The sequence below is a fragment of the Pseudonaja textilis genome, chromosome 1 (genome assembly GCF_049901715.1).
Source record: "Pseudonaja textilis isolate UNSWEBS1 chromosome 1, rPseTex1.2, whole genome shotgun sequence".
Lineage (NCBI taxonomy): Eukaryota > Metazoa > Chordata > Lepidosauria > Squamata > Elapidae > Pseudonaja > Pseudonaja textilis.
The window spans coordinates 8765122-8826069 of NC_141990.1; the positions used below are offsets into that span (position 1 = coordinate 8765122).

The following is a 60948-nucleotide window of genomic DNA, read 5'->3' on the forward strand; positions in this document are numbered from 1 at the left end:
TAGTTTATTTGATTATACATCTATCTTTCCTTAAGCCTCTGCATATTGTGATTCATGTTGTGATGTCATCATATTTGCACTGCAAGATGTTACACATTTGCTCATGAGAAAAGAAACAATTGGTTCCTCATATATATCCTCTGAATGCCACTTTTTCTTATGTCTCAGCAATCCTCATCATTAGCCTGAAGTTTTTGAAACCCAGTTCACTTTTGAGCAACATGTGTATGTCTTGTGAAGTTAGACCTAATCTACCAGCAAGTAGCAACAGGAGGAGGAGGAGGAGGGTGGAGGAGGAGGGAGATGAATTCTGGGAGTTGAAGTCAGGGTTGTTGAAAGAGCTTCAAAGTCCAGTCATGTTCTGAACAAGTATGGTTTTTTTCATGCTCAGGGAATTGCTAAAGAATAATACTTGGGAAACAGAAATTCTGTAACTCCTGATAGAGTTTGGGTTTTGTAGATAGCAATTTCTTAGAAAATTATATATTCTGCCAATCAAAAAAATGTCATGTTATCTCTGTCTTTGAAAAAAATTGGACAGGATTTGGTGAATATTGAAAGCTTACTTTTCAAATATTTAGAAAATCATGTGAACTTGGAATACATTCAAGATTACAAGCTTTTGGTCTCTCTATTTTTATTTGTGTCATATTGTAGCAGTTTTGTTTTATTTTTGAATAGTGAATTCTGGGAGTTGAAGTCCACAGATCTTAAAAGTTGCCAAGCTTGAAGACCCCTGCTTTACACATTGCCTTTTATTCTCATTCCTGTCTATGGGATTTCCTCTTCAGTAATCCATGATTTTCAGTCTTCCCCTTACTGTCCATTCTTCCTTCAGGTACAGATAGTCCTTGACTTATGACTACAATTGAGAACAAAATTTCTGTTAAGTGAGACATTTTGTTAAGTGAGTTTTGCTCCATTTTGCTGCCGTTCTTGCCACATTTGTTAAGTGAATTGCTGCAGTTGTTAAGCCAGTAACATGGTTGTTAAGTGAATCTGGCTTTCCTCATTGATTTTGCTTGTCAGAAGGTCGCAAAACGTGATAGCATGACCTCAGGATACAGCAACAGTCATAAGTATAAGTCTGTTGCCAAGCATCTAGATTTTGATCCCATGACCATGGCGATGCTGCAAGATCGTAAGTTGAAAAAATGATCATAAGTTACTATTTTCAGTGCAGCTGTAACTTTGGTCGCTAACAAATGGTTGTAAGTCGAGAACTGACATATTAGTTTTATGATGCAATCTTTGTTCATTCTGTCTTTTTCATGCATTATTGTGTTCAATCCATGTTCATTCAGCATTTCTGCACTGTGTCTCAAATCCTTGTTTTTACATCACACACTTCTTAACCACTCAATTCCCAACACATTCTAATTACTTTTATGCATTTATATATTTAAATCCTGCCTTTATTATTTTTACAAATAAGGTGGTGAATATATCCAACATCTTCTATTTTCCTCTACAACAGTCCCCCTATTTCCTCCACAACAACAACCCTGTGAAGTGGGCTAGGCTGACAGTGATTGGCCCAAGTTCACGCAGCTGGCTTTCATGGCTAAGGCAAGACTTAAAACTTACAATCTCTTGCTTTTTAGTCTGGTGCCTTAAACCACTAGATCAGGGGTGTCAAACTGGCGGCCCATGGGCCAGATGTGTCACGTGCAGGCCACGCCCACCCCAGTTCCGTGAATGGGAAAAACATCACGAAATGTCACGTGACGGCAACGTGATGCGTTGAGTTTGACATGCATGCTCTAGATTATATTTCTTGCGATATACCCAACTCCGTGTAACTGCAGTCTTGAATTAAGCTATTTTTGCTTCTTTGGGCAAATACAGGTAATCCTCGGGTTATGACTGTAAATGAGTTCACAATTACAGTTCTAAGTTGTGATTGTTAAGCAAATCCCATGACCACCCCTGGTTTTTTAATGACCTTTTTTTTGTGGTAGTGAACTGAATGCCACAGTTGTTAAATAAAAGCATTTTAATTAGGGGTGGGTTTTTTTTTCCAGCTGAAAACCATAAATAAATACCAGTTTCTGGCAAAATAATAATAATAATGCCAAAATAGTTAAGTGACCAGTCCTAAATGAGGCCCATTTGCCAAATGCTCAAAATCCAATCACATGACTGGGGGAGGGGGGCAACTTTGAAACTGGGTCGTAAATAGTTTTGGGAATGTCTGTTATAACTTTAAACGGCCGCTAAGTGACTAGGCATACGTATCAAGGACTACCTGTAATCTTTCCTTGCAAACTCACATTCTAACTTTCTATCAGTATTTGCACATCTTAAAATTTCCCCATACATTTTCTCATTCTACCAAAGTACAGGTAGTCCTCATTTAATGACTGTGATTTAGACTAAATGGCGCAGATGTCAAGAATAAGATCACATGACCACGCCAGTAAATGACAGCAGTTCTGGCTTTTCTGATTGGTGTCATTAAGCGACTTGCACCATGATTCAGTGCGAACCACGGGGTTGCCATTTGTAGCCTTCTGCCAGCGTCCTCATTGACTGCTTGTTGGAAACCAGCAACTGAGGTCGCAAATGGCGATCGCATGACTGCAGGATGATGTAATGTCATAACTGACCATTGCCCAAGGCCTGGATCATGTGATCATGGAGATGCTGCAACAACTGCAACTACAAGGACAAATTACAAGTATCACTCTTTCAGCACCATCGTAAGTTTCGACTGTTGCTAAATGAATGGTCATTAAGTGAAGACTACCTTTACTCAAATTAATCCATTTGCTAACCCCTAAAATGAGTCCTCTTTACTCCGTGGAGCCAGTTCCCTTGAATCCTATTTTTTTTTTTGAAACTACAGAAAGTTACCCTTCATACTACACACCAATGATTCATTTTGAAAAATTATGATTTACAAGGTTAGAGTTAGGCAGAATTTGTTTCACCTGTATCTAATGGGGAAGAACTCAGGAAACTTCCCAGCGCTTAGAACTTGCTAGTTATGTGGGTTTTTTCCCTCCTTTATTGCAGTGGCTGAGTGTCCATAAAGCATCATTCAAAAGAAGGCAATAACCTTCGCAACTTAGAAAGGATCATGGATCACCTGGCTTCATTCAGCAGTAAGTAAGGTTCACTCTGAAATTGCAAAAAAACCAAAACCAAACCACCTCTTTACAAGCAAGAATGCTGTTTAACCTTGGTTAAATAAGTTAAATTAGAGCATTTAGCATTAGACTCTATGGCTTGGTGAAGTTAGAACATGCCTCCTATATGAAGCACGATATCCTTATATTGTGTAATGATTTTAAGCAGTAGAGGTTGTGAGTTTTCCGTCTCTGGAAATTTTAAGAGGCCAAGGCTGGAATAATTGTCCAAATGGAATAGCCCTTGGTGGGGTCCCTTCCAATTCTGCCATTCTGCGGCTCAAAGGCATTTGCCATTTTTTTAATACACCAGAGAGAGGTTAAAATTTGTAGTTACCGACCAAGAAATTAAAGGGGACTAGTATGGATCTATTTCGAGCTATTTAGCTCTCATCAGCTAGTCATACCCTTCTGGGATTCAAACCCAGGCTTGCTTATATACTAGGTAGATGTATTAACCTCTAAGCCACCGGTTCTCCTAGTTTTGTTGGCTATACCACGGGACAGATTTAAATGTTTTTTTTATTAGGGCAACCTGGTCTACCCAAATATGGATATGGCTAGCTGATGAGAGCTAAATAGCTTGAAATAATCTAGTCTCCCTTTATTTCTTTGTCGGTAAATATAAAATTTGACACAAAACTAGTTTATTGTGAAAGCAACTGCCTACGAAGGCTCCTGGATTGGGGCTGAAAGGCAGAATCAGTGTGCTACATCCCATATTTGGGTAGACCAGGTTGCCCTGATTAAAAAAAATACTTCATCAGAGAGATGGCTCTGTTCTTCTGCTTTCTGTAAAAAGGGGCAGAGATTAGACAATTTAGAACAGGGGTTTAACAGATTCCAACAGATAATCAGAGTTGGAAGGGACCTCGTAGGTCATCTAGTCCAACCCCCCGCCCAAGCGGGAGACCCTACACCATTTCTGACAAATGGCAGTCCAGTCTCTTCATGAAAGTCTCAAGTGATGAAGGTCCCACAACCTCCGAGGGCAGCTTCTGTTCCATTGGTTGATTGTTCTCACTGTCAGAAAGTTTCTCCTTATTTCCAGGTTAAATCTCTCCTTGTTCAGTCCAACCATGTTAAGACCTGTGGACTTCAACTCCCAGAATTCCCCAGTACAGAAAAGATATGAATGTAGCTCTCCCTTAAATAGTAGGACGATTAACCTGTTGTAGCAAAAACTACTAAGAGTATTATGGCAACTTAACAACTAAACATATTTTATTACAATACAGGTAGTCCTTGACTTATGACCAGAATTGAGCCCTAAATTTCTGTTGTTAAGTGAGACATAAGTCATAAATAGGAACCAGTTGTCAAGCATCCAAATATAAATCACAGGATCATAGGGATGCAACAGTCGTAAGTGTAAAAAATGGTCATAAGTCACTTTTTTCAGAACCGTTCTAACTTCAGACGGTCACTAAACAAACTGCTGTAAGTCAAGGACTACCTGTATGTGTTTCCTTTCTTCCCCAGTAAAACAGGTATTGGTTTAGGGCAGGGGTGTCAAAACTCAAGGCCTGTGGGGCCGGATGCAGCCTGCTGCATGCTTAGATCTGGCCTGTGGGGCCTCCCTGGAAACAGCGAAGGACCCGCTTGCGTTGCCTCTGCCAGCAAAAACAGAGCAGAGCTCCGTTTTTGCTGGCAGAGGGCTATCAAAACAAACCCAAAACAAACCAAAAGGATAAATGTTTCCTCTTTTGCATTTGAGCATGCAAGAAGGGCAGGAAAGGGAAAGAGGAAAGACATAGAAAAAGAAGGGAAGATAGCAAGGAAGGAAAAAGGAGGAAAAAGGAGAAGGAAGAAGGAAGGGGAAGGAAGAAGGAAGGGGGAAAAAAAGGAAGGAAGGAAGGAAGATTATCATGAAAGTGAAGGAGGGTCTCAGGGAAGTCTCCTGCCTTAGCACTTATCCACCACAGGTGCCCCTGACACGAGTCATGTGTCATGCCCACCATGGCCACGCCCTACCATGGCCACACCACCCCCAGCCCTCCAAGGCCAAACACAACCTTGATGCAGCCCTCAATGGAAATCAAGTTTGACACCCCTGGCTTAGGGTGATTGTAGTTGGCCTGCAAACATTTGTATAACCACTAGATGGCAGTAAAGATGCTTGGTTGACAAAGAGCTCCCCTGTTTGTCAGCATTCCCTTCCAGGGCTAGGAGCAAATACAAGAGTTGAGTCACAGCAAGGAATGAAGGGGTTAGGACGGCCTTTGTGATGTGTACCTTAACCCTAGGTGGCAGGAGGGTACAAAATGTCCTCTTCCTCCTCCTTCCAAAACTTTTTCTTCTCTGAAAGTTGCCATTTTCTAACAGAGCAATTTTAAAGGGAGAATCCAAGGTCAAGTTTCTAAGGGAGAATTCTAATCTGGCCATGACTAAGGACAAAGGCTTTTCTGGTCTTGTTCCATGTGCTAATCAACACAAGGACACCAAATACTTGTCATTCATGACTGGTGTCCCGAATGGCCACTTAACTGGTTAAAAACACCAATTATTTCTTGCATTTCTTAGTGGTTTTATTTCCGCTTTTGGTATTGATAAACATGGACTAGCCTATTCAAGTGGAAGCTTCACCCACTATCCTAGTGCTGGTTCATGATGCTATCAACCCAGTGACAATTAAAGGTGCCAGCAGGCTCGTTCTTCCTTGCTTAAGTAAAGACATCATGAGATCACTTTAGTGTGAATGTCACTCTGCGCACACAAGCAAATGGATTTTGCTACATCCAGTTGAATGGGTGAGACATGCCTCATTGACACAGCCCATCCATGACTCACGATCACAGTTGGGCCCAGAATTCACATGGTTGTTCAGTGAGTCATGCCCCGTTTTATGATCTTTTTGCCACGGTTTTTAAGCAAATCGAGAGCTGGGGTGGTGCAGTGGTTAGAATGCAGTACTGCAGGCTACTTCTGCTGGCTGCCAGAAGTTCGACAGTTCTAATCTCACCTGGCTCAAGGTTGTCTCAAGCCTTCCATCCTTCCGAGGTGGGTCAAATGAGGACCCAGCTTGTTGGAGGAAATATGCTGACTCTATAAACTGCTAAGAGAGAGGGGTTTTTCCAGCCCTGTGAAGCAGTACATAAGTCTAAGTGCTATTGCTAAGTGCTGAATCATCGTAGTAAAGTGAATCACACAGCTGTAAAGTAAATCAAGCTTCCCTCAAAGACTTTGCTTGTCAAAAGATAGCTGGAAAGGTCACAGGTGGGAATCACTGGACCCCAGGGCTCTGCAATTATCGTGAATACATGCCAAGCACTTCAATTTTCATCCCATGACTGTGAGGATGCTGTGTTGTTTGTAAGTGTGAGCAATAGTTGTAACTCACTTTTTTCGGTGGCATTGTAACTTCAAACTATCACTACGTACAGGGATTCCCCCCCCAAATCTGTGGACTGCTGCCCACTAGTGGGCCATGAGGGGTTTGCAATTGGGCCATGGAAATGGCCAGCGAGTGCGCACGCATAAACTCACTTGCGCATGTGCATGCATGCTCCCTTTGTGTGAACGGCAGGCACACGTGCATGCAGCTCAAGGAAATGGAGCTGCAGGGATGCTTGCCAGCCGCTTGCATGAATCATCCCCTCCCTCCCCCCTCTTCCCACCAGTCCGCAAAGCCGGAAACATTGGGGAACTCTGACTAAACAGAAAAGTCGAGAACTACCTGTTCATTCAATTCTGAGTGTGTGTAATTATGAAATAAGAGATTGTAGAATTGTGGCTTCTTGTAAGGACGATTGATCTCAATCAGCATCCAGTGTCAGCCCTGGAGCCATTTTTCCTGGTCCCTGGCATCCCACAGCGGAGGCGGAGCGAGCTGTGGGAAAGGGAAGGGGGAGGTACAGGGATGGGATTCTACTGGTTTGCGCGAACCGGAAGTTAAGTTTGCATCTGGTTCGCCAAACCGGAATTTGAACCACCCCGCCCCTCCCAGGAGTCTTCATGTGGTCCATTTTTGATGCAGGTAAGTGTAGGGTCCGCGCAGAGGCTCTGGGAGGAGGGAAAATGGGCCTACTGGAAATCTGGAAACGGACCTGTTTCCGGCTTCCGGTGGGCCTCCAGAGCCCGGGGGAGGCCGTTTTTGCCCTCCCAGAGGCCTGGGGGAGGCCTCCAGACCCTTGGGAAGACGAAAAACAGTCCTCCCGGATGTTCCAGTAGGCCACACCCTCCCAGCAACCGGGCAGCGAACCAGTTGCTGGGATTTTTGATTCCCGCCCCTGGGAAGGTAGAGGTAGCAAAGGCTTTGTAACCAAAATAAAATTCTTCCCTCTGAGGACTAAGAACGTTCCTACCAGGTGTGAGGAGATGGGGTGCGAGTCCAGGTGAAATTTGGACTGTGACCTGATTGGGCCATGGGATGGCCTGCCTGGGCAGGAGGAGGAAAAATGTATTTTTAACTAGGGGGAAACCTGAGGGACTTTAGAGCCTGATTCTCCCCAGATGTGCCTATATGACATACCTAATAAATCCGTGCTTTGAGGGAATATGCCTGCCTCGGAGTTTTGATTCTGTTGCGGGTGTTACTTGGGGCCCTGACATCCAGGTTTCACACATACCCAATGTTCTGCTGATAAGAAGTTGGCTAAGAGAAGCCAAGGTAAAGGTTCCCCTCGCACATACGTGCTAGTCGTTTCCGGCTCTAGGGGGCGGTGCTCATCTCCACTACAAAGCCAAGCAGCCAGCGCTGTCCGAAGACGTCTCCGTGGTCCTATGGCTGGCATGACTAAACGCTGAAGGCACACGGAATGCTGTTCCCTTCCCACCAAAATGGTCCCTATTTTTCTACTTGCATTTTTTAATGTGCTTTTGAACTGCTAAAGGTCGGCAGGAGCTGGGACGAGTAATGGGAGCTCACTCCGTTATGCAGCGCTAGGGGTTTGAACTGCTGATCTGCCAACCTTTCTGAGAGAAGACTACCGTACATTTATAAAATTCATTGTAGTTTTTGCTGTTTCTCAGGTGACCCTTTTGACAAGCCACCATGCCGAGGGTGTTCCTCTTACCTTGCGGAACCTTACATCAAATGTGCAGAATGCAGTCCGCCTCCTTTTCTGCTATGCTTGCAGGTAAATTGTATTTACAAGGAGTGAGGGAAGAGAAATGCAAGGACGATCTCTTGGCTGCTGGGCCTGATCTTTATTCCATCTTTGGACGGGCCAAGCGAAAACGGACAGGAATTCTCTTCTTTCTTCCAGAAGAAGAAGAATTCCTTGTCAGTTTTGGACATTGATTATGTTCAACTCGTTTGAAAGGGTTACGCCCAGGGGTGAGCTTCAAAAATATCAGCAACTGTTTCTCTGCCTGGTTGCTGGGTGGGCGTGGCCTAGTCGGGCTCCTGCACCACGTCAAGGGGAGCGTTTTTGCCCTTCCCGGGCTCTGTAGGTTTTCCTAGAGCCTCTGGGAGGATGAAACCGACTTCCCTGGGCTCCGGAGGCTCACTGGAGGCTGGAAACAGGCCCATTTCCGGCCTTCCAGGAGGCCCGTTTTTTTCACCCTCCCCAGACTCCGGAAGCTTTCCTGGAGCCTCTGGGAGGGTGAAAACAGCCTCACCCAGGCTCTGGAGGCCGATAATGGGCCCGTTTCTGGTCTTCCGGAACTTCCGGGAGGCCTGTTTTTCGCCCTCCTCAGGCTCCAGAGGCTTTCCTGGAGCCTTTGGGAAGGTGAAAAGGGCCTCCCCCGGGGTCCAGACGCCCTCTGGAGGCCGGAAATGGGACCATTTCCAGCCTTTCAGAACCTTCAGGAGGCCCGTTTTTTGCCCTCTTCGAGCCTCCACGCGGGCCCTGCACTTACCTGGCATCCAAATGGGCCACATGGAGACTCCTGGGAGGGGCGGGTTGGGGTGGGTGGGGCCAGCCAGGGGTGGGATTTGCTGGTTCAGTGAACCGACCATAAAACTAGCTACAGGTTCATCCGAACCAGGAGAAGCCCACCCTGGTTACCTCCCCCCAAAAAAGCCTTATTCTGGGTGTGTGATTTCTTGATGTTTTTATGAAGCCATGCCAGCACAAGGGAAACGTCTGCTGGAAATGTGACAACCATAATAGGCCCCTTTTGCTTGCGATGAAGTGGTATTGGTGGGAAATGGGGGCAGGGCTCCCGAATTTTGTGATTCCTCAAAACCGCTTTCTGTATCAAGAACGAACCTTTTTTTTCCCAGTGCTTCACAAGAGGATTTGAATATAAGAAGCATCAGAGTGACCATTCCTATGAAATAATGGTAAATATACAGTTCTCTAATTCATCTGTCTTGCCTTCATCAGTTGTTGTCGTCCATCTTTTTTTTTATTCATTAAATTTTTATTCCGGCTTTTAATAGTTTACAAGGTAGCTGAAGTCAGTGAACATATTCAGCGCTCCTTCCTCCTCCTATTTTCCCCATAACAACAACCCTGTGAGGTGGGTTGGGCTGAGAGTGACCAGCCCAAAGTCACCTAGCTGGCTTTCATGCCTAAAGGCAGGATTAGAACTCACGGCCTCCTGGCAATTGGCCTAAAATTGCCCGGCGGGCTTTCATGCCTAAGGCAGAACTGGAACTCATAGTCTCCTGGTTTTAGGCCAGCACCTTTAATCTGTATACCAAACTGCCTCTCTCTTTATGGGATATGTCCTATATCAATACATGTGTGGGGAAGTTTTATGCTTAAGTCTACCCTTTTAAATGATTATTTCACTCACCGAAAGTATGGGAATAAATAAGATGTCAGTACCAAAAAACACGGGAAAGGAATTTTCAAAGTGTTTTTATTTATTTATTGTTTATTTGTTAAATAAATACTAGCTGGAAGTGGCTGCTGGGTTAATGGCAGACTCCACCTCGCCTCCTCCCCTTGTTCTCTACTCTCCATCCTTCCATCTTTTTCAGTTACCATATTGATACATTCTCATTATGTTCTTTTTATTGGTCTATTATCTTCTGTTCTGGGAAAACTCCTTTCATTTCTTCCTCTTTATTGTTGTAAGCTGCCTAAAGTAGTCCCACAGTGAGATAGGCAGCAAATAAATTTAACAAATAAAATAAAAATTCTTTTGGAGGATTCTCAAATAAAATGGATCTCATAAGCCTCCAACTAATCTTATGTGCCTTGCTCTTCCCAGAGAGAAAAAAACATGCTTCTTAATTTGACAGTTTGAAACTGAATTTCAGTAGTTTAATTTAGCAAGAACCACCAAGAAAAAGCTGGGAAAATGTAGGCTGTCCACATCCAATCTTAGAAGATAATAAACTTGTAATAAGCCTGTTTTTTTTCTCCCAACTGGGTGGGCTCCAGATACTGTTAATTTCAACCTATTTCCAAACCCCCCACTTGATGTGTCCGGTTGGGAGACTCTGAACAAAATGTTACTTATGTAATACTTTTGTTCAGGTAGAGTTTGAATCAGAAAATACCTTTGTTAATAATTTGTCATGCAGAGCAATTAACATTTTCCAACCCATTAACACTTCTAAAGCAAGTTTTGCTTTATTTTATTTTAATCAGCCATGCCACGTTCCCTCTAGGATTAGCTGGTCGACAGCTAAATTAGCAAGAAATTCTTTGTTACATTCTGTAACAATGCTTCATAACTAACAATAATTACAGCCTGAGTAATGTTTACTTTGTGTGGCATAATTATTTAAAATTCCTGTGGGGTGCTGCTGGAACTCTTAAAATGTCAGTATGTAAGTAGCAGTTTGCCTCAGTGGCAAAATTACTCATTTGGACTATTCTGCATATTAAATCTGTTAGTCAGCAATGGACGTTTGTAAGCTCATTATCAGATTTTTTAGGGGCACATATGGGTACCATTCTCTATGCCTGCAGGCATGAACCAAAATGAAATTCACCAATTCCCGCTGGAACAAACTCAAAACTAAATTGAATATAAAGCAATTTAACAGAATAGCAGAGCTGGAAGGGACCTTGGAGGTTTTCTAGTCCAGCCCCTTGCTCAAGCAGGAAACTCTATGTCATTTTAGTGGCTGTCCAGTCTCTTCTTCAAATTCTCTAGTGATGAAGCATCCACAACTTCTGAAGTTACTTGTTCTAACTGCCAGGAAATTTCTCCTGAGTTCCAGGTTGCTTCTCTCCTTGATTAGTTTCCATCCATTGCTGCTTGTTTTGTCTTCAGGTTCTTTGGAGAATAGCTTGACCCCTGAAATATTGGAACACTGTTATCATGTCACCCCTAGTCCTTCTTTTCACTAGACTAGGCATACCCAATTCCTATAATCGTTCTTCACATGTTTAGTCTCTTGTACTTGTATTTGTATTCTTGTGATTATAATCTTAAAATTATGTCAATAATATCACAGCAAATCATTCAACCACTTCATCTAAGCACATTGAACTTTGTACTTAATATACTAATGTATGTTGTAGACTTGCATATTCATTTTTTAAGCTTGTATAAAGCGGGAAGTGGCAAGAGAATTCTTTCTTTTTTAAAAAAATATATATTGGTTTTTAAAACAAACATAAACCAAGAAAACATAAAAACATCAAATCATCTTCCATATATGTCCATACAGTGTGCCGGTTGGTTTACAAATGGTTTTGTGCTTCCATTTCGTAATCTTCAATTACAATTACATTGTATATAATCTCGTATTTTCAATCAAAAATTAAATATATTAATATCATTATTAATCAATCATTTGACTATATTTTTATTCATTCATGTTTTACAAAATAATCATATTTTACTTAATTTGTTTTATGACAGTTCAAATTATCATCCCAAATCTATCCTAGAATCATTTTGTAAATATAATACATCTTTATATATTTATTATTTTCTAAAAGTCTACATATTTCATTACTATATTTTATTGTCTAACCATTGATAGAATAGATCCCAAATTTTATAAAATTGTTTATCATCTTGTTCTCTAATTTCAAATGTCAATCTACTCATTTCAGCACATTCCAATATTTTCTTAATGATTTCCTCCTGTGATGGTGTTTTCTCATTTTTCCAGTTTTTAGCAAATACAATCCTAGCCGCTGTTAACACATTTACAATCAGGTATTTCAAGTCTTTACTATATATTTCAGGTAAAATTCCCAATAAAAATATCTCTGGTTTCAAATCTATATGTTTTTTTGTCATTTTTTCCAACCACGTGTGGATTTTAGTCCAGTATTTTTTGGCATCTGCACAAGTCCACCACATATGGTAATATGAGCCAGACGTCTGATGACATTTCCAACATTTTTCGGATTTATTCTTGAACATTCTTGCTAATCTTGCCAGGGGAAAATGCCACCTGTAAAACATCTTATACAAATTTTCTTTATATGCTGTTGACATTGTCATTTTATAATTTTGAGACCACAATTTTTGCCATTTCTCTAAATCAATCCCATATCCAAAATTCTTCCCTCAAGCAATCATAGTTTCTTTAACTTGTTCTTCTTCTAGTTTAATTTCTAATAAATATCCATACAATTTTTTAATCATCTTTTCATCAGTACCTGTCAAAATCTTATCTAAGTTAGTCAGTTTATCATAGAAACCTTCTGTTTTAGAATCTTTATCATACCTTGAATTTATTTGAGCATATGAAAACCAATTCATCTTTATACCTTGTTCCTCTAGTTTTTGTATAGATTTATGTTCACCCTTTTCATTCAATATTTCACCATATCTAACTGTTTGTTCCTTTTTGTATATTATAAGAAAATGCTTCAATAGTCTAGTTGGCAGTGTTACAAAGTTTCTTTTGCTTTCACTTTCCCCCTCCTTTTTCAAGCAAAATATAATAAGAATTAATTAAAAAATGAAAAAGATATTTAAAAAATATAACTAAACGGGAGTCTCTAGCCTAAAATATTATAAAATCAAAAAGGAGAAAAAGAAGAGATGAAAGAAGAGAAAAAAACCAGTCCGGTTTCAAAATATAAGATGATGCGTAGAAAATCCAGCAATTAGAAAAAAAAATAAACAAAATTATTACTTTGACATTCCTGTTTAACATCGCCTCTTAATCACTTCTGTCAAAACTTTTACAGATTCTTTCTTTTCCTTAGTGTGTCCTTTCAAATCTTAGAATAAAGAAAAAGTTCTCACCAATCCAGCACACTCTCTCTTTCCGTTCTCTTTCGTTTCAGAGCTGTCCCAACTTCAGCAGCTTTAATGGCTGCCTCTTTGCCGCTGGCAAAAAGAGCTTCTCCTGGATCTACCAGGGGCTTTGCGGTATCCCTGGGATAGACAGAGTGTGCTCTTTGCATTCACCGTCTCTTCAGGACGGTTTAGATCCAATTGGACCGTCCAGGAGCAAAGATATCGGCAGCGAACTCAGACCTCCAAGATCGCATGCCGTATCGTCGTGACGCCAGCTCCGCCCCCTCAGCTGAGAATTCTTTCTTGAATAGTATACTTTATTTTTATTCAAATTCACCAATTGGAGCCGAGTACACAAAATACAGAATTAAACTTCATGGTACCTTTGAGAATTTTTTAAAGCCCTTCAACTAAACCAAAATTCCATCTCCTGGTCTTTTATTTATTTCATTTTAGGAGCCTGATTTAAGTGAGAGGAAGCCCTCCAATTCCTTTTGTTAAACAGCGTTTCGGAAACCCTATAAAAGTTGTAATCACCCCCTTTTCTCTCACTAGAAATTGCTCTGTGCTATATCCCTAGATGATGGTTTGACCTTTGGTGATCCAAATGCAGGAAGAGAGTAAGAGCCATAACATTAAAGGCGTGAGATTTTTTTTTTAAAAAAAACGTTTTCTTATAGTGTGTGGAGGAGTGTCCTGATCTAGTATCGGCAGTTGGTTCTGAAGACTCGGTTGTTTACTGAAATGGTTGCTAAGTGAACAGAGAGAGAGAAAGTTCTCTCAGAGACAGTTAAAGTTCTCTCTCCTAGAGTGCCCTGTGATTGACCCCTTTCCTCCTCACTTTTTTGCCCCTTGGCAGCATAGAGAGATTGTTGTGCCATGGGCAAACGAACAAACCCAGCTCTCTAAGCTTAATTACTTGATTACAAGTCTGTAGAGATTTTCAGTCATCCAGGTCATGGTTGTCCCAAAGATGCTTTTTCAAGAGGCAACTGGACTTTCTTCGTTTTTCTTTGAAGACGTTTCACTTCTCATCCAAGAAGCTTCTTCATCTCTGACTGGATGGTGGGGAATGGAAGGATTTACATTCCTTGCAGGCAGCTAGTCATTTGCATCCTTTTTTCAGCCACCCTCTAAAAGGATGCAAATGACCAACTCTCTGCAAGGAATATAAATCCTTCCATTCCCCACCATCCAGTCAGAGCTGAAGAAGTTTCTTGGATGAGAAGCAAAATGTCTTCCAAAAAAAAAAAAAAGTTCAGTTGTCTCCTGAAAAAGCACCTGTGTGACTACTTGATTAGAAGTCCCCCAGGATGACAGCTTCTTCCGGAAACTGACCAGACCTTTAATCAGTTTCCCACTGAAGGCTTTTGTTGTGGTACAGTAAATGCAGACATTGGTTGTAAAATGATTTTTGTTACTGTTCATTACTCCCAAATTTGCAAATGGCCACTGTTCAACACAATTGTTAAATAGGAATTACCTGTGTGTATATGTGTTTGTATGTGTATAGAGAGGGAGAATGAGATCTTACATACATGCACAACACACACACACACACCACATACATACTTATTTGTGTCTGTGTGTGAAGAATCAAACCTTGTGAAGTAGATAAGTGTCATAAATTCTCATGACATCTCACAGGTTTTGGGACATTAAAATGATTTAAGTGTTTTCCATTTCCATCACTATGACACTGCACTTTGAAAATACATCTTTGGGCTGGAAGGGCCTGTCCCACAGCTGAACATGCTCTGCTTAATCCCTCCATTTAAAAATATGTAAAATAGATCAAAACTTTTTTTTCTCTGTGTTATAATGTTTGGAATTCCAGGGTTCATCTTTGTGGGAATAAGTGGGATATTTCTGCAACTAGAACTCCAACATCTGGTAACAACTTATGTTTAGGCCTTTAGTTTACTTTTTTTATTCTTATTTAATAAGAAAACTTTTATGATTGTGCAATTCACTCACGGCGAGTCCGGGCTACTTATAGAAATAAAAACCCAAATACAAAACCCAATATTTGGATTGCCTAAGAGAGATTGCCAATAGTTGCCGGAAAGAGATTGGAATTCAAGGAATTATTGCCAGGAAATAAACCTTTTTCATTTATCTGTCTCTGTCTTAACTATTGGATAACAATTTGTCTGAAATGCTATAGGGTTTCCTGCCTAAGCAGGCGGTTAACAGATAATGGATAACAGATAATCAGAGTTGGAAGGGACCTTGTAGGTCATCTAGTCCAACCCCCCATCCAAGCGGGAGACCCTACACCATTTCTGACAGATGGCAGTCCAATCTCTTCTTGAAAGCCTCCAGTGATGAAGCTCCCACAACTTCTGAGGGCAACTTCTGTTCCATTGGTTGATTGTTCTCACTGTCAGAAAGTTTCTCCTTATTTCCAGGTTAAATCTCTCCTTGTTCAGTCTCCATCCATTATTCCTTGTCTGGCCTACAGGCGCTTTGGAAAATAACTTGACCCCTTCCTTTCTGTGGCATCCCCTCAAATATTGGAAGACCACTATCATGTCTCCCCTGGTCCTTCTCTTCCCTAGACTACCCAAGCCCAGTTCCTCCAACCATTCGTTGTATGTTTTAGCCCCCAGTCCCCTAATCATCCCGGTTGCTCTTCTCTGTACTTTTTCTAGAGTCTCAACATCACTTTTATAATGTGGTGAACAAAACTGGATGCAGTACTTTATGTGTTGTCTTACTAAGGCTTTATAGAGTGGTATTAGTACCTCATTTGATCTTGATTGTATCCCTCTGTTAATACAATTTAAGATTGCATTGGCTTTTTTGGCTGTTCCTGCACACTGGTGGCTCATATTTAGCTGGTTGTCCACTAAGACTCCAAGAAACCTCTCATAGTTACTGCTCTTGAGCCTGGTTTCACCCAGTCTATATGTGTACTGTTGGTCTTTCTTGCCTAAGTGTAGGACTTTACTTTTCTCTACATTGAATTTCATTTTGTTAGATACGGCCCAGTGTTCTAGTCTGTCAAGATCCATCTGGATCTTAAGCCTGTCTTCTTGGGTGTTAGCTATTCCTGCCAGCTTAGTATCATCTGATACTGGGTTGGACTAGAAGACCTCCAAGGTCCCTTCCAATTCTGTTGTACTGTTCTATTCTGTTCTATTCCATTCCATATTTCTCTTCTCTTCTCTTCTCTTCTCTTCTCTTCTCTTCTCTTCTCTTCTCTTCTCTTCTCTTCTCCTCTCCTCTCCTCTCCTCTCCTCTCCTCTATTCTATTCTATTCTATTCTATTCTATTCTATTCTATTCTATTCTATTCTATTCTCTCTTTCTATGTGTATGTACACATGTATGTACTCTGAGCTAAAGAAGCTTCTTGGATGAGAAGCGAAACATCTTCAAAGAAAAATCAGAAAGCCCAGTTGCCTCTTGAAAAAGCATCTTTGGGACTTGACCCACATGTTTAGTGTGAATGCAAATAAAATTTCCTCCAGGAAAGGAGGGGGGGTCATGGGAATTCATCAGCCTACACAATTGCAGTCCCAAGTGATTTTTTTTATTTTTTTTTGATATGTGCTTCCCACTGCAGACCTCTAATTTCCCCGTCCTCGATCCTACCTGGACCGCTCAAGAAGAAATGGCTCTTCTGGAAGCAGTGATGGACTGTGGCTTTGGAAATTGGTGAGAGTTGCTGAGGATTAACCAGTTGGGGGAAATCTTCCAGATATCAGTGGGAATATACAGGAAGTCCTTGACATATGACCGTAATGGGGCTATCACAGTTGCACGTGAGAACAGTTGAAAGTCAGCTTTTTTGCAAAGGTCATTAAATGAATGCCCTTGGATATCAAGTAAACCAGCGGTGGGATCCGACTGGTATAACTACCAGTTCTGTCTACTAGCGTCACGCGAGTGCAATTTACAACCTGCTGAGTTGCCGGGACAGCTGAGCAGTGCTGTGTGCAAGTGCGCAGCGGTTGAAAAAGCCCCTTTTTCCTGCTTTTTCAACCGCAGCTGTGTCGTGCAAAGCAGCTGTGGTTGAAAATGCAGGAAATAAAGGTCAGGTAAGAGCCCAGGCAGGCGGGTGGGCCAAAACAGCAGCAGACATAGAACCAGTTCTATGACTGTTGCTCTTCGGAGCAACTGTTTCTACAGAGGTAGACAGAACCGGTAGAAACCCACCCCTGAAGTAAACCCTGTTGCTCTGGCACAGTTTTGCCAAAAACCGAACATAAGAATTTTCAGCAAAACACTCTTAAAATGCAGTCATGTGATCCCAGGATGCTGCAAATGGCTGTAAATGAGGCCGAGTGCCCAAAATGCAGTCATGTGACTGCAGGAGGTGGGGGGCTGACCGTCAAAACTTCGGAACTGGGTTGTAACTCCCTTTTTCCAGGTAAGTCATAACTTTGAATGGCCGCTAAGTCGAGGACTATCTGAACCATTAGAATGGGACCAGGGGAAAGAGAGAAGGCAAAGGTATTGCAGGTAATCCTTGACTTACAACCCTTGGTTTAGTGACTATTGTTGTGGAATCGGACAGTGAGGAGGTTGGGAAGGAACATCAGCCAGTCCTGGAGTCTGGGGATGGCTCTGATGAGGGCTTTGCATCGGAGGCAGATATGGGGCCAGAGCTGTCCGACATTTATCAGCTGCCTTCGGAGTCGGAGATAAGTGGGGAAGAAGAACAGCTGGAGCCTGCACATGCGCAGAGCTGCCAGGAGAAGGGAACAGTTAAGGACCACTTCAGTGGGAAGGTAACAGCGTTCCATGCGCCTTCAGCATTTAGTCATGCTAGCCACATGACCATGGAGACGTCTTTGGACAGCGCTGGCTCTTTGTCTTTCTAATGGAAATGAGCACCACCCCCTAGAGCCAGAAACGACTAGCACATACGTGCAAGAGGAACCTTTACCATTATAGTTATCACAGATTTTATGAGCCAGGCACATTACTGGTCTTATTTCTTGGCTCCTTACAGGCAAGATGTCGCCAATCAGATGAGCACAAAGACGAAAGAAGAGTGTGAAAAGCATTACATGAAACATTTCATCAATAACCCCCTTTTTGCATCCTCCTTATTACATCTGAAGCAGGCAGGGGAGAAGCAGCAAACCAGCTTGGCCATTCCGTTTTACGGTAAGTGCCAGCCGCAAAGAAAGATGAACAGATTCCCCGTTCTTCTTCAGGCTTTCAAGACAGCAACGAGTTTATTTTGAGGTAAATTTGTCTCACGGTGGTTCTCAATCTGTGGCCCCTGCATACCTGGGAGGCTGCAATGCCATCACAGGGCCACCCCCACAAAAGCTTGAAGAAACGTTTTGATTTAAATCTTGAGTTAAATCTTGGTGGCCCATGGCCACAAAAGGTATTTAAAGGGGGTCCATGGCGAAGAAAAGAGAACCACTGCTGTATTAAATACCAACTTCCCTAACCTGGGGTTTCTTTTTAAAGGTGTTTTGAAATGAACACTGCCCGAATTCACATAGGCTTGTTGGAATTTTGGGAGTTAAAGGCTTAACTGGTGCCAGCCTTAGACTTGGACCATAATGGCACGGGTGGGATTCTACCAGTTCAGGCGAACCAGATGTTAAAGTTACATCTGGTTCTCTGAACCGGTATTTCAACCAACCGGCTAGCCCCACCCACCCCTCCCCTCCCAGGAGTCTCCACGCAATCCATTTTCGGTGGAGATAAGTGCAGGGTCTGCGTGGAGGCTCTGGGAGGGGGGAAAAACGGCCCTCTTGGAAGTTTGGAAATGGGGGGAAGCCTCTGGACCCTTGGGAAGGCGAAAACGGCCTCCCCTGGGCCCTGGAGGCCCACCGGAAGCCGGAAACAGGAAGTTCTGGTAGGCCACGCCCACCCAGCAACCAGGCAGCAAACCGGTTGCTGGGATTTTTGATCCCACCCATGCATAATGGAGCCTATCCATTATGGTCATCAGTCATGACGGTCGTAAAAATTACCGCCATATGACCAGATCTGTTTTTACTATGTTTTTTCCAATGGTCGTTAAAGGAATGCCCTGGTCGTAAAGCAAATTCCATGGTCATAAAGCAAACCTTGGGGTTGTAAAGCAAACCCATTTGTCAGTGTTCCAAGTAAGCCGACTCTGAAAGCTCCTGCGGCTTTCACCTAATTAAAAAGTAAAAGTTTCTCCTTTCTCCCAAGTCACTGGTCACGCTGTCCAATCCAGGTGCTGGCTGGTTGCTGGGTTACCGGCTCCTCCTCTAGCCAGCCACCTGTGAGAATGTCCTTGGTTCCCAAAGGAAAACTTTGTTGTTTTGGCTACAAAACCCCATGTAACTATTTCCACCCTCCCTCTGTTGTGTGGCAACCCTGAAGCCTCCAAGATGGCTTCAGCCAGGTTCACTTCAGGGTTGACAGCATTGTTTGCTGTGGACCATTTTTGCTGAAAAGTGGAAGTAAATGCTGTTTTTTTGACAAAAACATCGTAAAACACAAAGCGAATGCGCTGCAAGATGCGCTGCCCGGCCACTGGAATGTCAGAACCAGTAAGGGGTGTGTGTGTATTGTAACTCCAAACAGTCACTAAGCAGCTGGTTGTAAGTCAAGGACTACCTATAACTCAGTGCAACATACAGGGAGAATTGCAGAAGGAAGGTTCATTGGGCTGCCTTCAACACCACTCAGAAGCTACAGCTGGTCCAAAATGCCACAGTGCAAATAGCGATGGTCAGTTTGCAGTATGCCCATGTCACATCTCTCTTATTCAGCTATAGGTGCAACCACTAGGCTCCTGAATATAACTGAAAATTCTGGCTGCAAATTTATAAAGCCCTATATGACACATGGACTGAATATTTCCTACACTGCCTCTCCAGATAGCAACCTCTCTCCATCCTATAGGGTTTGGTAGATTTTTGGCATGCTTTGGGTCCTATCTATTAAAAAATATCATGGGACCTAGGAGATAACGTGCTTTCTCTGGAGTAGAATTCCCTCAAGGCCGTGTGGCCTGACTCTGCTTTGTCTCCTGAGACCTTTAAAGATCTGGTTCTTGATACAATCACCAAGCTGGGCTACTCTGTGAACCACCTACAAATTGCTTTGTCTGTCTAATCGTTGGGGTTTCTCCTCCCTGTTTTTACTACTGTCATTTACTTGATTATATTGTTGGCTTTTAACTGCAAGCTGAGTTGCTTGCAGGGGGGCAACTACAGATATTGAAACTGGAAGTAAATTATAGGAATTAATGGCATACAGTAAACAAAATAATTTTTCGTTGTTTAAAAAGTCAGTTTGTGCTTCTCAACTTGGCAACTTTAAGATGTGCAAACTTCAACCACCAGAATTCCGCAGCCAGCATGGGAATTGAAGTCCGCACATCTTAAAGTTGCTGAACCCCTAGTAAGCTTTGGACATTGTGACCATGCATTTTATTTTTATTTTTTTAGCAACTGAAGATCCTCCCCGACCTACTTTTGATTCCCTTCTTTCTAGAGATATGGCAGGATACATGCCAGCCAGGGCTGATTTCATTGAGGTAAGAATGTCTCCAAGCTGACTACCGTTTTAGTTATTTTTAATTTATGTCTGTGTCTGTATTTCTGTGACTTTATATAAAATAACTGTATTATGATTAAAGATTTACAGATAATCAGAGTTGGAAGGGACCTTGTAGGTCATCTAGTCCAACCCCCCGCCCAAGCGGGAGACCCTAGACCATTTCTGACAAATGGCAGTCCAATCTTTTCTTGAAAGTCTCAAGTGATGGCGTTCCCACAACTTCCGAGGCCAAGCTGTTCCATTGGTTGATTGTTCTCACTGTCAGAAAGTTTCTCCTTCTTTCCAGGTTAAATCTCTCCTTGTTCAGTTTCCATCCATTATCCCTTGTCTGGCCTACAGGAGCTTTAGAAAATAGCTTGACCCATTCCTCCCAGTGGCAGCCCCTCAAATATTGGAAGACCGCTATGAATAAATATATCCTGGATGCTTACTTGAATGGACCAGGAACCATTTGTTCTGACCAAGACTTCCCGAGACTGTAATTAAGCACATGCTTAGTTAAAACAACTCTTATTTTATTTCCACGTGGGAATTATTTTCATTCCCAGCCGGTAATGAGTCCCAAACAGTCCCTTCGAGATAAGCACCCACCTTTCTTTCCTTTGAATTGCTGCCAACAACTAGAGTGCCAAATGAATTATAAAAAAACCCAACTGAAGTACAAAGTCCACACACCGCTTCAAGGTTTAATCTGAAGAGAATGAATGACTTTGCTTCCTGCAAAGATTTCTTCACCTTTGCCTGTCCTTTATACCTTATGGGAGGGGCAATCACCTCCAAGCCTTACTCCCAAGTCACCCCTTTTGTCTCAGCTGCTCTTGCCTTCTAGCAGCTCTGCAGACATGCACACTGGGAACAGGCTCCCCTTGTTCCTCAGCCTCGCTGCTGCCAGACTCGGAGGCTCTGAAGGCAGCACCCCACTCCCAGATGGCCCTGGCCCCATCTCTGCATTGGATGTAGGATCCTCGTCCTAGTCCTCTCCAGGCTCCCAGACTGGCCCGTGTTCTTCCCCACTGTCCGATTCTGCTGCCGTCTGCCCAGGCTGCTGGCGAACCGCAATACCATTGCCGCGAGCAACACACTGCAGTCACTCAACTGAAATGGCCGCGTTAGATTCCTTGTCCTCTGCTTTTCTTTCGACAAGCTATAGGTCACTAGGATAAACCAATTCCATGCACAGGTAGACTTTGACTTACAGCAGTTCCTTTAGTGACGGTTCGAAGTTGCAATGGCACTGAGCAATGTGATGCATGACCATTTGTCACAGTTATGACCTTTGCCGCATCCCCACGATCATGGGATCAAAATTGAGAGGCCTGGCAACTGGTTCATATTTATGACCATTGCTGTGTCTCAAGGTCATGTGATCCCCTTTTGCGACCTTCTCACCAGCAAAGTCAATGGGGAAGCCAGATTCAGTTCATAACTGGGCTACTAACTTATGGCCTGCAGTGATTCACTTAACAACTATGGCAAGCAAGGTTGTAAAATGGGACAAAACTCACCTAACAAATGTCTCGCTTAAGAACATAAATTTTGGGCTCCATTGTGGTTGTAAGTTGAGGACTATCTGTATAATACTTTTCCACTGTTTAAATAAAAAGAGCCAGTTTAGTGGTTATAAACTGGGATACTATGAGTTCTCGTCCCGCCTTAGCCATGAAAACTGGCTGAGTGACTTTGGACAAATCACCAGGAGACTATGAGTTCTAGTCCTGCCTTAGGCATGAAAACCAGCTGAGTGATTTTGGACCAATCACCAGGAGACTATGAGTTCTAGTCCTGCCTTAGGCATGAAAACCAGCTGAGTGACTTTGGACCAATCACCAGGAGACTATGAGTTCTAGTCCTGCCTTAGGCATGAAAACCAGCTGAGTGACTTTGGACCAATCACCAGGAGACTATGAGTTCTCGTCCCGCCTTAGGCATGAAAACCAGCTGGGTGACTTTGGGCCAGTCCCTCCCAGTCAGCCCAACTCACCTCACAAGATTGCTGTTGTGGGGAAAATAAGAGGGGGAAGGAGTGTTAGATATTTTTGCTGCCTTGGGTTATTTATAAAAATAATAAAAGTGGAATATTAAAAAAAATCCCAAGTCTTAAAAAAAATGGTGCTTTGTTCTCTGACCAAACAGGTCAATTTTGCCATTTCTGCAATTCTGACATTTTCACGGTCCATTCCTCCATGGTGAGAATTTCATTATTTTTCCACTAATGCTGATGCCACTTTTATATTTGGCAAATTTGTTTTAGATTCTGGAACTATCTGATGAAATCTGGCAATTTCATCTAATTATTTTGTGCTTTCTCCATGAAAAATGTTGATTGTTGTTATAATATTGTACAAATGTTTCAGATCATCAACCAACTGTTGCCAATTGATCGAAGGCTGAATGGTGTATTTCTGGGTTATTTTTTATTTCTGGTCATAGATCATAATCTTGTTTACTTGTGTGAACTATCTTGAATTTCTGCTGAAGGATATTAAAGGCAGTCCTCAACTTACAACCAAACTGAGCCCAATATGTTGTTAAGTGAGAAATTTATTAAGTGAGTTTTGTCCCATTGTATGACTTTTCTTGTTTATTTGTTAAATTAATCACTGCAGTTGTTAAATTACTAACGGTTGTTAAGTGAATCTGGTTTCCCCATTGACTCTGCTTATCAGAAGGTCACAAAAGGGAATCACATGACCTTGGGACACTGCAACCATCATAAATGTGAGTCGGTTGCCAAGCATCCAAATATAAATCATGTAAGATGCTGCAACGTTCATAAGTGTGAAAAATTGTCATAAGTCACTTTTTCAGTGCTGTTGTAACTTCAAATGGTCTATAAGTGAACTGTTGTAAGTCAAGGACTATCTTATCTTTTTCAATGAATAAGAGAAAATCAACAACTTATGGTCCTTTCTACAAAGTACATTGGTTCTCAACTTACAACCATTCATTTAGTTGCCAAGCGCTCAAATTGTGATTGTATAACTATGGAGGTGGTTAATGGTTGTAACTTTGAGGAGGGGGCCATCATTTTTTCTGAGACTGTTGTAACTTCCAACCATCATTAAATCAATGTTTGTAAATTGAGGACTACCTCTATTCAACTTTTTGCTACTGTGATGCCCTGAAATGATAAATTAATTTGTATGGATTCAGCTCTCTTCACCAGACTTAACATTTCATTGTGCTTAAGGTTGAATAAACAATAAATACTTTTTTTACCTTTAATAACCTGATCCTAATTAATAAACGGGAAGGGAAAGTCTTTCTCATAGTAAAAGATTAAAGGCCAATTTAGAGCCCATTTATTTTTTCTACTAATTTTATTACATTCGTCTGCTCTTATAATGTTTATTTATTTGGAAATGTACAGCCCAACATTCTGCTTCAGGAGCCCTCAGGGCAGATTACAATCGGAATAAAACGGTACAATAATCCCAAATATTAAAAATGATTCCACAAAATCCTATAAAACTTTGTAGAGAGTTGCAAATCACCTGTAACAGCAAGCCGAAAATTAAAATAATCCAAAATAAAAATTTAACCATGGGGATTAAGAGCCAAAAAGGGACTTGCCCCATCACTAATTTAAATTTAAAGAAACATGGTAAAAAGATTTCATAAGTAACATAGTGATAATCACAATTAACCATTATGTGGTGAAGATAAATCTTCAGCAGGTTAAAAAAGAGCAGCTCTCTTCCAAGTCAAACAAGAGCAATAATGCAAACATGGTTACAATCAAATGCAAAAGTGTGTACAGGTAATCCTTGACTTACAACCATTCACTTAGTGACCATTTAAAGTTACAGTGACATTGAAAAAAATGACTTATGGCCGCTTTTCACGCTTAAGACATTTGCAGCATCCCCATGGTCACGTGATCAAAATTCAGGTGCTTGGCAACTGGTATTTATGAGAGTGGCACTGTCCCAGGGTCATATATAGTCACCGTTAAATAACCTTCCAACAAGCAGAGTCAGTGGGGAAAGCCAGATTCGTTAAACAACCACATGATTCATTTAACAACTGCAGGTGACAAAACTTGCCTAACTTAGCCAGGTTGCTTAGCAAAAGAAATGTTGGACTCAAATGTGCTCAGAAGACTGCTGACTGGTGGGAATTAGAAAAAGGGCTTTTTTTTGCTGTAGCCAAAACTTTATGGAATATCCAATGCAATCCTAAATTACATTAACAGAGGAATTCAGTCAAGATCAAGTGAGGTACTATTACCCCTCTATAAAACCTTAGTAAGACCACACCTAGACTACTGCATCCAGTTTTGGTCACCACACTATAAAAAAAGATGTTGAGACTAGAAAAAGTAGAGAGAAGAGCAACCAGGATGATTAGGGGACTGGAAGCTAAAACATACGAAGAATAGTTGCAGGAACTGGGCTTGGCTAGGCTAGTAAAGAGAAGGACCAGGGGAGATAGCAGTCTTCCAATATTTGAGGAAGAGGTCAAGCTATTATCCAAAGCACCTGAAGGCCAGACAGGGAATAATGGATGGAAACTGAACAAGGAGCGATCCAACCTGGAAATAAGGAGAAATTTTCTGACAATGAGAACAATCAACCCATGGAACAGAAGCTACCTTTGGAAGTGAGAGCTTTATCACTAGAAGCTTTCAAAAAGAGGCTAGACTGCCATCTGTCAAGAATGGTATAGGTCAGGGGTGTCAAGCTCACGTTGCCACGGTCGTCACATGTCGTATCAGGACTTTTTCTCCCTTCACTAAACCGGGTGAGGGCGGGGCCAGCACGTGACACATCCGGCCCACAGGCCTTGAGTTTGACACCCCTGGTATAGGGTAATCTACCAGGTCCCTTCCAACTCTGTTATTCTATTCTACATTCTAGTCCATTCCATTCCATCACACCCCACCCCATCCTCCCTGCAGAGATAGGAATGGCCCCAATCTTCTTGGCCTGTTGCAAAGCTTTAAAAACTTGGCTATGAACTCAGACCTGGGGTTCAGAATATATGAAGGGCCCCGTTACTTGGCTTCACTATTAGTGGTGTAATCATCATGGCTGCTGTTTTACATTTATATATATTTACCATATGGATGTTTGTATTGTTTTCATGTCTTTTAAATTGCTTTAAAATTTTACATTTGCAAGCTGCCCAGGGTCCCTTGGTTGAGTTGGGCAGCCATAGAAATTGAATAAATCAATTGATAAATAAGTGCACACAGTGCTCTTCCCCACAAATTAGCATGCCAAATGTTACTTGAATATATTTTGTGAATCCAGCTGGTCTAATGAATGTTTATTGAGTTGTACGTACGTATTCAGAAAAATCAGGTTCGGTCTTTAGTCAGCCTTGGTAAAGCACGAGTAAGCATATTTGTGAACCTCACCACACTCAATTATTTGTCTGCCTTCCAGCTCTATGAATTATATTTATTTAAAGTTATTTAGAGCTAACCGGGAACCATTTGTCTTTGTTTATCTGTTTTCCATAGGAGTTTGACAATTATGCTGAATGGGATTTAAGAGATATAGATTTCGTGGAGGATGACTCAGATCTTTTACATGGTGAGTTTTGCTTCCATGGTTGAAAACCTGAACATCTCTTTTCTCCACTTCTTAAGGAATAAAATCCCCTGTAGTCATTTTTCTTTATTCCTATTGGCTTCATGAACATGTCCACATAGGCTTTTTTGGCAACAGAAGTACAATAGTTGTCAAGTAATTATTTCCAGGATTTTTTTTTTAAACTGTCTCCTAATTACAGTGGGGTGCTCTCTGAGCTTGGTTATTTTCTTGTAGACATTTCATCACCAAACTAGGTAACATAATCAGTGCCGGTCTAATTACAACTCTAGAGTTTCTTGGTAATGTCCCAACAAATATTTACGGGTTGAACTGTGTTTAGTTCCAAACCCAGAGAGATTCAGCTAGAGTTATCATCTGATATCCAATAATATTGAAATCCTCAGAAACAGCCATCCTTAAAGTATGCTTGATGGATTGATTGGATTTCTATAAACACCCAACTCAACAAGTGACTCTGGGCAGTGTAATGATAAAAACACAAAAACCTTGGGTTTTGTCCCTCAATTATTATCTGAAAATACATATTTCGCTTTAGGTTTTTTTTAAAAAAATAACAATTTTAGGACATTTTCACATATGTTTCCCACAGCACGTTAAAATCCTTACACTACAGGGGATTGTTTTAAATCAGTATGATTTATTTATATTTCAAAGTAGGCGCTCCCAAAACAGCTCGTAGCATAATTACATTATTAAACTCATCTCATAGAGCATAAAAATCACAGTTTCTAATTAAAAAAACCCAGCCTCGCATCCTTGCAACTGTCACAACAAGTAGAAGCTTGATAGAGAAAAGTCTCACTGCATATAAAAATCAGACTTTAATGTAGAACTTGGTTATATAGAGAGCTAAAATGAACAACAAGGCTATGTCAGAATGTCTATGGGATTCTGCTGTTCATGAGCAAATGGCAGTCACAACTGAAGACCATCCCTTACTGGTTGCTCCCAACCATAAGCACATATGGTATCACAGGTAGTCCTCTACTTATGACCACAACTGCGCCCAATATTTCTGTTCCTAAGCGAAACATTTGTTACGTGAGTTTCGTCCCATTTTATGACTTTTCTTGCCACATTTGTTAAGTGAATCTGGCTTTCCCATTGACTTCCTTTGTCAGAAAGTCGTAAAAAGTGATCACATGGCCCCAGGACACTGCAACCATCATAAATATGAGTCAGTTGCCAAGCATCTGAATTTTGATCATGTGACCATGGGGATGCTGCAATGGTTGTAAGCCTGAAATCATCACTTTTTTTTCAGTGCCATTGTAACTTTGCGTGGTGACTAAATGAACGGTTGTAAGTTGAAGACTACCTGTATTATTATTATTACATTTATTGGCTGTCTATCTCACCATCCAGCTACTCTAGGTGGTCCATAATAATTTAAAAAAACAAAGTGTCAACAAAGTGGCACAACCCAGGAACACAATACAGCACACAGAGGCTTTGTCTTTTAACAGTGGTTTATGTCCAAGACAGCTGTATACTTACATATACATGTTAGGCACATACCAAGCAAACAATCAATCTTTGTTACTCTGCACGGAGAACTACAATGGAGATAGAACACAAGGAGAGATAGAGAGAGAGAGACACCCTCACAGCCCTCACATGGCCTTCCTTATATAGATAGCTTCTTAAAGCGGCAGTACCCTGCTGACTCATCCTCAGTTCATCATCTCACCTTACATCTGGTCAGCTATTAAATCTTCATTACCTCAACACAGAGAACAAAAAGGACGTTTAAACAAAGTGAAAGTAAAATAACAGAACAATAAAACAAACAAGGGAAAAAGAAAACAAAATAACATCGATCTGTCAGGGGAAAAACCTGATTATGAGCATAGCTGCACTTAATAACAATTGAACAGACAGCACACCACACCTAAAGCCTCATTTTAGGATTCAGAGGTTTATTAGAATTTGAAGCACGGCAAACATAAGGCCAATATTAAGGCACTTACATCACATCGCAATGAGGGTCAACCGGACAAGCAGTCAAAAGGGACAGCTTGCGGCCGATTGGGAACCTCCCTTTATTCAACATTTAATTATATACCTTAAAACCGCAAAGCACATGACGTGGCAACAGAGGCAGTTTTTCATTCCTTTAACCTCAACGTTATAACGTGATTATTTTTACGTGTACTTTAAGGGTACACGTCCTCTTTTCCCACAGCCTCAGCCCTCCCTCATTTTGGCATATAGGGAACTACGGTGTCCGTGTCAGCTACCATTTCATCAAATGCACATGCTTTATTGCAAGTTTTCCTTTATATTTGCATCAGGCAATTAATGTCAATATTGAACCCATCTCAGCCTCTCCCAATTTTACTGTGCTAGAAGGGGGGGGGGTCCCCATTATTTCCTCCCTTATGACTAGTAAAAAAGAGATGGGCAACTGAGGAGCAGAGAGCCGGGGAGCATGGGGGTGGGGGCGAGAAAGGTGGATCCTGCTGCCAACTGAGCAGCCACCACCAGTATCAAACTTCCCCATTGGATCCCCCAGACCAATTTGCAAAGCCAGGTCTTTAGGGTAGGAGGTTGGGGGCAGATCTGATCCTGTTCCAAAGGGCAGTGCCGCAGCAGAGAACGTTCTTCCTCTTTGACCAGTGGGATCCATAGTAGGCGGTCTCTGGTGGCCCAGTGATTGACAGTCTCAATAGAAGAGAATATTTATAGCTCAGGGTTGAACTGTGAGCTCCTTTAGTGCTCTCTGAGCTTGGTTGTTTTCTTGCAGACGTTTCATGACCCAACTAGGTAACATCAACAGTCCTGATGGCGATACCTAGTTGGGTCATGAAATGTCTGCAGGAAAACAGCCAAGCTCAGAGAGCAGCAAGGACCTACAAGAACCTTGGTAGACACCAAGTCTCACAAGATGTCCATGCTTTGGAAGAGATGGTTTTCAAAGCGGGATTCAGGTCACCTTGTTTTGCTAGTTCTTGAGTTCTTCACTATCAAGAAAACAGGCAACTGCTGTGATGATATGGGAGATCAGTTTTGTAATCCTGCTTCGCCCCATCGCTGCTACGCATTTCCCGCATGAAGGATTTTTATTCTTTTCATCTCTCTTCCACTTCCCCCTTGAACTTTTCACAGCTTTGAAGATTGCAGTCGTAGATATCTATCACTCTCGGTTAAAGGAAAGGCAAAGACGGAAAAAGTGAGTTTTTGGCAATCTCCTACCCCACCCCACCCCATTCTTTCACCACTGTTTAAAAAGTTCCTTGGAGCTTAATTGCAGTTCTCTACTAGGATTTGAAAAGGGATAAATGTGATACAACACAGTCCAATTTTGTTAATTGATCCAGTGATACATGTATGGATAGTACTCAACTTATAGCAATAGCAGTAGCGCTTAGACTTATATACCATTTTATAGTGCTTTACAGCCCTCTCTAAGTGGTTTTCAGAGTCAGCATATTGCCCCCAGCAATCTGGGTCCTCATTTTACCCACCTTGGAAGGATGGAAGGCTGAGTCCACCTTGAGCCTGGTGAGATTCAAACTGCCAAATTGCAGGCAGCCGTCAGAGTAGCCTGGAGTACTGCATTTTAACCACTATGCCACCGAGGTTCTTACGGCCACAATGGAGCCCAAAATTTCCTCTGTTGAGCAAGGCAGTTGTTAAATGAGTTTTGCCCCCTTTTACAACCTTTTTGCCACTGTTGTTAAGTGAATCACTGCAGTTAATCTGGCTTCCCCATTGATTCTGCACATTGAAGCTGTATATAAATCTTACATGCTGTTGCTATTGCTAGTAGAATGCTCCATTCTAGAAATGCTCCACGTCAAGGACTACCTGCATTGTCTGAGCAACTGGCATTCCGCTCAGTGGGAGTAGCAAGTCACAGATACCAATGTTCATTAAACAGATAGGCTGTGCATAGCTAGCTACAGGTAGTCCTCGATTTACGACCACAATTGAGCCCAAAGTTCATGATGCTAAGTGAGACATTTGTTAGATGAGTTTTGCCCCCATTTTAGAAGCTTTCTTGCCCCAGTTGTTAAGTTAGTCACACAGTTGTTAAGTGAATCTGGCTTCCCCATTGACTTTGCTTGTCAGAAGGTCACAAAAGGGGGTCAGGAGACCCCGAGGCACTGAAATCATCATCAATATGAACCAGTTGCTAAGCATCTGGATTTTCTTCACATGACCGTGGGGATGCTGCAAATGTTGTAAGTGTGAAAAATGGTCATAAGTCACTTTTTTCAGTGCTATTCTTCGAACGGTCACTAAATGAACTGCTGTAAGTGGAGGGCATCTTGAACTGGCTAGATCAGGGTTTCTCGGATTTGGCAGTTTTAATATGTGTGGACTTCAATTCCCAGAATTCCCCTGCCTGCATGGGGAGCTTGAAGCTTAAAGTTGCTGAGCTTGGAAAATACCGCTGTAGACCAGCCTTTCTCAACCGTGACCACTTGAAGGTGGCTGGACTTCAACTCCCAGAATTCCCCAGCCAGCCTAGCTGGCTCAGGAATTCTGGGAATTGAAGTCCACAAGTCATAAAGGAGCCATCATTCCCCGCCTCTTAGGTAAATCATTGCAGTTAATCCTAGTATCTTTATAGAATTAACTCCAAAATGAAGAATAGAAACTGGAGGTAAATATAGTCGACTTGATCAACTGGAAATCGCAAGCCCCCCTCCCTCCCAATCTTTTCTGCCCAGTGCTCCATGCCAGACATTTTCCCAACTACATATGGAAACTTGTTTTAATGCTTTTTCATGCAAATCTGAGACAGTGTTAAGGCAGCTGTTACACCTACAGTGACAGGAATCTATTGGGAGGTAATTTACTTGCAGATTTTATCCGCTGCATTCAAACCCTTTACACCGTGTCACTGCAAGATGGTCATTTGGTGTTCACTTTAGGGACTTGAAGAGGTAACTTTTATGGAGTTGTGGAATGGGGTGTGTTTTGTGTGTGTGTGTGCGCGCGCGCGCGCGCTATTTTGCACAGGTCCTTGGACCTGGAAACTTCAAACAACAGAGTGAGATTCTTATTACTCCCTCAGCATCTTTTTTACACACACACAACGCACACATACCTGGTTAAGGTATTAAAAATGAAATTTTCCTTCCAACCTCAGGTCCCTAGCTTGTCCTTCTGCTAAACGAGTAGTTCACTCCGCCCAGAAGGAAACATTTCTGCCTGTTCCAATGAATCTTACCAAGTGTTTGTCCAGCCTTTTCGAAGGGAAACACGATGCCAGTTCCTCAGAAGGGTGTTATTGTTGGTGGGTTTTTTTTGCTGCTGGCTCTTGTTCGTGATTAGAAAGACCACTAATAAGCACCTTTTACCTTACAGAATCATAAAAGACCATGGACTCATCAATCTCAGAAAGTTTCAGAGTAAGTACTTATTTTATTTATTTATTTGATTTGTCAATTGCTTACAAGATAATAGGTATAAGTATATACATAGTTATGAATACATGAAATGGGTACATATAAGAAAAATAAAAGAAACAATAGGACAGGGACAATAGGCACATTGGTGCGCTTATGCACGCCCCCTACAGACCTATTAGGAAAGGGGTGAGGTCGATAGTAGACAGTCTAAGGTTAAAGTTTTTGGGGTTTGGGGAAGAAATTTCAGAGTCAGGTAGAGTATTCCAGACATTGACCACTCTGTTGCTGAAGTCGTATTTCCTGCAATCAAGTTTGGTGTGGTTAACCTTGAGTTTGTATCTATTGTGTGCTCTTGTATTGTTATGATTGAAGCTGAAGTATTCATTGACAGATAGGACATTGCAATGTATGATTTTATATACCATACTTAGATCGGACTGAAGGTGGCATAGTTTAGATTTTCTAGGTCTAGAATTTCAAGTCTGGTGGCATAAGGTATTCTACAACTAGTAGAGGAGTGGAGAACTCTTCTTGTGAAATATTTCTGGACTTTCTCAACTGTGCTAATATCAGATATGTAATGTGGGTTCCAGACTGATGAGCTGTATTCAAGTATTGGTCTAGCCAATGTTTTGTATGCTCTAGTTAGTAGTGTAATATTACCAGAGAAAAAGCTACATAGGATTAGGTTAACAACTCTTAATGCCTTTTTGGCTAAGTAGTTACAGTGGGTTCTAGCACTTAGATCATTAGAGATGAGTATTCCAAGGTCCTTTACAGAGCTTGGATCATCAACAAGACCTTGACTATTCAGCTTGTATTTTATTTTCTGATTTTTTTGCCAATATGTAAGACAGAGCATTTATTTGTTGAGATTTGAAGTTGCCATTTTTTTGACCATTCTGATACATAGTCAAGATCTTTTAGAAAGGTTGAAGTATTGTCTGTGGTATTGAACAGCTTTACATCATCAGCGAAAAGAACGCAGTTGCTCTTAATATGATCACAGAGGTCATTTATGTAGAGTATGAAGAGAGTTGGTCCTAGAACACTGCCTTGGGACACCACTAATGACAGGTACAGAATTTGATAGGACACTCCCAATTTTGACCATCCGTTGTCTGTTTGACAGGAATGCTTCTATCCAGTTATGCAGTTGTCCAGAGATACCATAAGATTTTGGTTTTAGGAGTAGTTTGTTGTGTACCACTGAATCAAAGGCTTTACAGAAATCTATGTAGATTGCATCTATTGCTTTGCCCTGATCAAGTTGTGTAGTCTATATGTTTTTGCAGTGTAAGAGTTGCAGATTACAGGATAGTTTTTTCCTGAAACCAAATTGTTTATTAGAGAGTAGGTTGTTTGTCTCTAAGTGGAGGATAATGGATTAGTTAATAATTGATTCCATGACTTTACAGGTGACGCAGCATAAGGACATTGGTCTGTAATTTTCAACTAGGCTGGGGTCTCCCTTTTTGAAGATGGGGATGACTGTGGCTTGTGACCATAGGTTAGGCAAGGAGCTGGTCCTGAAAGATTTTTCAAAGATTATGCTTAGAGGTTCGGCTATGGCAGTGGATAGCTTTTTTAAGAAATAGGCACATATTCCACCTGGTCCAATAGATAGAGATGGTTTTAGATTGCGTAGTGCTTTTTCAACAATGTCTTCTGTAAAATCGATATGTATTAGATCATTGTAGTTGTCTGTGCTTCAGCTAGGAAATACTGGGCATGATCCATTGCTGTTTACAAATACTGAGCCGAAGAATGTGTTAAAGATGTTGGCTTTAATGGTGTCGTTGTTGCAGTCTTTACCATTAGGTCCTATCAGGGGTGTGCTGGACCTTGAATCTTTTAGTTTGTTATTTACAAAATTGTAAAAAGCGTGGGTGGAATTGGTGCGTAGAAGGTTTTCCTCCTGTTTAATGTGATAATTGGTGCATTCAGTCTTTATCTGGTGGCATAAATTTTTGTATCGGCTTTTGAAATTGGCAACGTGACCAGATTTGTTTTTCCGCCAGAGTGATCTCTTTTTGGATTGAAGTTTCCTTATTGTTATGGGTAATCTGCTTTTTGTTTGTTTTGGGAGTTGTTGTTGGTACATATAGTTTGATGACTCTTTTGACTTCAAGTAAAAATATGTTGTAATGGTCTTCAACAGTATTGCATCCAGTGAATAGAGATTGCCGATCAAGGGATGAGAGATCGTTGTCTATAAGATCATAGTTGCCTTTTTTGAAGTTATAATTGGGGATTACGTCATTGTGATGATTTTTGTGTGGGCGTATGTTCAGACAAAAGTCAATCATATTGTGGTCACTACTGGAAAAGGGTCCTTTAGTTTGTATTCCATAAATTAAATTCAAACTATTGCAGAAGATGCGATCGAGGCAGTTGTTTAGTCTAGTGTTATTGGTTACTAGTTGTTCCAGTCCCAGATTTGTAACAGCATTGTAGAAGGTTGCGTGTATGGGTTCAGTTGTACATTGATTTAGGGTCCAGTCAATATGAGGTAGATTGAAATCACCAAGAAAGATAAAAGCGTGTGGGCAGGAGTAGTGTATTTAGCTTGTTTACATGTTCGATGTCATAATCAGGTGCTCTGTAACATAGTAAGAATCGAAATGTGATATTTAAGGATAGTTCACAGCTGATGGTCTCAGGAAGAGCAAGCTTCTGGGTAACTTGGATGTTTTTTAGATGTAAGGATATTTTATAGAAGATAGCAACACCACCTCCTCTACAAACTTCATGATCTGATCGGTAAACATGATAGTCTCTTACTGTGGTAATGGAGTCAGGGAGAGATGTGTTGAGCCATGTTTCACAGACAAATATGATGTCGAATTTAGCCATATTTAGTAAGAGGAGAAATTCAGGTATTTTATTCGCAAGGCTTCTTGCATTGAGTAGCTTGCATTTAAGACCATCAGTAGTTGGAATTGAGGTAATTAGGGCCGTGCCTGCCTAGTCTTGGGTGATGGTGGATTGGTTGAGGTAGGGTTGTGGTTGAAGGTTAAAGCTGAGTTGCGGGTTGTGTGACTTACTTTTGATACAGTCAGCATGGTAGTCAAGGTACAGGTCCTTCTCTCCATTGTCTAGACGAAGTCATTGATCTTAATATCATGTTCCCTCTTTCAAACGAGTGCCACCATGTTCACCCTTTAACTATGGCTGGTGTTTATGTAATTATGTCTGAGAGAAATGAAAGGCAAGTTGGAGGCTTCTGGGGCAGGAAAACATCTGTTCCTCTAGATCTGTTGTATTTCTGAAGCAGACACAGCTGTGAAGTCTCTGGGAGCTCCCATGTTAAAACATGTCCATTTTTAAAAATGTGCAATACAGGTAATCCTCGACTTAGGACCACAATTAAGCCCCAAATTTCTGTTGCTAATTGAGAAAGCGGCTAAGTGAGTTTTTCCCCATTTTACAACCTTTCTTGCCACTACAGGTAGTCCTCAACTTATGATTAGCCCAGAATTTATTTTGCTAAGTGAGAAATTTGTTAAGTGGATTCTGTCCCATTTTATTAGAAATATCATACTTGCACAGAACTGATGAAAACCGACTCAGAAGACTTCCACGGTTTGTCACCTAATTAAAAGTAAAAGTTTTTCACTTCCCCAAAACAATCAGTCACATGGTCCAATCACGGTGCAGTCTGGCAGCCGGGCGACATTACTCCGCCTTCTTCCGACCAGGTGTGAGAATGTCCTTGGTTCCCAAGAGAAAATATTTTGTTTTGGCTACAGAATCCCAACTATCTACAATCCCCCCTTCCTGTCCCTCAGCTCCAGTGTGGCAACACTGAAGCAATTAGGATGGCTTCGATCAGGTCAGCTTCATGGGGTCACATTGATGATCCACTTTACAACTATCTAGACTTGAATTTTGGTCTTTAGTTGAAGACTACCTGTAAATGTAATGCGCTATGAATTCTGGGATTGCAGTCTCAATCAAGAGTTTCTTCAGGCATTCTCACTGCAGCCACACAATCGCAGCCACCATCTTGACTTTTTTGACCTCTCCCTCCCCTGGATGCCTTGGTCTCAACATAGCAGGAAAGCTGGGAAAACACGATTTCGGGATCACATTCTTGGCTCAATATACATTTCCTTCTTTGTTTTGCAGTTCTGGAAAGAAGATACCCAAAGAAAGTTCAAGATCTCTATGAGTCCATGAGGCGTTTTGCAAGAATATTAGGACCAACGGAACACGATAAATTCATAGAGAGCCATGCGCGTAAGGCACTCCCAGGTTTTCTTATTCATATTTATTTATTTACCTAGCAGCTTCTCATTGTTGCAAGGCTCAACCATGAATGTAAAAACAGCATCTGGCTGCATTTGATGTAGAATTGCTGCGTTTCTCGTCAGACAGAAAATACAGGTTGTCCTGTATTTTGGGCACAACGGAGCCCAAAATGTCTGTTGTTAAGTGAGACATTGGTTAAGCGAGTTTTGCCCCATTTTACAACCTTCCTTGCCACCATTGTTAAGTGAATCATTGCAGTTGATCAGTTAGTAACCTGGTTGCTTAGTGAATCTGGCTTCTCCGATTGACTTTGCGGGTCAAAAGGTCATAAAAGCAGATCACATGACCCCGGGACGCTGCAACCGTCATAAGTATGAACCAGTTGCCAAGCATCTGAATTTTGATCACATGTTCATGGGGATGCTGCAGCGGTTGTGTGTGTCATACCCCTATCGGAGTCCAGGGACGAAGCTGGACACCTGACAGGGAATGGAAGTGTGGCTCTGTTGGCTTTGGAGGAAACTGGGGAAGGGCAAAGGCTCGCTGGGCAGAGCAGGGGAGAGGTAGAACAAGGAAGAGGGAATTCAGAAGAAGACCCAGGCCCACCCCCTCTTCATCCTAGGGCACACAGGAAGGAATGGAGAAGGGAGCAGCATGGGTTGCGTGGCTTATGGGGGAGGAAAGGGCCCTGATTCCCTTCATTAACTGCAGCTGGGAACACAGTGTATAAAAAAGGCAGGCTGCGTGCAGCAGGCTGTTGGGAGCAAATGTGACTTTATCTTGTATTGTTTTGGCTTATCTGTGTTCTGGCGTCTTCCCAACTGTCTTGAGTTTTGCCGTGTTTTCAAGTCTGAAATTCTTGTTCCTGCCCTGCCAAACTAATTACTTCAGTTTGGTTTGTTTGGATTTTAAGTTACAGTTTGTGTTTATCCTATTTTGGACTGAATTTTCTGCAGTCAAAGGCTGTTCCTGGGAGAGTTTTTCTCCAGCCGGAAGATAACCTGGACATTGGGGGCAAAGTTTGAGATAATAAAGGGACTCATTGCTTATTTGACTATGTTGTCTTTGTGCCACGCCCCAGGTCATCACAGTATGTGTGAAAAATGGTCATAAGTCACTTTTTTCAGTGCCATTGTAACTTTGAATGGTCACTAAACAAACTGATGTAAGTCAAGGACTACCTGTACCTGTTTGGCAAATTATGACCTATTATTGGAGAAAGGTACAGACTGTACAGACTGACAGAGATTTATTTGCTTTCATGTTCATTGTATTGTTTTTGTTAAACCATTTATATTTATTTATTAAATTAGTTTGCCTTCCATCTCGCCGCAAGTGGACTCTACCTGTCGTAGAATTTTTCAATAAGTCAACATTTTTTTAAAAAGGGGGGATAAAATAATCATGTTAAAATCGAACTAAAATGGATAAGGAATAAATGCAGGTGCTCCTCGATGCACAAGGAATAAATGCAGGCGCTCCTCAATTTACAACAATTCATTTAGTGACCGTTTGAAGTTACAACGGCACTGAAACAAGTGACTTATGACCACTTTTCACACTTAATGACCATTGGAGCATCCCCATGGTCATTTGATCAACGTTCAGATGCTTTTCGACTGGCATGCATTGATGATTGTTGCAATGTCCTGGGATCATGTGATCAATTCCCTTTTGTGACCTTCTGACAAGCAAAGTGAATGGGAATCACCATGTTGCTAATTTACCAATGCAGTGATTCACTTAATCGTGGCAAGGAAATGGGGAAAAAGTCCACTTAGAATGTCTCATTTAGCAACAGAAATTTTGGGCTCAACTGTGGTGGTAAATTGAGGACTATCTATATAATACATTGGGAAATTTCCACAGTTCCTAGACGGAAGAGTTAATTTATTTTATCTGCTTTTGTTTGATGAGTCTGTTTATAACATTGCTTAGCCCTTCAATTATAAAACACATTGACCAGAATGGGTATTATTACTGTACAGCTGCTTTGGATGGATTTTAGCAGAGAAAATCAGTATGAAAATAAAATACTAGTCTGTGTGCCCAACACATAGCTTCCTTTTTAAACAGCCCCTAAATAAAACCAGTAATCATCTTGTCAGATAATGGTTGTTCAGAAGTTAAACAATTTTATTTTATTTTTATTTTTCTGAAACAAAATACCATATGTAACCACTCTGGGCTCCATTTCCCAAAAAAAGCAATGGTTTTTTTAAAAGCTTGATGAGTATTGGAATAAGGCCAAATAAATTAGAGAAATTAAACACATAGATCTCTCACCTCTAATAAGGAACATAAGAGCAAAAGCCTCATCCTTGTATCTTTAAAAAAAAGATTTTACACTCTATCCACGGCAATAATATTTAATATATGAACTAATTTGGAGGTCTTTTTTCCCTTACGCAAATCTCAGAGTGACTTTTTCCAGTGAAATGTCCTTCACTCAAAATTTCTCATTCTCAGATTAATTTGAAACATTTTGCACAAGGTTAGTTCGTTAGTTCATCTTAATTACAGATCCGGAAATGACCGAGCGAGAACCCTGATTTGTTGTGCATTTCTGTAGATTAATATTGCAAAACTGTAGAACCCCTTTAGAATTTTTACCAGTCTTCTTCAAGAATCTGGTTTTTAGCTGTCCATGTTTTACTCAGTTTGTCAGTGGTTTACACGTAGAAACTGTTTTTTTCCAGAGGAATGATCGGAACAGCTCAAAACCCTCAGTCTGAATTTTCTCTTCAAATGAGAGACTTTATGCTTTACTGCATTTCCACCATCACTGCAGGGTTGGGCCAATCCCACAGTTGACTGGAAAATCCTTCACAAAGGCCACTTTTCTGTTTATTGAACTGGAAAACGACGCTAATTGAAACACTAGCTGGCAGGGGAATTCTGGGAGCTGACGTCCACACACCTTAAAATTCCTTCAATTGAGAAACACTGCCTTGTTCCGTTTTAGGGACTAGGTTTCCAGTACTTTGGACTACTGCAGCATGCTGACTAGGGAATTCTGGGAGTTGAAGTCCATATACCTTAAACATTGGTAAGGCTGAGAACCATTGCTCTGAAGCAGGGGTCTCTAACCTTGTGGCATGGCTGGCTGAAGAATTCTGGGAGTTGAAGTCCACAAGTTGTAAAGATGCCACGGTTGGAGACCAGATTCCATTAAGGCATCCAGAGAGTCAGGGCGGTGTAGTGTTAAAGTTGCTGGACTAAAAACAACTTCAATTCCATCTTCAGCTCCAACACCCACCCACCCCCGCAGTAATTTTGGACCAGTCCATTTCTTTTAGCCTGAGAATCAGTGCGGTGCAGTGTTAGAGGTGCTGTGTAGATATTTGAAAACACGGAAGCCCTTGGTGACTTTGGACTAATCCTTTTCTCCACCCAAGTTTCAGTCTGATCTAGTGGAGAATGTGCTAGATTAGGAACGGGAGGCCCAGGTTCAAATTATGTGTCCACACACACCCCTCCCCGTCCAGCTACAGAAGCTCTCTAATGGGCTTTGGCCAGTTCTTCTCTCTCATCTCAGAGGAGGGCACTCACCGTAAGAGGATCTCACCCCCATCCCATCTGTCTCTTGGCTCTTGTAGGTGTAGTGTTAGCACAGTTTTTAATGGAATTTTAATGTTGGTTTGTTTTAATCTTTTGATTATTTTTTCCGACTCTATAATTTGTAAGCCGCCAAGAGTCACCTTGTAGAGGTGGTGGTCAGCATAGAAATTTAATAAATAAAAATAAAATAAAATAAAATTTATTTAAATAAAACTCTCTCCAGTTTCCTCTTGAACTCTCAAGTGTCGTCTTTCCACTACATATTTAAAACGGATAGTGATTTGTGTGTATGTGTGTGTGTATAACACACACAGAGACACACATGGCATATTTATGTATGTAGCATGCGTATATGTGTGTTATGTATGTGTTTGAGGTAGATATGCATTTTTTCTTGAGAGCAGGGCAACAGAATTTCATTTTTAATGTGGATCGGTATGTTCGCAGTAAAAAAAAATGACAATAAAGTTATCTTAAAAATCTCCAGAACCAGCAGTGTGTTCCAGTGGTGAAGGTGGTGAGATAAGAGTTCTCATTCCTCTCTTTGGCCACCAGATCTCCCTGGGATTTGACTTCATTCTCTTTTAATCCAGCCCACTCCAGATCAAACTTCTTATTCAAGCTTTAATAAAAATTATGATGGTGTTTAAGGAAAGAGCCAGATATTTTTTATCATTTTTTTAAAAAAAAATCCATGCTAACTTTTCACATGCTTCTGCATTTTGCTTTTTGATGAACTTTTTCAATCTTTGTTGTGTACATTATATCTAAAGGATTTGTTTCAAAAAACAAGAGAGCCACAACTTCACATGTTCTTTATTGCTTTTGTTTTCACTTCCTATTACTCTGACGGGAACACAGTGGAGTTTGAGCTGCGAACCGAAATCAAACGCCTACAGGAATACAGGGTAGCAGGAATCACCAATTTCTGCAGTAAGTACATACTGGATAGTACTAATTCAAGCAGTCCTCAACGTACAACCATTTCTTTAGTAATCGTTACAAGTAACAGCGGTGCTGCAAAAAGTGACTTAACGTCCAGTCCCTACACTTATGACCATCACAGCATCCCCACAGTCACGTGATCAAATTCGGGGCACTTGACAACTTGGATTGTATGTAGGATGGCTGCAGCATCCTGGAGTCATATGATCTCCATTTTGTGACCCTCTTGGGTGACTTCCAACAAGCGAAGTCAATGGGGGGAAGCCAGATTTGCTTAACAGCCATGTGATTCACTTAACAACTGGGGTTGATTCGTGTAACTGTGACAAAAAAAGTCATAAACTTGAACACACCTCACTTAACAATCCTTGCTTAGTAACAGAAGTGTGGGCCCCGATTGTGGTTGTAAATGGAGGGCTACCTATAGTAGCAGCAAGAATTACTGTTTAGTGTGTGCTCATAAATATAATACATGTAGTCTTTGCTTACCAATTGCTTTCATAAGTATCAGAGTGGAAAAAAATGAAATTGCGACAAATCCTCATATGTACGGCCATTGCAGCGTCCCACAGTTACACAATTGCCATTGGCACATCTCCTAGCTCAGGGGTGTCAAACTCAATTTCATTGAAGGCCGCATCAGGGCTGTGGTTAACCTCGGGCAGGCGGGGCTGACTGGGTGGGCATGACCGACTGAGTAGGCATGGTCAGCTTGACACCAGTCACTGGGTATGGCTGACTGGGTGGGTGTGGACAGCTTGACCATACTCCCCAAACTGCTGGCATGTTTCCTCTTTGCACTGGGTAGACTGGGCCAAAGCCACACTGGCCCAATGCTTCCCCTTCACATTGGATAGGGCAGGCCAAAGCAACGCCCCTTACATTTTCCAGGACTGCCCTTCAGGCCAGATTCAGCCCATGTGTTTGATACCCCAGCTGATTTGTGACAGTGTCAGGATTCTGGCACTCAACCCCATTTAAATCATGAGTCTCGAGCCAAACTTCCAAAACTTCAGATGGATTTATGGAATGCAGTTTTGGTTTGCAAGCTGCCGCATTGCTCCCTTTCTGTTGGCAACTCTAAAAGATCATAGAAATATTTTATGAGTTGACACAGAGTTAATAAAGATGATGGAAGTCAAATCGTAAATTGCAATGGTGATGCTTTGCTTAGCGACTACAGCAGGAATGGGGCAACTTGCCACAGCCAATTCACCACAAGACAAACTCGTTGCAGGACAATTTAACAATTCTATTTAATTATTTAAAATAAAATTTAAAAGTATTTTAATTCTTGCCATTCACATTTCATTCTGTCCCTTCTTTTGCATCCTTTCTTTAATGATTGTATTCCACCATTTCTTTGATATTGGTGTAACTCTGCAGTGACTTGTCCTGTGGCAAGATGGCCGTGGTGAGTTGGCCATGATGGAAAGGAAAGTGAGCATTAGCCCTTGCAGTCATGTGATTTTCCACTTAGTGAGCAAGATGCTTGTCCCAATTATCAGCATTAAGCAAGGACTACCTGTATAGATGAATTGCCTGTGTCTGTTCTGTGGTGTTGCCACCCCGAAATGAGAAAAGCCAATGTGTGTTTTGAAACCTAAGCTATTAGTGACAAAGGCTCAAGTCATTATAATTGAGAAGAATCAGCATACTGCAAAGAAGGTGGATATTTAGGGGATGCCCCAGATGGCAGCTGCTAATTTCTGCAGCAGTGACCAATTCACCTGAGGACAAGCTGGCTGAGTCACAAACCCATGTGAGTCCTTTCATCAGACAATACAGTAACTATGTGCTTTGTCATTAGAGTCCAGCTTCCTGCTAGGAAAAAAAATAACCTGCTGTCAGCAGTGCCCAACAATTGTTAGTATGAGAGATTTCAAACCAGCCATTCAGGATCCCCAGCTAAATCTTGATTTTACAGTATGGGTTTTTTTCATGTTGGAAGTACAAATATCTTCTGTGGCTAGAGGATTTTCCGGGGACATCACCGTTGCTCAAGGGGGTGCTCAGTTGGCAGCTTCTTTCATATCCCTGTGAAGTTGCCCACTGAAGTGGTACCCATTCATTTACTCATGGTCGCCCACTTTCAAAACGCTGGATTGGCAGGAGCTGGAGCATGTGATAGGAACTCACCCCATCCTGAGCAGCAACGGGTCTCAAATGCAGGCCTACCTATCAGCAGCCCAGTGTTCTAACCTCATGAGTCACTTCGCTCCCTTCTATATTAAATCAATCTATAGCAGGGGTGTCAAACTTGCAGCCCGCAGGCCAGATGTGTCACGCACTAGCCACACCCACATGGTTTAGCGAAGGGGACATGTCAGGTGATACCACCGTGACAACGTGAGTTTGACACCCTTGATCTATAGAAACGAACCCTGAATTCATTTCAGTCTCAAACTGAAACAAATTTAGAAATCAGTGTGTAGAAGGGAGGACGCTCGGTTGCATTTTCGCATCCTGGTATAAAACAGGCCCTGTGAATTCTACGGCATTGGTCTTTTCCAGCAAGCATTGGCAACCAGCTTGGATTTGCCTCAGTGGCAATTTCCCACAGTCACACAGTTGCTAAGCACCTGGTAACCGCAGTCACATGGTTGTTAAGTAAGACATCACAGGAGTGTGATTACCAACCTCCCCTGCCAGTTTTCCACAAGCAAAGCCAGCGAGGAAGCCAGCAGGGAAGGTTGTAAGTGGCTTGAGTATGTTTTACTCACCTGTGCACCCTTCCTGAGCTTTGCTGCACTCGTGCTGTGCCTCCCTAAGGCGTGCTACGCTCACAGACCATGCTTCCGCAGCCACCCTCATACACCTCGCTCCCTCTCCCTCCCGGCTGTAGCCACCCTGAGCCTTGCCATACTCATGCACTGCCTCCAAGCCTTCTTGTGCACCCTTTTGCTCTGTCTCCCAGGAAATGCATATAGTCCTCGACTTACAACAGTTCATTTAGTGACCGAAGTTACAGTGACACCGAAACAAGTGACTTGTGGCCATTTTTCACTTTAACGACAGTTGCTCACATGATCAGAATTGTGACACTGGGCAACCGACTCATATTTATGACGGCTGCAGTGTCCTGGGGTCATGGGATCACCTTTTGCAACTTTCTGACAAGCAAAGTCAGTGGGGAAGCCAGATTCACTCAACAAGCATGTTACTAACTTAACAACTATAGGTAGTCCTCAACTTACAAACCACAATTGAGCCCCAAATTTTTGTTGCTAAGTGAGACATTTGTCAAATGAGTGTTGTCCCATTTTACAGCATCCCAGGGTCACATGGTTGCCATCTGCAGCCTTCCTAGCTGCCAACAAGCAAAATCAATGGGGGAAATTGGATTTGCTTAAAAAGTTCATCCTTCACTTAGCAACATGCAGTGATTTGCAAATCAATACAGTGATTTGCTTAACAACCATGGAAAGGTTGTAAAATCATGCATGACTCACTTAACAAACACAGCAGAAATTCTGGTCCCAATTGTGGTTGTGAACTATTAGTGGAACAACTTATCTCCAGAAGTTGTGAATGTTCCAACACTGGAAGGTTTTAAGAAGAGATTTGACAACCATTTGTCTGAAATGGTAGAGGGTTTGCTGCCTGTGGGAGGTGTGGGGGGGTTGGACTTGAAAACCTCCAACTCTGTTATTCTGTTACGTTCTATAACAAGGATCTTCAAACTTGGCAAGTTTAAGACTTGTGGACTTTAACTCCCAGAATTCCTGAGCTAACATGACTGGAGGAGGAATTCTGGGAGTTGAAGCCCACAAGTCTTAAAGCTGTCAAGTCTGAAGACCCCTGTTCTATAATCTGGTTACAGAAACAACAAGTTTAGGTTTACCTCTTATTATGCAGTCAGAGAAATGTAGTCCATTATTGCTGTGTAATATAAACTACTGTAGTCATTTATGTATGATTAGATTAGATTAACAGAGTTGGAAGGGACCTCGTAGGTCATTTAGTCCAACTCTCCGCCCAAGCAGGAGACCCTATAGCATATCTGACCAATGGCAGTCCAGTCTCTTCTTGAAAGCTTCCAGTGATGAAGCTCCCACAACTTCCGAGAGCAACTTCTGTTCCATTGGTTGATTGTTCTCACTGTCAGAAAGTTTCTCCTCATTTCCAGGTTGAATCTTTCCTTGTTCAGTTCCCATCCATTATTCCTTGTCTGGCCTTCAGGTGCTTTGGAGAATAGCTTGACCCCTTCCTCCTCTCTGTGGCAGCCCCTCAAATTTTGGAAGACCGCTATCCTGTCTCCCCTGGACCTTCTCTTTCCTAGACTAGCCAGGCCCAGTTCCTGCATCCTATGTTTTAGCCTCCAGTCACTCTCTTGCTCTCTCTCCCACTCTTTCTCTCTTTCTTTCTCTCCTTCCTTTCTTTTTCTCTCTCTCTTCTCTCCTTTCTCTTTCTCTCACTCTTTCTCTCCCTCTCCCTTCAACTAATGGAAGGCTGCTCTCCTGTCTCCCCTGGTCCTTCTCTTCACTAGTCTAGCCATGCCCAGTTCCTGTAACCGTTCTTCATATGTTTTAGTCTCTAGTCCCCAATCATCTTGGTTGCTCTTCTCTGTACTTTTTCTAGAGTTTCAACATCTTTTTTATAGTGTGGTGACCAAAACTGGATGCAGTACTCTAGGTGTGGTCTTACTAAGGCTTTATAGAATTGTATTAGTACTTCATTTGATCTTGATTGTATCCCTCTGTTAATGCAACTTAGGATTGTGTTGGCTTTTTTGGCTACCCCCACATAATGCTGGCTCATATTTAGCTGGTTGTCCACTAAACCTCCAAGATCCCTCTCACACTTACTGCTATCTAGCCTGGTTTCACCCAGTCTATATGTGTCCTTCTGTTTTTTCTCGCCTAAGTATAAGACTTTACTTTTCTCTACGTTAAATTTCATTTTGTTAGATAAGGCCCAGTGTTCAAGTCTGTCAAGATCCATCTGGATCTTGAGCCTATCTTCTAGGGTGTTAGCTATTCCTGCCCGCTTAGTATCATCTGCCAATTTGGTAAGTTTCCCTTCTATTCCCTCGTTTATGATGGTAGTCATTCTCAGTAGTTATGAGAAAATAGGTCTCTCTAGGTTATTTTCCTCCAGCAAATTTGGTTGGCTTCTCAAAGCCCAACAGGAAATGTCAATCACTTGGATTTCATTATATCTGAATTTTTTTTACCACTCTGTAAGTGTTATTTATAGAAGCATTCAGTTTTGACATGACTGGTAAATATTAGGATGTTTTTTAGTGACTCATTGTACACGTGCATTTCATGATAAAGATTAACACCATTGTATTTTACTTATATTATCTTCCTACAGATAAGAGTTTGGTTACTTTAAAAAACTTGTAAGTTTCATTATAAAATAAAATTACATAGTTAAATACAAGTTAAAAAACTAAGTGAGAGAGAAAGAAAGAAAATTTGTGACTGACTTTTTTCACTGAAGTAAAATAAAAAATAAAAACAAATACAACTTTAACCCTTTGAACACAACATTTCAAGTCATTTGTATAATAGCAAAATCAGACTAATCATTAAAACCTAAAATCAACATTTCATTTTTTTCCTTTTTGAGCAAAAAGTCCAGAAGCTGTTTCCAAGTTAAAAACAAAACTAGATAAAGTCTTCTCTTTTAATTTGAACAGTCAATTTTGCCTTCTCTGCCAACTTCCATCACCTTCACTATCCACTCTTCCATTGTGGGAATTAGCGTGTCTTTCCATCTTCGTGCATATAAGATTCTCGCCGCTTTCTATATGTATGTATATGTGTGTGCTTGTGTATGTGTGTGCTTGTGTATGTATGTGTGTGTAGTAAAATGTCAGCCATCCCAACTTGGTCGGTTAGGAAAGAAAGACTCTTGAATCCATTAATGGTTCACGAAAGTCAAGTGATTACAGTATAGCAAAGCCAGATCTGGGATTTTCACGCCCAAAGCATCTGCTTAACTTTTCCCTTCTCCCCACTTTTCCCCTAGTTATCTTTAACTGTCCAGTTACATTCAAACAAATTATTTCAGTAACATTCCCTGGCTTGGCAGCCTGGATGGTGCTGCATTCCATTCCATGACCATGGAACTGCCAGCGGCTCCCATGGGACGGCACGAAGTGTAGTTTCAATTCCCCCTTTGCCCAGCCTCACTTCTAGAGCCTCAGTATAGTGGTTAGAGTGCAGTATTGCAGGCCACCTCTGCTGACTACTGGCTACCTGCAATTTGGCAGTTCAAATCCCACCAGGCTCAAGGTTGACTCAGCCTTCCGTCCTTCCAAGGTGGGTAAAATGAGGAGCCAGATTGTTGGGGGCAACATACTGACTCTGTAAAACCGCTTAGAGAGGGCTGCAAAGCACTGGGAAGCGGTATATAAGTTCAAGTGCTATTGCTATTCCTCACAACTCCCTCCCCCACACCGCCTATGGCAGACTGGCATCTGGCGAAGCGTGGCTGTAGCAGGATGTCAGTCCTGACATACTTTTTAAGGGGCAAAACTGTTTTGGTTTAATTTGACAAGGGAGAGGGGGAAAAATCTGCCCCAGCATTCTTCTGACACTCACAATTCTCCTTTCTGTTCTTTGGACGCAGGTGCGAGGACTTACGACCATCTCAAGAAGGTCCGGGAAGAGGAGCGACTAAAACGCACCATGCTTTCCGAAGTCCTGCAGTACATCCAGGACAGCAACGCCTGCCAGCAGTGGCTCAGCCGGCAAGCTGACATGTACGTCCCATTTTGCTTTGAGCTTAGAAGAAAAAAAAGAAGGAAATCGGTATTATTTTTAAAAGGGCAGATTTGCTTAAGGAATGAATGGACAGGTAATATGGAGGGGAAGCCACTAGCTATATGTTCAGGTTTTGAGAGCTCTGTCAATCTTGGGTGAAAAAACAGAATAGGACCAGATTTCTTTTATACTTTTATTTTTTATACATATATTTATTTATTTCACATCTTTATTATTATTTTATACATAACTCAAGGCTGTGAACATATCTAATAACTTCTTCCTCCTCCAATTTTCCCCATAACAACAATCTTGTTATTGGGTTGGGCTGAGACAGAGGGACCGGCCCAAGTCACCCAGCTGGTTTTCATGCTTAAAGCAGAACTAGAATTCATCGACTCCTGGTAGATTAGTCCAAAGTGAACCAGCTGCCTGTTCATGCCTATTTTGGGACTAGGACTCACCAATTCCTGATAATTGACCTGAAGGGACCCAATTGACTTTCATGTTTCAGGCAGGTCTAGAACTTACCGTCTCCTAGTTTCTAGCCTGGTGCGCTAACCACTAAGCCAGGCTGGCTCATTTCCAGGCAAAGCATATGTTCCTATTCTCTGTTCCAAGATATGAGCAATTGTTCTTGAGAAGCCAGATGGACATTTGATGTGCCAAGCCAGGCAGGAATCCAACCCTCTCTGGCTTCTGAAAATTGTGCCACCCAGTATTTGCCCTCTCCTACATTTGTGGCTGATATGATTTCAACTTCTAAATCGTAGTGTTGGGACCAACTATTAAGAAACTTCCTTTTCCCGTAACTGGCCAGCCTGACACTTCCAACCAGGTTCTCAGAGGTGGCTGGTCTTTTCTGAGCTCATTCATTCCTCAGAGATAAGTCAGAGAAGTATTTACCTTCCCAGCAAAAGGAAAAGGTTGTGCAGTCAGCCAAAACTGGGTGTCAGACCTGTCTCGACTTAGGCATTTAGGAAAGAAAGACCCTCGATTCCCAGGGGTTTTTTTTTTTGAACCGAAAGACTCCTTTACTAAAGTTAAGCAATCACAGCGAAAATAAAGTTAGGTCTGAGTACTTCAATGCAAAGCTTGTACTTTTCCCCTTTCCCTGGTCTTGTTCGCCCCCCAACCCCCACCCCGACCAACGGTGTGTCCAATAGTACAGATAGTCCTTGACACGATGGTTAAGTGATTTGGGCTTCCCCATTGACTTTGCCTGTCAGAAGATCACGAAATATGATCACGTGATCCCGGGATACTGCCACCGTCATAAATATGAACCATTTGTCAAGCACCTGATGGTAAATCAGCTGACCACGCGGTCGTTGCAGTGATCATACGTGTGGAAACATGGTCATAAATCCCCCTTTTCAGTGTCGTAACTTGGTTACTAAACAAACAGTCGTAAGTCAAGGATTATCTGTATTACAGCTGAAGAAGCAACTATATCAAATTCCCTTCCTTTCTTCTGCCTTCCCTGAAGGGCTGAAGCTGGAATTTCATCTTGGGGAATGTTCTTTGCCTAAAGCTCTGCTTAACTCTAATGTGTGGATCTTACATTTGGCTAACCTGCTCCTTTTTTTTATTTATATATTTACAGCGATTCCGGCCTGAGTCTCACAGTACCAATTACGTCAAATTCAGGTATTTCCTTCTGTGCCTTTCCATCTGTCGTTACGCTGCAAAAATGTGGAAAGGGAGTCCAAATCCCTTAATTATTAATGCCCTTGACATCTCTCTGGTTTGAAAAGGAAGTCCTTGGGGTTCTCCACCGAAAATTGTTCTGAAAGAGCTGGCAGGTTTCTGGTCCTCACTCTCTTCTTTGTAGAAATCTGGTCCTCACTCCCTTCTTTGTAGAAAGCCACAAATGGATAAGCAGGAATCGTTTTGTGGGGTTCTTGGTGTTCTCTCAGCTTGGCGGTTTTCTTGCAGGCGTTTTATTACCAAACTAGGTAACACCATCAGTGCCTACGTGATCAATGCCCTGATGATGTTACCTTGTCTGCTGATGAAATGTCTGCAAGAAAACCACCAGCTCAAAGAGCACCCAGGATCCCTGAGTTACAAATATTCTTTCTGTAGGAATTGTTTTGTTTATCATGGGCTTCTAACTAAGCATAATGGAGACCTGATGAAATAACAGTACTATCATAATCTACTAAAGTCAATATAACCTTCCAATGTAGCATCGGTTGGCCCTTAATATAAAATGCACATGACATATAAAATCAATACATTCAAAATAACAGGAAATGATTTTTAAATGACTTCAAAGCATCCATTAAAAAAAGAAGCAGTTGTGGTACTTTTTCACTTATTAGTGGCCACAGTTGGGTTTTTCTCAGCAGTTTAATTGCAGTAGGCTGCACAAACAGGCAGTGCATGCACACACACACGAACACTTTTCAGAATCACCAGCCCATTGGATTAAAGAAAGCCAGGCACTTCATGACATGTTACCGCAAAGAAGCATTTATGACATACAAGCCTACACTTACGTATGTGATGGTTTTACATGTGTTCACAAGAATGTACAGCATGTGCCCATACAACGAGTCCTAGGATGTCAGCCCCCAGTCAGGATCTTGATATTAAATTGGGAATCACTAGAACTCAAATGAAGCATGCATGAAACACATTAGTAATTAACCTTCCTTGTAGAATCTCAGAGGGGAAAGGAAAATGTAGCTGTTGAATGGGAAGGCGTCTCGCCTCACCCACATTTGCTCCAAGCTAAAAACTTGCAAGCTGCTTTGTTCTTTTTTTTCTTCTTCATTTTAAGCCACTGCCCATTAAGGTAATTATTGCTGTCGTTTCATTTCCCTCGGAGCTCTCTGTTTACCTTTTCTCTCACCCACTCCTTGGTGTACGTATGAAATCCTAGCTCAGAAAAAAAGCGGTGAAGGCATCTGGTGGACTTCAGTCACGGCCCCAAGAACACATTAATCCTTAGTCTCATTTCAGGGGAAATAATAATAATGGCATTTCTCTTGTGACATTTCTCTTGCTTAGTAAGTGTTCCTACTCATTTTCTTAACTGCATCTTTCCAGCGATTACCTCACATAATGTGAGCAGGTTTCAACGTGAGTCATTCGGCTACATTGCTGGTGTGTGATGTGTCACCTGTTCAGAAAAATCAGACACCAGTAAGAAGAATCAAGCCTGCCTGTCAAATGTGCTCTGAATGACCCCAGATTGCCTGCCTGCTGTGTGCCCAGATAGAGCCCAACATACAATAACCACAAGGATTGCACTGTCCGCTGGAATCTCCGCTGATGGCTCTCTTAAGGAAATCACTTGTTCCATTTTTACAAGAATGCCACAAAAGGATGTTCACTACGCTCCTTTTATTTCCTGCAAAATATCCTGAAATGCCAATTATAGGTAGTCCTCGACTTACAGCCATAATTGAGTTTGGAATGATTGTCGTACGGGTAGTCCTCGACTTACAACAGCTCATTTAGTGACCGTTCAAAGTTACAATGGCACTGACTTGTGACTTATGTGTCACAAAGTGACTTATGACCGTTTTTCACACTTAATGACCGTTGCAGCACCCCCATGCCCATGGTCACCATGATCAAAATTTGGGGGCTTGGCAACTGGTTCATATGTAATGACGGTTTCAATGTCCCAGGGTCGTGGGATCAACTTCTGTGACCTTCTGATGGAGCAATGTCAATGGAGAAGCCAGATTCACTTAACAACTGTGTTACTCACTTAACAACTGCAATGATTCACTTCACAACGGTGGCAAGAGAGTTCATAGAATGGGGCAAAATTCACTTCACCAATGTCTTACTTAGCAACATAAATTTTGGGCTTGGTTGTGGTTGTAAGTTGAGGACTACCTGTAAATCATAATGGTCATTAAGTCAATGCGGAAGCCAGATTCACTTAACAACCAGGTTACTAATTTAACCATTTCAGTGATTCGCTTCACAACTGTGGCAAGAAAGGTCGTAAAATGGGGTGAAACTAACTTAATAAATGTCTTGCAGAAATATTGGGCTCAATTGCAGTTGTAAGTTGAGGATTACCTGTAACTTGGTGGGGTTTCATTGCTAGATAAGTGCTTGAAACCCTAGAATCCTGCCTAGGAAGGAATTCTTAGACCAGGGACGTCCGAAGTTGACAACTTTAAGACCCGTTTGAGTTCAATTCTGGGAGTTGAAGTCCACAAGACTTAAAGTTACCAAGGTTGGACACCCCTGTCTTATGGTCCCATCGTAGATCAACAGCCCTCCAATCTTTGCTTAAAAACTTTCTGTAAGGCCTTTCTGCTTCAGCTATTTTCTCAAGGAAAGCATGACTCTTGAAACAAACGATATTTCAAAAAGGAACTTTTACCGACAGAAGCGATTGCAGAGAAGTCAGGCAAGGTCTGTAGATTCTTTAATGAAGCCTTAAGCTTTCCCCTGTTCAATCTCCCTACCCCCCACCCAACCAGTGCCCCATGTCCACCAGTAGCTAATATGATGCCACAAAGCAGTGGTGGGATTCAAAAAATTTGACTACTGGTTCTGTGGGTATGGGTGGTGGGCATGACATGGCTTGGTTGGGTATGGCAGGGGAAGGATACTATAAAATCTCCATTCCCACCCTATTCCTGGGAGAAAGTTACTGCAAAATCTCCATTCCCTCCCCACCCCACTAACCTGCTTTCCAGCTCCGTTCTCCTGTGCAGGGCAACCAAAGAAGACCCAGCCAATCAGCTGGGACTCGGGAGGCAGAGAAGAGATGGGGGCGGGGCCAGTCAGAGATGGGATTTGCCGGTTCTCTGAACTACTCAAAATTTCCGCTACTGGTTCTCCAGAACTGGTCAGAATCTGCTGAAGACCACCTCTGCCACAAAAGTGTTATGAGAACCCCAAGGTGGGATGGATGCCACGGCCCTGGTAACCAACTGGGAGGGAATCCATCCTGACAGCCCCCTTCCCAAATTCCCACAGGGTTGCAGCAAAAGCGAAAGCATTCTAAGCAATCAGCCCCTAGAAGCATCCCTTTCCACCCCTCCCTTTCAGAATGGCAGCCTTCCAGCTGGGACCTGACACCTCCAACAATAATGTTCCACCCCAAATTCCAGGACTCTTCCTAATCTTCATAATTTCAGCTCAGGATGATCTGCTTCTGTAAAGCTTCCACCTGTTGGTTCTTGTTCTATCCTTGTTCTATCTAGACATTGTGGATAGGATCGAACTACTCCCTCTTCTGTGGAGCAGCCCTTCCAGTTTTGGAAGATTGCTATTGTGCTGCCATGTTTAAACTCCACAGGATCCTGTTAAAGTCTCTAGATTGCCATCGAAATGCCGAGATGTCTAGCAAAGGCAAATCAGACAATTACCGAATACTCTCCTTGTCTACTGCGGGAGCCTTCTCATTGGGTCAGGAGATAGTCCTCAACTTAACAACCATCCATTTAGTGACCGTTCAATAGCAGCACAGCACTGAGAAAAGTGACTTAAGGCCATTTTTCATACTTAACAACCATTGCAGCCTCCCTGTGGTCATGTGGTCAAAATGCGGTTTCTTGGCAACCGGCTCACATTTGCATTGTCCCAGGGTCATGTGACCAACTCTTGCGCCCTTCTGTCTGACCAGCAAAGTCATTGGGGAATCCAGATGCACTTAACAGTCGTGCAACTAACTTAACAGCTGCAGTGACTCATTTAACAAGTGTGGCAAGGAAAGTTGTAAAATGGGACAAAGCTCATTTAACAACTGTCTCGCTTAGCAAGACAAGAATTTCAGGCTCAATTGTGGTTGCCAACTGAGGACTACCTGCATAGTAGCACAACTTTTTAATCATCGATGTTTCTTGCCAGGGTTGGAGATGGCAGAACCAAACAGGGCCTGGGTATCCCTTTTTCTAATAGGCTGCCAAAAGAGAAAAAGGGACCTGATCTGATTTCTTAATTATTAGTGTCTTTGGAACAGACCTGGGCATTTTATGGCCCCTGGGCAACATCAGGCCCTCGTGGGCTCTTTTATTTTGAAAGTGCTTTTTTTCCCAATTTACATATGTGTGTGTGTGCATGCCTATGCAGCTTCACAGCCCTATTGATTCAACCCTCCACAACAGTTCCGGCTTCTGATGTAACCCCCTTGGGAAAATCAGTTGTTCCACCCCAAACACACCAAGACCTGCATACCTGTACCCGTGAAAATCTACAAAAACAAATATCTTACCTCTACGGGGAGGAAATCTTCCAGCTGACCAGGATCTACGAGAAAGTCCAAGTCCGAAGAGCCACCATCTTATGTGACCTCACATTCCTACGCAATTGCCGAGACAAAAATGTGATTCCCCACATGCTTCCAACTCAAATTCCATTCCAAAACTTCAGCCACTGAAAGGATCCTGAAAAGAACGGAATTAGCCCTAATCAGAAACGAACACCTGGACTTCCGGTTTGAAGGGCTTCAGCGACAGACAGAAATCCACGATTGTGCGCGGTTTCTGTCTGGGCTCGCCACTGGAGCGCCCCGAGCCAGCTGGTTTCGGGGCTAAGCCACCCCGTAGAGGTGGTGAAGAGGGGGGAGACCGCCAGCAGGGTTGAGGAGAGCCGCATCTCTCCTCCTCAGCTGGCCATTACTCCCTTTCCCGAAGGCAGTTGTAGCGGTGGTCAGAAATGGCCACCACGAAGGAGAACTCGACCGGAAAAGAATGTGCAGGAGGAAGATAAGAAGTGAAAGTTTTGGCTGACTGGGTTAAATTGTAAAAACAACAACTAAGGTACCCTGGAATTTAAACTTACAAAAAATAACATCGCTCCCAAAGAAGAGTCGAAGCAGCGAAGGAAAGTGAAAAGGGAAAGGTTTGGCTTTTTTCTTCTTCTCTCTCCTTCCCTATACTGACAACTAAGAGACTTAAATAAGAAATCGGAAAACAAATACAACCCCCCCAAACACATCCTAGATCTGACCAACTACCGCCTAACCAACACATACCTCATCCACAATGGACAAAGATACAAACAGATAGAAGGAGCACCCATGGGATCAGCCCTCTCACCCGTTATCGCTAACCTATACATGGAACACTTTTAAACCAATGCTCTAGACAAATCCAAACACAAACCCAAACTCTGACTCAGATATGTAGATGACACTTTCCTAATTTGGCCACACAGGAAAGAAAAACTGGACAAGTTCCTCACACATCTTAATAACCTACACCCCAAAATACAGCTCACCATGGAAACAGAAACCAACAACCAACTCCCCTTTCTGGATGTCCTAATTTACAAAAAAACCCAATGGCTCCCTAGGATACACCATCTACCGGAAAAAAACACACACCAACTGCTACCTAAATGCACAATCCCATCACCACCCTCCACAGATCAACTCCGTAGCCAAGACCCTCATCTCCAGAACAAACGCCTAGCTGACAAAGACCACCTGAGAACAGAACTACACACCCTCACTAACGTATTAATTTCCAACGGATTCCAAAGAAACACAATCACCAACCTAATCCGAAAAGAGATACCCCCAAAAAACCAAGACACAGAACAAGACAACGGTATCGCACTCCTCCCCTACATCAAAGGCACCACAGACAAAATCAGCAAAATTCTCCACAAACACAATATCAGGACAGCCCTTCGGCACTGACCAAAAAATAGCCAACATCCTAAGAAACCCCAAAGACAAGATCCAGCTAGAAAACCAAGGAGTTTATGAAATACCATGCAACAATTGCCCAGCCACATACATTGGACAAACCAACAAGAGAATAAATGCACATATCACAGAACACAAAAACACAGTCAGAAGAGAAGAAAATTCTTCCTCCCTCTTCCAGCACCTTAAAGCCACAGGACATGAAATTAATTTTGAAGGAACCAAATTAATATCCAACACTGAACACTCCAGCAAGAGAATAATCAGGGAAGCCATTGAGATAAAGAAACACCCCCATAACATGAATAGATGAGACGATACCTCCCACCTACCAGACACCTGGAAGCTAGCCCTCACCAACAAACGAGTCCCAGTCATGAAAACCAACACCAGACCCGAAACAACACGGGACACCACCGCCAATCCCCCTCATCAGACCCAGGCCCAAGCCCATCCTATAAACAAAGGACAACCACCATCCAGAAACCAGACCACGACTGCCTTGCCAGCTGTCACACACCCCCAACCCCAAAACCAAACAAGCTGACACATGCCAAGAACACAGACCCAGACCCCAAACTCGAAGCCAGACTGAAACTCAGAATGCTACATCACGGCCACCCACTCAGGATATCACATCAGAAAACTCAGGAAATTAACACCACAAGAACTCAAGAAGATGCAACACAGCAAATGACCCAGGATATCACAGCACAAGACCAAGGATACCACAGCAATAAATCTCACAAGGTCATCACACAACCCATTACCCAAGCCGTTAACAACACAGGAGGCTAATGGAAAAGAGATCAAAACACAAACGACCCAGGAGATTACAACAAAAGAACTCGCAAGCCCATCACACAACCCATTACCTAAGCTGTTAAAACCCGAGAGGCTAATGGAAAAAAGATCACTACAAAACAAACGGAGATTACAGCACAAGATCCAGGATATCTCCACAACAAAACTCACAAGGCCATCACACAGCCAACATCAAGAGGCAGCAGCGCAATCAATCAGCCCAGCACACCAGCCCTCACCACCAGTATTTATAGAGAGACGGCAGCTCCGATCATACACTGCTTGCACTGGCACGAAGCCGAAAGCACCAGCCTGAGGATGGCGAGTGGGACCTTGCCGAAACGTCGCTAAGATACTCTTAATCTTACATGGGAAAAGACCCGAACACACCTAGACCTACATATATATATATGTGTGTGTGTGTGCGTGTGTGTGTGTGTATGTATATGTGTATATGTAAATGGCATTTAGGTTTCTTCAGGTATTTTCCCACGTCTTAATATTTGTGCTTTTATTATAGCGACGTTTTGGCAGAATCTCATCAGGATGGCAGATGAGATTCTGCCGAAACTTCGCTATAATAAAAGCACAAATATTAAGATTTGGGAAAATACCCAAATAAACCTACACACCATACATATAAATACCCACAAAAACATAAGAAAACAAATATATATAGATCTCCACCAAAAAAGACACCAGGTCTTATTTTCGGAGGATGTCATCCACTGACTAACCTCACATGCGCCTGTCACCCTTGGCCTCCTTTTCACTGTCAGAGGCCTTCAGGAAGTTTCTGTGGCTGGCAAGGCTTTCCTGAAGGCCTCTGCAGCCAATAACAGAGCTCTGGATCAATCCGAAGCTTTGTCATCAGCTACAGAGGCGTTCAGGAAAGCCTTGCTGGCCTTGCCAGCTGCAGAAGAAATGGGCTGGCAAGGCAGGTGTTGGGGTGTGCTTGGCCTGGCTACATACACACACATACACACACACACAGACTTTATTTTTACCCATGCACTCTGGAGTAGGCAGGATCTTAATTAGGGCTTATTTTGAGGGTAGGGCTTATATTGGGAGCACATGTAAACATAAAGCTAGGACTTACTTTCAGGGTAGATTGTATTTTGGTGAAACTATTACTTCATAGTTCTTTACAGCCCTCTCAAAGTGGTTTACAGAGTCAGCATCTTGCCCCCAACAATCTGGATCCTCTGTAAAGATGGAAGGCTGAGTCAACCTTCAGGACTGGACTCCTGGCTGTGAGCAGTGTTAGCTTGCAATGCTGCACTCTTAACCATTAGGTCACCACAGCTCTGGGTTACTGGTAATTAATAGCATTCAGGTTCGTCCATTGCCACACAGCAAGAGGCTGCTTTCATGAAAAACATTGGGTTTCTTCCCCACACAGATATATTGGTAATTCTAGTTGAACATCCCAGAGTTAACTTTTTATGGCGGTCTCACAACAGGCCCAGGGTTGGTCAAAACAGTGGGCACAATAGATCTAATAGATCTGTCCACCACCATTTTAACACTCTCACCTGTCTCACTGCCCCTTCTAATCCACCAGCATCCATGAGGAAAATAACTGCCCAAGGAGCTGCTGAGCCAGTTCTACAGAGGAATTATTGAGTCTGTCATCGGCACCTCTATAACTGTCTGGTTTGGTTCTGCAACCCAACAGACAGACACAGACTTCAGAGAGTAATTAGAAATGCAGAAAAAACAATTACTACCAACCTGCTTTCAATCGAGGACCTGTATACTGCACAAGTCAAAAAGAGGGCTGTGAAAATATTTACAGACCCCTCACATCCCGGACATAAACTGTTTCAACTCCTTCCCTCAAAACGATGCTATAGAATACTGCACACCAGAACAACTAGACACAAGAACAGTTTTTTCTCGAATGCCATCATTCTGCTAAACAAATAATTCCCTCAACACTGTCCAACTATTTACTAAGTCTGCATTACTATTACTATTAATCCTCCCATCCTTCCTTTAATCCATCTCCTCCCACTTACGATTGTATGACTGTGACCTTGATGCTTGTATCCTAACTGACTGTTTCCTTGTATGATTTGATTGCTTATTGTACCCTATGACTATTATTAAGTGTTGTACCTGATGATTCTTGACTCTCGATGAATGTATCTTTTCTTTTGTGTACACCGAGAGCATTTGCACCAAGACAAATTCCTTTGTGTCTAATCACACTTGGCCAATAAAGAATTCTGTTCTAATCTAGTCTAACTGAAAGAGCTGGTTCTTCAAATCCTGACTCCTTCTAATCAGAGCTGGTGGTCTTATCTCTCCACAGGTAGAAGAAGCGCCCCTCCGTTGAACCTCACCGGTCTCCCTGGAACAGAAAAACTGAACGAGAAGGAAAAAGAGGTAACTGGATTCAGAGACTGGTTGCCAAGACCCTCATGTGAAATTACTTTTGGTCTCGTTAAAACCGCATAGAGTGTACCTCAACAAAGTGTTTGTGGCCCCAAAATTCCTGCATTGACTGATAGTTATGCAAATCTGCACGCAGGGAATATGCTGCCTATTTCCTGCTTCTGTAATCTTTTCCATCACTATTTCATAGGAAACCACCATTGTTTTCTGGGATCGGCCTGCAAATGCAGGTCAGCTGAAATGCTGGCATTGCCTGATGGAGTTTGTGCCATTAGCCCTAATCACACAATACCTGTGTGTATAAGTGGCCGCTGGAAATGCCAGCTCTAGGAACACATACAGGCCTAAGTATTTTCCCTGCCACCCTCATAGACTCAGTTATTTTTATTTTCAAAGACTCACAGTACAATTAGAAGAAAGAATTTTGTGTGTACAAATGGGAAGGAATGCTGGTCTTATAAAAGAGAAAAAAACCTTTAAAATATTGAAAACTTCCTTCAGCTCCCTGAATTCCTGAATAGGAGACCTTCTCAACCTTAGCCATTTGAAGATAGATGGACTTCAACTCCCAGAATTCCCCAGCCAAAACAAATTCCATGAGGTAAAAAATATTCTAGAACAGTGTTTCTCAACTTTGGGTACTTTAAGATGGATGGACTTCAACTCCCAGAATTCCCCAGCCAGCAGGGGTGGATTTCAACTCCCAGAATTTCCATCATGGCTGGCTGGGGAAGTCCATCTATCTTAAAGTACCTAAGGTTGAGAAACACTGCCTTAAGATAATGAGATGGGCATATTTTGGATTATTTTTCTTCCTTCCTCAAGAAAGGAAGAGACTAGCTGTCTTTTTTCCCCCAAGTCTCCCAAATCTTCAAGGCAAATTCAGCTGATATTTTTCATGTCTCTCAGTATCCTAGGTGAACGTTCTTCATCTACAACGTTCTTGTAGCCTTGACAGAAGTTTCATTTTCCTTGGTGGTTGCTGTTTTGTTCTGCTGGGTTAGATCAGAGCATTTTCTTATTAATGTAAAAGGAGAAAAGTGGACAGTTGGTGTCTCCACCACACTCATTATAGCGCTGGGAACTTAAGAAAAGAGCTGGAGTTTTTAGCATCTGCTGGTACTATTCTGGCATTACTAAGGCGAAGGGCAGATTCATAAGCTCCTATTTCAGCCTCCAGAAGACTCAAAGGGCTTGTTATATAATTAATGTCTAGCATGTAAGCCTGTTGTCTGCATACTTCATTCCAGAGATAGTCCCAAAGGTGATTTTTCAAAAGGCAACTGGACTTTCGCTTCTCATCCAAGCAGCTTCTTCAGTTCTGACCGAATGGTGGGGAATGGAACAACGACAGCAAGGAATAATCAATCCTTCCATTCACCACCATTCAATCAGAACTGAAGAAGCTTTTCAGTTTTCAAGGAGAAAAACCAAGAAAGTCCAGTGGCTTCTTGAAAAAGCACCTTTGGGACAACCATGGCCTGGATGACTGAGAATCTCCATAGACATTCCACAGATCGTTGCTTTTCAGAGTTGGGCAGAGCCAGGTTTATGTAAAGGTAAACTAAAAAGGGACTAACTGATCTTATTATTGGGGGTGGATGGGTGTGTGAAAAGATGGCCTGATTGGCACCACTAGTCTCTTGAGTTAGAATGCCTAGCTATATTTGAAGCAAATTTTCCTACACAGCCAACTTTGGAAATAGAATTCCTGGCTGTTATGGAGACCAGATGTTTTGAATGCATGTGTATGTGTTTTGCAGCAATTGTTAAGTGAATGCCACAGTCTAAAGCAGACCCATTGTTCATTATGGGACAATTTTTGTCAGAAACCAGAAGTAAATGCCAGTTTCCAGCAAAAACATCATCGATCGTGGTCATGTGACTTCAGGGTGCTGCAAATGGCCACCAACACGACACGCTTGCCGAGTGCCCCCAATGCAACCACGTGACCCTGGGGAAAGGGATGATGCTGGCTGGGGAATTCTGGGAGTTGAAGTCCACATATCTTGAAGTTGTCACGGTTGAGAATCTTTGATCTAGAACGAATATTGATGGATTAGACTGCAGGTGCAGTCTTACAGAAATGGGGAGAAAGGGAGGAAGTAGAGAGGAGAGGGTGATGGGGCTGGCTTGGGAACTTTGGGAATTGAAGTCCACAAATTTTAACGTTGCTAAAATTGAGAAACACAGAGATAGAATGGACATCGAGGGGTTATTAAGCAGATGCAGTCTCGGTGAAGATGGGAGAGGGGAAGAAAATGAAGAGAAATGGCTGATGGGTATCTAGGACACATGACTAACCAGGAGTGCTTTCTCCTAGCTTTGTCAAATCGTACGGTTGGTCCCTGGAGCATACTTAGAGTACAAAGCCGCCTTAGTCAACGAGTGCCACAAACAAGGAGGCCTGAGACTAGCCCAGGCCCGGGCCCTGATCAAGATCGACGTGAACAAGACCAGGAAGATCTACGACTTCCTCATCCGAGAAGGATCCATCACCAAAGCCTAACAGAAAAAAAAACAGAACCTTTTTTTTTGGGGGGATTTTGCACCTTCTGCTTTTGAAGCAAAGACGGGGTTTCGTCCTTCGTGTCTGCCTTGCAAGATGGAGAAAGACGTCTTCGTAAGCTTCCTTACATCTCCTCAGTTCTTTTTAACTCTGGCGTATAACGATTTTTGTGCCCTGTGCTGCTATGAACTTTTTTTTTTTTAAAGAATGGTAAGATATGTAATCTATTAATAAAATATGAGTGGGTAGCGTGTTTCTCGCACTTCTGGTAGCTCTAAAAGAGAAGCATAGAAAGATTTCTTTTTTTTTTGCTTCAGTGCTACCGGTGGCATAAGTCCAGGTCTGAAACACTTCACCCTTGCTTCTTGGAACACATTTTCGTGCTCAGCTTTTGTGTGGGAGAACCGGCAGAAAAATTTCTCTTCCGTTGTTTTTTTTCCCCCAAAGAGGCTCACATGAATGCTAGAGGAGATAAAAAACCCTCACCGCCTACTCATG

General features: G+C 42.2%; 1 protein-coding gene across 2 annotated transcripts; it reads left to right on the forward strand.

The window, feature by feature from the left end:
- Positions 1-836: 836 nt before the first annotated feature.
- On the forward strand, positions 837-60701 carry TADA2A (transcriptional adaptor 2A). 2 transcript variants are annotated; one of them, XM_087925440.1, is made up of 16 exons: positions 837-1141; positions 3019-3107; positions 8103-8209; positions 9301-9360; positions 16758-16849; positions 18150-18307; positions 20587-20675; positions 26166-26238; positions 29368-29431; positions 31579-31622; positions 35754-35864; positions 40299-40370; positions 46965-47097; positions 48705-48748; positions 57859-57932; positions 60265-60701. In XM_087925440.1, the coding sequence occupies exons 2-16, from the start codon at positions 3083-3085 to the stop codon at positions 60448-60450; spliced, it is 1332 nt and encodes a 443-aa protein (XP_087781566.1). In that variant the 5' UTR covers positions 837-1141; positions 3019-3082; the 3' UTR covers positions 60451-60701. The 2 variants fall into 2 exon arrangements, with proteins under 2 accessions (XP_087781566.1, XP_087781573.1); XM_087925447.1 differs by lacking the exons at positions 837-1141; positions 3019-3107; positions 8103-8209; positions 9301-9360 and adding an exon at positions 13786-13807.
- The last annotated feature ends 247 nt before the right edge of the window (positions 60702-60948 follow it).

Bases quoted from the DNA above. Each gene is read 5' to 3' on its own strand.
- TADA2A (XM_087925440.1), top strand. From the start codon at position 3,083: ATGGATCACCTGGCTTCATTCAGCA. The intron at 20,676-26,165 runs GTAAGAATGTCT...TGTTTTCCATAG, and splicing joins CCAGGGCTGATTTCATTGAG to GAGTTTGACAATTATGCTGA. The intron at 31,623-35,753 runs GTAAGTACTTAT...TTTGTTTTGCAG, and splicing joins CAATCTCAGAAAGTTTCAGA to TTCTGGAAAGAAGATACCCA.